At 46.8% G+C, this 72,089-nt stretch overlaps 1 protein-coding gene across 2 annotated transcripts; it reads right to left on the minus strand.

Moving 5' to 3' along the window:
• Nucleotides 1–14,184: 14,184 nt before the first annotated feature.
• LOC144103865 (uncharacterized) lies at nt 14,185–34,399 on the minus strand. 2 transcript variants are annotated; one of them, XM_077636569.1, is made up of 6 exons: nt 34,357–34,391; nt 34,096–34,216; nt 29,751–29,907; nt 28,194–28,327; nt 25,957–26,092; nt 14,185–14,681 (listed from the first exon to the last, which is right to left on the minus strand). In XM_077636569.1, exons 2-6 carry the CDS (start codon nt 34,175–34,177, stop codon nt 14,543–14,545), a joined length of 648 nt encoding a protein of 215 aa, XP_077492695.1. In that variant the 5' UTR covers nt 34,178–34,216; nt 34,357–34,391; the 3' UTR covers nt 14,185–14,542. The 2 variants fall into 2 exon arrangements, with proteins under 2 accessions (XP_077492695.1, XP_077492694.1); XM_077636568.1 differs by having other exon boundaries at nt 34,096–34,399.
• Nucleotides 34,400–72,089: the final 37,690 nt, after the last annotated feature.

Raw genomic sequence — 72,089 nt, forward strand, 5'->3', positions numbered from 1 at the left:
AGGTGACTTGAACGTTAGGAAGAAAACTTTCAGAAATAACACCTCTCGGGAATAAGATGCCAGTTCAAGTAAGGTAATTTGTATTTTGATGCTGCCAGTCACATCGATTCACTGCTTTTCAATAAAACAGCCTTACAAAAACTTCAAAACGTCGTGTTAAGCAATAAAGTTTTAACTGTGCCTGTGAACTTTATTGCCGCCACTTTTCACTTCCCTATACGTACGAATGCTAGCGACAAAGGTTCATAATAGATGAACACGAAAAATGTTTCTGATCTGCAATGGGCTGCACCTGCTGCAAAGGCCTTCGCGGAGTGATGTGCAACCGCTGCCAGGGCAATGCACCAACATCGAAACCAACTTCTGAATTCCTTGCAGTGCACTTCTCCTAAACCGGAAAGCCTGCTTATACTGACAGCATTATGGAACGCGAGCAGAAATGTGTTCTGTCATCGCAAAAAAATAAACAACTACAAGCGAGGAAGCACCAGAGCCGTAGCACTCGTATCAGCCGACTTCAAAAAAATCAAGTTTCTTGGCCGTAGATCATGGGGGGAAAATGCGAGGTCATTGAGGCTAATTTAATATTTATGGTGGAGACCAGCACGTAAGCGCGCCCTGAACTGTTATTAGCTGCTATGAAATCTCTTTCCTATAAGCAGCGCTGTAGTATATTTTAGTTTAATAAAATCCAAATTAGCTTTTAGTGCGCTGCTTTTACCGAAATCATATTATGCTGACTGGAAAAGCGATAACGACAGTGATTTTTACATTGCAGCTTTCTTTGCAGCCGATAAGGCCTCATTTTTAAGGCGAAGGCTTTTAATGGCTCATATATTTTCAGTCCGTCCCTCCGATCCCGAAATCTGTCACACTATGAGGTCATCAATTGCATAGATGCTAGAACCCGTACACTCTTAGCAGTTAATAAGTAATGAGTTATTTGTTATTAGTCGTCATTTGCAAACTTTAATTGGTAATTAGTTAAAAATAAACAATAAAAGTATTTAACTAAATAAAAATAAATAATAAATACAAACAAAACTAGAACATTTTTTATTTTAAGAAGAAAACGATCATTAAGCAGCCAAAGGGGGCGCAGAAAGGTTTTCGGCTCTCGCATTTTAGATCCCCGAAATGCCCCCTTGGATTTGTTTCCTTCCTTTTAATGCCTTTGTTGTCAATTGTAAATTTAACGCTTGTTAGGGAGCTCGTGTAGCAGAAAATTCGGCGTCGTTGAGCATGAGGGAAATATTCCCGAAAAATCTCCAGAGATACAACTGAGGAGATAGATGGGCCAGCCAGGTCATGTGACCGTGTGGAGTCATCAGAACCTGCCCAATGGATTGTGGCAGCTGGCACTAGTCCAACCTGTGGCAACACCTGCCACCCCAAGGCAGAGGCGCATCGCTTAACCCCCTGCGCGACTGCGTCAGGACGGGTATGAGGACTCCTGGGGATTTATGAACGATAAGTAAAGAATGCTGAATTCTGCAGATATGGAAATTAACCCATAAGCTCTCGCATCTCATCCTTAATGCGGAGCTTAAGTGTTCCCGCCATTTTTTTTTTCATATCTGCTAAGTGCCCTTACATTTGGCATAGCGTTTCCTGTCAGCAGTCTGACTGTTCTCCTGGCAACATTTGTTCTTCTTGCTCTTATTTCCTGTTGCTTCGCTGTTGCCACCTGTGTTGCTCTTAACCGATTCCGGCTTCCTTTGGCGTCCTTTTCTACTGAGGCAACAGTGGATTTACATCGGTGCAACCTGCCGACGCGTTGCAAAGTACTGCAATTTTTGCTTTGAAAATAGATCCTGCGCGTACATCAAATAGTTAAGACCGGTATAAAATGAACTTGATGCAATCGTAAGCAAAATTGCCAAAAAACTGTAGAATAATATAAAAAATTGTTGTGTACATTTTGAAGAGAATGCTTTCTGATGTGCCGCAAAATCTTGCTTTTCAAATTTGTTATATGCCCGCAACGAGAGTTTAAGACAACCCCCAAAAATAAACGGCCTAACTAAGGCCTACAAGCGCTGCGAGGACCGGTCTGCGTATATGTTGATTGTTACGATGCAAACTTACATAGTGCGAAAAAGTAGTTTCCATAAATAACTCCTGAATGTAAAATTTTGCCTGATCAGGATTTATCAGTATGTGTCAGTGCCTTCAAGCCCCGCCTACCTATTTGACTCGTTTCATGCGACAAATCTTTTACATATCTTCAGATACCATCTGTTTATGCTCTGTTGCTAAACAGCATCCTTTTTTTTTTTGCAATGTTGACCTGCCTGCCCTTCTTACTTTTTTTTTGTTTTCGCCACAACCCCCGCCGAGTTTCTGGGTTCATTTTCCTGCACGCCTGCGGGACTCCTCCAAAGAGGAACGAAAGTGCGTTTTGCTTCGTTGTGCTTCATTGTGCCTACATAACTATGGGCCATCGGCATAACTAAATTGTGGATAGCGTGCGTCCTTGTAGCAATAGGGGGGAAACTTTGGCTTTCTTGCAAATGAATGCTCGCAAGCATTCGCTAGAAATCACTCCGGCTAAGATCTATTGAAAAGGAAAAAAAACAGTACATGTACAGACATGACAGATGCTATTTGTCAACCGTCGCTTGTTTGACAGCCACAAGGTGTATATAGCCATCTTGATCACAGCGTCGTAATCATTCACACATGTTCTGTAAGAATACAGTGCGTAAGGTACGATGACTTTTTCTGATAAGGCTACATATGGTGCGCAGGTTTTGCACTACTGCAGTTAGTCTTTTACGCCTAAACATTTGAAACCGTTTAGCTTGTTCTTATGAGAAATATTTTGTGGTACAGTCTAACTAGCGCGCGCATTTTCAGTGATTCTAATCAGTTACGTTGCTGAGTGCTGGCTGGCGACTTATTTGATCGTAGCGAAGGCCTTCCTGGCTGTCAGTGACGAAAATTTCTTGCATCTCGCTGGAATCTACAGTGTGCAGGAACAGTCGCAATGAAAATGCGCAGCAATGAACAGTCGCAATAAGTCTGCAAAAGCCACCGGTTCATCCCATTGCGCCCTCCTCTTGGGTCAGGGGAGCAATGGGAAGGTGGAATTTCGAATCTTGTTACGCTAGGGGCGTACTGGGACGGTGTTGTTGTCACGAAAGCAGAGCAGGTATGCTGCTTGCACTCGCTTGTGTTCGTCGCCTGGGCGGGAAGGATTTAGGACGCGGCATCTCGTAAGGGTTAAACCTGCCAGACTGGTTTATTCTGCAAGGCTGAGCTGGCGCTTCTGCCTCCACCTCTCCATCCCTTCCAGCCTCGACGAGGCGCCCCACTCACCCCCCCCCCTCCCCCCAGGATCTCCCCGCTCGCAGAAACACAGTCTGCTAGCCAGTGCACGCGCTTAGAATGACGAGGGGCTGCCTGGAGGTGGCGGCGGATGAGGGTCGGAAGTGTGGGAAAAGAGAGAACGTTTTCAAGACCGTCCTTGAACAAATCACTGGTCGCACGGAGATTTCTTTCTTAAATACAATTCCGAAAACATTGCAGGGCTCGCATTTGCAACCGTGGCTACCTTTGCCACCGGCTTCTTCGCACACATATTTTATATGCCAGCCCTCCCGCCGTAGTTAACTGAACTATAAGCAAAAAAAATTAACGCGAACAAGAGAACTGAAACACGAACAGAAAAAAAATGATTTCAGCGGGATTAAGCTCAACAATAGCGCTAGTTAAAATCATTTCGATGGTGCCAAGACAATTCTTTACAAGTGTCAATCGTACTTGTATTTTGTTTTCAGGAGCTAATATAATTGTTTTCTTGTGTTGGCAATTCACCTCTGTTCGAGTTCAATTTCTGACTGATATAATACGCTTATTGGCACTTAAGTCGTGCCCTTCAGTTTTGTAGCCGCAGCCACACTGGGGTGGCAGTCGAGCTATTCGCGGTGGCTATGAGAAGCCTTTGTGCTTATGCGCCGTTACCATGGCACCGGAGAGCCGCAGCAGGTACGGCGTGCGCTCCACCATCGGAGCCCCGCATCGTCGCCGCCTCGCCGCACGCCATCTATCACCCGAACCGCACGTCGCATGCGCAACATTGTGTATAAAAGGCGGATATGCAATGGGCGTCTGTATTAACACGTTTGATACGGATGCAGAGAAGGAAAGCCCAGCCGCTGCCAAACGGTGGTATACAGAAGAGAAGATTAACTATTCCGGTCCTGGGGTTGCTGGCTCGCACTTGGCTACTCAACAAAAAGACAATTGAGCGTCCGAAGACGAATAGAGCAGCGGAGACGCCCGAGCAGAGAGAGGAATGGCTTGCCAAACGGAGATGCAAGACTGCCGAGCGTATTAGACGGCTCACAGCCGCCGAGATGGAGCCTATGGAAGACGGCGCATGGAAAATATATGCCTCTTACTGCTAAACTTACATTGGCCAAAAAAAGCCCAGCCAGGGAAACGTACCCCTCGCTAAGTATATTCTGGCATAGCCAAGCTAAGCCACTGCCAATTTTTTCATTAATCTACTAATGCTTTTCTTAGTACTCCAGTCTTCCGTCATAAGCATATACGTGATATGGAAGTTACAATTTGATACGGCTGAGTGGAGTGCAAATGCAATGAATGCGTTTCTTTTGTTCGCAACATCCATGCTTACCGTGATTTATTTTTCTGCGTTAGGTGAGTACCACGTGTTTAACTGTGCGTGGAAAACTTGGCAATGCTTGAACATTTCCAAAGTTGGATTCCATGATATAGCATTTTAACAATCATATTTATGTCGCGCGTTCATGGAAGCACATTTCCTTAGGACGGGTAATGACACCACATACAAACCACGCAAGTTATATTAAATAAATAATAAGAGATCCTAATGCTTGTGCGTGCATTTGAAAGCCAAAAAATTATTTTATATACTGGTTAGCTGAACAGTGGATTTAATTGTCTTGCTTTTATCTTTTCCTGTACTACGCGTTGGAAGTGCGCGATCATTGTTCATATGTTCTTCATTATTTCTTCCATTTAATGACCGCTAATTTAGGGTTGACTGGATTATTAAACGAATAAAAATAATAATGCGGAATTTAACGAAAAAGGCTCGGCCTGAGTACAACGCAGTTGCCTATGGAATGGAAAGTGATAATTGTAACATTAAGAGACAGGAAAAGAGAAGACTGTGTCAGAGAACAAACACGAATTATTGACATTCTAATCGAAATCAAGAAGATGAAGTGAGCATGGCCGGGTCATGTAATGCAAAGACAACAGGTGGTCTTTAAGGGTAACGCAGCGAATTCCAAGAGAAGGCAAACATAGCAGTGGCGACCGAAGTGGGCGGAAGAGGTTGGGGAGTTTGGGCGGAGAATGAGGCTGCAGTTGGCTCAGAAACGGGTTGATGGGAGAGATACTGGAGAGGCGTTTGCCCTACAACGGGCGTAATCAGGCTGCTGTTTCTGATGATGATGATGATGATGATGATGATGATGATGAAGATCGTTTGCTGGTTAGATTTATCCCGTGTTGATTGACACGCAGTTCTGATCAATAGAAACCATCATTAGGGCACCGCTTCGGTGGCCAAGTGGTTGAGCATCCGCTTCACATGCGGGAGGTGCGATGGATGGATGGATGGACGGAAGGACGGACGGACGGATGGACGGATGGACGGATGGATGGATGGATGGATGGATGGATGGATGGACGGACGGATGGACGGACGGACGGACTGACGGACGGACGGACGTATGTATGTATGTATGTATGTATGTATGTATGTATGTATGTATGTATGTATGTATGTATGTATGTATGTATGTATGTATGTATGTATGTATGTATGTATGTATGTATGTATGGATGGATGGATGGATGGATGGATGGATGGATGTATGTATGTATGTATGTATGTATGTATGTATGTATGTATGTATGTATGCATGTATGCATGTATGTATGTATGTATGTATGTATGTATGTATGTATGTATGTATGTATGTATGTATGTATGTATGTATGTATGTATGTATGTATGTATGTATGTATGTATGTATGTATGTATGTATGTATGTATGTATGTATGTATGTATGTATGTATGTATGGATGGATGGATGGATGGATGGATGGATGGATGGATGGATGGATGGATGGATGGATGGATGGATGGATGGATGCGGCTGAACCCTTTAAATCGGGCGGTGGCTCAAGCCACCTAGCCATGACTTAAGACATTTTACGCTTCTCTTGATTTTAGCCGCCAATCAGATAACCTTCGCTTGGTTACTTCTACCCGCTTAAAATCTACTTTCCCTTAACTGTCCTTAAACCCCAATGCCTTGGATAAATTAGCCCCGCGGCTTTCCACTGTAGGGTGAAGCCCTTTACAGAAAAGTATCAAGTGTTCAGCCGTTTCCTCCTCCTCTCCGCACGCAACGCACAACGTGTCTATCTCAAGGTACCTCTAGGTATCTCAAGGTGCGGGGTTCGATTCCCAGTGCCGCCTTGTACCCACCGGTGATACAATGGGTGCAAGCTTTCTCCTGCTCTAGTGCTCGGCTTATTTATGGTGAAATGCTTGGCAAATTGGTCATTGGTCCAACCTTTAGCCATAAAAATCCATAATCATCATCAACCATCATCAATGAAGTTTGCCCTCTTGAGAACAGCGTTAAATAGCAGCGCATGTTGCTTTGGTAAAGACGATGGCGTGAAGGTGAAACCGCAGCTATTCAAGGAGAAGGAGGAAAACTTTATTTGGCCCAGCACTGCGACCCAATGAAGTTGGACGCTTCCTCCGCCAAGGCCTGCTGGTGATCTGCCGAGGCCGAGTGAAGGCAAGCACTCCAGGAAAGGGGAAGGATAAACGAAACAATGACAGATAACGGCAGCTTCACACGAGTAGAGAATGTGTTCGGTGTCCACCTTATTCTCTGGACAGTTGGGACAGTGAGCTGTATCACGCCATTCGTAGTTGTGGACCAAAGAAGTTGTGGGGAAAATCGCACAGTTTTGTCCCTACGTTACACGTCACTGAACACCGAACAAGCACACGTACTTCGCAAAGTTCAAACTAACACTCTCCTTACTCCACTAATACTGTTCAAGTCGTGCCCTGACGCTGGGAAAACCAACCGGTTGAGCTGCTTTTCCGCCCACGCTTCCGCAGAAGTAGAATTAAATAAGGCAATCTGTCGGGTGCTGGTGAATTCCATCTACACCAAGGTTCGCCGTAGCGGCTCCGCTTGCGTGTTCATGCGTTTCATGGTAATCCATTCCAGCACACGACCGTACCTGCTGAGCTTATGCGACGTCCACCACAAGATTTAAAGTTGTTGCATTCTGCATATGGCTTATTTTCTTATGTAGCTTATTACGTTAACTCGATTAAAATATACCGCACCCTACAATCGATACAAGCTTGCCACAATTCATATTTACAGATATTTTTGCTGCTGCTTGTCCGGGCCTTTCAAATGATTGCTTGAATTACAGGAACTGTGAATGTCCTGACTGGGATTCTTGACGCCTTCTTATGTTTAGGTTGCCTATAAATTAATGTGCGAAAAGAGTATAACGTTTTGATTTGAAGCTTAAAGCAGACGTGAAAAAATACAGTCGCTCAGGGGAGGCGATGCAAAGGATGATAAGTGAGTTACACACGCAGGGGAGAACGGCGGTTCTAATAATTAACAGGCTGAAAACGGAAGTAATGTTCTACACTCGCGCAAGGAAACACCAGTTCACATTTGGTAGCGAGGTGCTGGAAATGGTGAGGAAATACGTGTACTTAGGGCAGCTAGTGACCGTTGATCCGCATCATCAGAGGAAATAACTAGAAGAATAAAAACGGGATGGGTGGGGGGAGGCACGTCCTCTATCTCCCTACGCTCCAGACCGCCAGATTCCTTTCAGCAGAGCTGCGCTTCTTCATTTATTTTATTGCAAATGACCCGGTTAGTCCTCTTTAGCAGTGTTGCAAATGGGTTGCAAGCCCCAAGGGTAGCGTTGGCCTGGCGGCCTGGGGCAAAGCTGGAAACATCCGAAGGTCCCGGCAAAGGATGAGTCGACTGGCAACAGAACAACTTGTTTATTCTGGCATCGCAAAAGAGCAGCCGGTCAGGGCGACCACGTTACTCGAAGGAAGAAATCGAAGTCCCTTTGGCGTCCGGGGCAGCGGCTTTTTTATACCCTCGGAGTCGAGGGCAAGAAGGAACGGCTTGGGATGAGGCGCCCGATAAGGCGACGCTCAGACATGTTCAGACGTGACGTGCGCGTCCGCCGGGCCGGCGCCGGTCAGACCTCCTCGCCTCCCAGTTGGGGAGCTCCTCTCCCCGGCTGCCGCGCTTTGACAAGCGTGGGCACCAACATGCACACACACACACGCACACACGACGACACGTGGCATTGAAACCTGCCTGGACGCGCTTGGCGGGAGGCGTTACGGCAGCACTGAACGGGTCCAAATGACCGCCGCTTTGAACGAAGCCCCGGCGTCCGTTGCATCCGCGCCGGCTATACCGCGCGTCGTAGGCGAGACGTAACAGACCACCCCGCCGGGAGAAGGAGATCCCGATGGTCAGGGGACTGCATCCGCTGTCCGGAGGGATGTCGCTCGATGATGCTCGTAATCGAAACCGGTCGTCCCTCGACGTTGCTTGAGCGCAGCGCACAGAGAAGGCCTCGTTCTCAGGTTCAGGTTCACACAGGGCACTGCAAAGTGACTTCGGGAGAGTTGCGATTTTTGTGCTCGTTCCCAGCAAGCGTTAGAACTACGCCGAAACGCAACCGCTCAGTCAGCAAGCACGAGACAACCCTCACTAAGCTCTGCCAGGCTCTTTCCCCTTTTATACTACTGCCTAGTTCCTAACAGTAGTCAAGCAGCACTCAGAACGCGTCCACAAATGAGAAAATTGCACTAGAAAGCACGTCATCACTTTGAAACACTAAACAAAAGCAATATGTTAAAAATCCTGCCTCAGAAAGAAAACATCAGTAACAAACAACTGTGAGGCGGATTCCCACGTTAGGGGCTTCGACTTAAGCCATCGGCGTTACCGTTGAGACTCCCCTTTTTGTAACGCACCTCAAAGGAATATTGTTGCAAAGCGAGGCTCCAGCGCAGGAGGCGGCCATTTTTGGGAGAGATGGTCTGCAGCCATTGGAGAGGGCAGTGATCCGTCTCAATGATAAACCTCGAGCCGGCTAGCTAGCATGACAATTTCTGTACGGCCCACACGAGACACGCACACTCTTTCTCGGTGGCGCTGTATGCCTGCTCACGACAGGTCAGCTTACGACTAGCATACAGGACGGGGTGTTCCACTTCTCCATTGACCCTTTGGCACAGTACAACGCCCATGCCTCGCTCACTAGCATCGCACTGAACAACGAACCCTTTCGTGTAGTCTGGCGATCGTAGCACAGGCTGGCTTGTTAGGGCGCTCTTTAGGGCGCTAAAAGTTCTTTCCTTTGTCTCGCTCCAGACAACTGTTTGGGGCTCTGTTTTTCTTAGAGCATCCGTCAGGGGAGCCGCGATATCGGAGTACCTGGGGATGTACCTCTGATAGTAGCCGGCGACACCTAAGAACGACCGAATATCGGTCTTCGTGCGCGGTTGCGGGAAGTCTCGCACAGCGGCCACCTTTATTTCAGAGGGGCGGCGACGACCCTGTCCAATCACGTGACCGAGGTAGACAACCTCGGCCTGTGCTAATTGGCACTTGGGAGCCTTGACTGTCAAGCCCGCTTCGCGCAGGCGGGTTAGCACTGCCCGCAAGTGTGCCATATGCTCAGACCAGGATGCGGAGAATATCGCTACGTCGTCTAAATACGGTAAAGCGAATGCTTCCTGTCCCCGCAACACTTTGTCCATGAGGCTTGAAAAGCAGTATGGCGCGTTCTTCAAACCAGAACTCAAAACTTTAGGACGGAATGTTCCCATTGGTGAAATGAACGCCGCATACCTACTAGCCTCTTCTGTAAGTGGAACCTGCCAATAACCCCTGACAAGATCTAGGGTGGAAATAAACTGAGCGCTACTAACTTTCTCAAGGCGCTCCTCGATGTTAGGGATCGGATAAATTTGATCCTTAGTGATGGAATTAAGCCTGCGGTAGTCGACGCAAGGACGAGGTTCCTTGCCCGGTACCTCAACTAAAATCAAAGGGGAGGTATAATCACTCTCACCCGCCTCAATACCACCGGGCTGTAGCATTTTCTTTACCTCAGCCTCCATAATATCGCGCTGGCGGGGTGACACCCGGTACGCCTTGGATTGTACTGGCTCTGGGGAGGTAAGTTCTATATCATGAGTAAGGAGAGAAGTCCTACCAGGCCTCTCAGAGAACTGACCTTGAAACTCTTGTAAGAGTTGGTGTAGTTCGGTTTTCTACTCAGGCGACAGCGGTTCTTTACTGAGTAAGTCACTAATGACCTGATCAGTGTCTTCCCTGTTCGTCACTGAGCTTAGTCCCGGAAGCTCGACCGGAAGCTCTTCTAACTTGCCCGTGTCGGGCATTTCCTCTCCAGTACCTGGTGCCTTCAACGCTACAGGCTCAATTTTATTCAGTTCGGACGTGCTCTGAATATCAGCTTGCTGCGCCTCCGACCCTTTCTCATTGTTCGACAACGTCGGCCCCGCAACTACCGCCTTTGCAGCGAGCTCCCGAACTCTCGATCTGGTTAAGGCCTGAACGCTAGCCTCATCAAACAAAAGCCCCTTCTCGCGCAGGAGGTGATCGGACCTGTTCGAAAATAGGTACGGGTACTGGGGGGGCAGCATAGATGACACTACGGCCTCCGTCTCAAGTGCTCCGAAAGGTCCTTCAATAAGCACTTTTGCTACGGGGAGACACACGCTATGAGCTTCCACGGCTTGCTTGATCCATGCGCACTCGCCCGTGAACATATCGGGTTCTACGTAAGAGGGGTGAACTACATCCATTGTAGCTGCAGAATCACGAAGCACTCGGCACTCTTTCCCGTTCACGAGGAAGTCTCGCATGTAAGGCTCGAGAAGCTTCATGTTCTCGTCAGTGCTACATATTGAAAAGCACACGACTTCTCTTTTTGTTTCTGGACACTGCGCCGAAAAGTGACCCGGCTTTTGGCACGTATAACACACGCGCGCTTGCCTCCTCTCGAACCGCTTTCTGCGGTCGGCTTCGGCTGCCGCCGTCTCCTTACGTTCGGTCGGACTGCTTTTACTCGCATCCGCACTACGTGTGTCCCCCCTTGCTCTCATGGGTGTGAACTTCGGCCTCTCAGACTTGGAGCCAAATTCACCCTTTTGACCGTCCTTAGCTCCGCGAGCCCGACGCGTCACAAACTCCTCGGCTAGCTCGGCGGCTTTAGCCACTGTACTAACGTCTGGCCTATCCAAGACCCAGTACCGCACGTTCTCAGGTAACCGACTATAAAACTGTTCTAGCCCGAAACACTGCAGAATTTTCTCGTGGTCACCAAACGCTTTCTCTTCTTTGAGCCACTCCTGCATGTTTGACATAAGCCTGTAGGCAAACTCTGTATATGACTCGCTTCTGCCTTTTTCATTTTCCCGAAACTTCCGACGGAACGCCTCCGCTGACAGCCTGTACTTTTTTAGCAGACTCGATTTCACTTGGTCGAAATCCTCTGCCTCCTCTCTCTTCAAGCGAGCGACTACGTCGGCCGCCTCGCCGGGTAACAAAGTGAGCAAGCGCTGTGGCCACGTTTCCCGAGAGAACCCCTGCTTCTCGCACGTTCGCTCAAAGTTAACCAGGAACAAACCAATGTCCTCTCCAAGCTTAAACGGCCGCATCAGGTCAGTCATTTTGAACGATACCCGTTCTCCTGCACCGTGTGCCTGACTTCCATTACGAGCGCGTTCCATCTCTACCTCGAGACGCTTCATTTCCAAAGCGTGTTGACGGTCGCGCTCTTCTTTCTCTTTTTGCTCTTTACGTTCGCGCTCCTCTTTCTCTTTTTGTTCTTTACGTTCGCGCTCGTCTTTCTCTTTTTCTTTTTGTTCTTTACGTTCGCGCTCGTCTTTCTCTTTTTGTTCTTTACGTTCGCGCTCGTCTTTCTCTTTTTGTTCTTTACGTTCGCGCTCCTCTTTTTGCTCCCTCTCCTCAATTGTCTCAAGGCATTCCGACAGCTCGTCATCCTCAGCCTCCAACTCAAGAATAGCCCTTAGCAGTTCTGGTTTTCTGAGTTTGTCTGAGACATCCAGACCCAAATCTCTTGCAAGCTGCAGCAATTTCGGTTTGCGCAACGACTTCAAATCCATGGCTGCTCCGAATGCTGCTTTCTCTACAGCCTACTATTGTCTTGCCGCAAACTAACCCGGCAGCAACGACAACACAATTACCAGCCCTGTTTCTGACACTAACAAAAGCCTGGCAAAACTCAGAAGAAGAAAGTCCCGCACTCACCAAACCTCGCAGCCAAGAATTCAGCGCAGTCGTTCCGCTGCAGGCAACCAGTCATCACACAGAGCTCGTTGCACTGCTCCCGGATGGTCGTTGTGCTGCTCAGCATACATTTGACCGCATATCTTCGCTGCTGGCCTCCGTTGTCGGGATCTCACCGCTGGCAACCAGTTGTTGCAAATAGGTTGCAAGCCCCAAGGGTAGCGTTGGCCTGGCGGCCTGGGGCAAAGCTGGAAACATCCGAAGGTCCCGGCAAAGGATGAGTCGACTGGCAACAGAACAACTTGTTTATTCTGACATCGCAAAAGAGCAGCCGGTCAGGGCGACCACGTTACTCGAAGGAAGAAATCGAAGTCCCTTTGGCGTCCGGGGCAGCGGCTTTTTTATACCCTCGGAGTCGAGGGCAAGAAGGAACGGCTTGGGATGAGGCGCCCGATACGGCGACGCTCAGACATGTTCAGACGTGACGTGCGTGTCCGCCGGGCCGGCGCCGGTCAGACCTCCTTGCCTCCCAGTTGGGGAGCTCCTCTCCCCGGCTGCCGCGCTTTGACAAGCGTGGGCACCAACATGCACACACACACACGCACACACGACGACACGTGGCATTGAAACCTGCCTGGACGCGCTTGGCGGGAGGCGTTACGGCAGCACTGAACGGGTCCAAATGACCGCCGCTTTGAACGAAGCCCCGGCGTCCGTTGCATCCGCGCCGGCTATACCGCGCGTCGTAGGCGAGACGTAACAGCAGCCATCGTGCCAGGAAAAGATCCACGCTCCCCAACCTAATACCCTTTCCACTTAGCCCTTCTGCCCCTCACAGGGCCTTCCTCTTCGGAGTGAAGGGCGTATTTAAACTCTTGCAGTGAGGAACGCTGTGCCCAAGCGATGACAAGACGTCTTGCCAAAACGTTGGCAAGCACTCTGATGGCTTTACCTTCTTTGTTCTCGTTTTCAGTGTCAAGAAACAATCAGCCGTCTCTCTCTCTAGCATAACGTGGGAAAAGCTAAAAACCGTCATTGTTTGCAATCGATACCTTGCGAAATTTTCTAAGTGGGCTTAACAGCAGAGGATTTTTTACAACCAAAGCAACTCTCGAAAAACGAAAAGTAAACGAGCAGTGATGGTCACAATTGCGGGCAGACACCTTAATCGCGACGTGAGAGAAGGGCTGTTAAACTGCGCAACGGTTGCTGTCAATCAGCACAGCCGTGATCAATATCAAGTAAGCATTAGTAATTTTCTTTCTCTCTATACGGTGCCTTTCTTCGCATTTCTCGCATTTGACCGAGCAGACGCCCTCATCATGGCACCAATGCTGCCCCAACTTCTAGGAACTGGGTTCTAACACTTAGCTCTCAAAAACGACCCAAAGCGATAGTGGCTGCTTTGGATCCGCTGGCTTCTCAATCCTGCGCACAGTGGGCCATCTTCCGAAAGATGTCATCAATCGGACGAGTAAAACTCAGACGTAGCTTTAACATCGAATTTCAATTTTTTAGAACTCAGCTTTTTCTTCCAGGTTTTGCACCTGTGTTCGGATCCGTAGGGAAGCCTTTTCGGTCACTGGTGAGCAAGCTTTCGTGGTTTCTGTTATTTGCAATCATTTTGTATTAAGCATGTTCACTTTGCCCAAAAAGATTAGTTAATACCGAACCTGTTATGGTGGCGAAGTCAATAGCAATGTGCTATAGGCATATAACATTAAACTCAGCGGAACAACCTTGATGCTTATCGTGACAACTGCTTTCATTTCGTCCCCTATTACGGCGGATCAAGGAGTATATTTATGGCCTGCTTCCAACTGTTCAGTGTTTATAGAAACTTGAATGTTTGGAGACAAGATTTCCGTCACGCAAGCAAGGAATTTAGAAAAGCATTACAGAATACGTAAAAAGGGTTGTTACCGGGAAGTCGCTTTGATATATTGGTAAAATCTTTGAGGTGTACTTTTAAAATAGACCTAAAATAACGGCATTAAAACAGTTTACTTCACTCATATTAGCAGTCTATACAAGAACAACCAGGTGTTCCTTATAATAAGACATTCACGAACGTCGATTTATTTTAGCAGTTGTAAGAAGGAAGCCCCATCCAGCATAGCAGACCTGCTGCTACTACTGGAAGCAATGACGCACGAGGAGCTTGGTTTCAGCTATCCGGGCTGCAGCCAGCAAGTTCCGCTAAAGCATGAGTAGCATCGCCAATATTCACTTTGAAAAGTTTGAAAGGTATGAAACAGAGTTTCTTCAGCGAACTGTGCACACAATCCCCGGAGGTCCGTAGGGCCCTGAAAAATAAAAAAAGAATTAATTTAATGATGGCAATGGCAGAGCACCACGAAACCTTTCGCCAAATGGGAATTAAAAGGCGCAATGATGAAATAGAAAAGGGTGGGCAAAGGATGGCCGGTCATACCACCGCCAATTTCCCCTACGAGAGACTGAAAATCAAAGGGGCGTCACATTTTTGGCGAGATATGCTCGTACTAGACGAGCTGAACTGGGACGCTTCGAAAAAGCTTCATAGAAAACAAGAGTCGGTAGGCGAGCCTGTGCTAAAACGGAACGCTAAAGAGACCCCTCTTCTCGCTTATATAGTATGGAGGGCTGAGAGGGAATTCTTGTTTTCGAACTCAAAGAGTAGGAAATCGATACAAACGTGTGGACGACATGCAGGCATGACAGCGGAATTTGTTCATCAATGAAATACCCGCGCCTGTAATGGTAGCAAGCAACAGACACCTCAAACGAAATATAGGGCAATAAATCTACTTACAAAACACTAGTGCTTCTCACAACAGGCTTAAAAACCATGATGAAAACAAAACGCGAAAAGCCAATAACCATGTATAGCCAGAAACGCTACCCACTAGTATTTTTTTCGCACATACCTTCACAAAAATTTAATTCTGCAAGCTCGCGATCCTATAATTAATTTACTGTGATGGCACAAGTATTACCAAAACGTGTTATTTAGTTTTTTGCCGACGTCTATTTTATAGACGCAACTCGGTAATCGTTTAAAACACATAATATGAGCTATAAATGAAGAAAGCCAATAGTCGCCGAAACCAAGGAGAATGGATAGGACTGCTTCTGTTTTTTTATTTCGTGGCGTTGATCATTGGGAAATTAATAGAGTCACTATTTTATCGATCTAATTGATTAGAAAGCAGAAGATAAATAACCAGGCGCTGCTGGCGGGATTCGAACCCACTGCCTCCTAATATCGGATCCTATGCTCTACGAACTTAGCTACAGAGGCGGCTATCCTGTCTTCTGCTTTTGGGGCATTTATGTTTCGTCTAACCAAGCCTTCGGAGCGTCGAGCATCACCAACCTCGTCCGTACTGTTGGGTGTTGTACGTTCTGCATTAATGCGAGTGTTACGTGGGACATTGTCCAAGGGAAGGGTGGAAGGGTTTCGGGAACCATCTTGTGCTACCTATGGCATCAAAACTGCCGGAACGTAGGCCCTCATTAAGCTATTGAGCAGACTTGGGAAGGGAAATGAGGGGATTGTTATGAAAAATATACGAAGAAAGCCAACAGTTGCCTACACGAAGGACTGTAGTCGTAGGTTTCTATTCTTTTGGATTTGTCATGCTTATCTGTAGAAAATTAATTGAGTTACTATGTTACCGCTTGAGAATAATGATTAAAATAGAGAATAAAAAGCCGCCGCATGTCAAATATTTAATTCGAACTCACAAGTTTCGAATTTCGTTCTCATTGATCTACAAACTGATGCGCCGGCTGTGTAATCTCCTGGAGAGTGTTCTTGAGAGTGTTGAGAGTGTTCACCAGCGCTTTCCTCATGCATAGCGGAGGTCATTAAGATAGCCACTGGCTACTATGCACCCACGCACTCATCGCACCGTCACTTTAGCAGTCCTTCAGCCTTATGCCTTCATGCCTTTTTGACGTAAACGTTAAGATTATCTACTGCCATTTTAGAAGCTTAGGCGAGTTGTTGGTAGATCACTGTTGAGTTTCAAGGCAGCGTTCGTGTCTGCGTTTCTTCTCAGCGTCTGTATATTTTTCACGCTGTTTCAGGAAATATTAACTTTCATTGTGTGATATTCACAGCCGTATTTTCTTGCCACTACCACTGAATCGTTTTACTGACCTTGCATTCAAAATGATTTATCCTGTTTTTTCATAAGTAAGCTTACAACATGTGCACAATGCATATAATATTGTTATTTAAACTACAGAAGAATTATGCGCTGGTTTTCCATTCAAAAACCCTACGAAACACAATCAATGGCCCCCTTTCTCGTTTACAACAAGAACTATAGTACCACTGGGTCTTAAACATATCGGCCTGACCAAACACCACCGGAAACAAATAATTAAGCACACTAGTGTTCATACCACCTAAAAAATAATATTTTTGCAAAAATGACATTCTATTCGCATAGCACTGAACTATCTCAATCACCTAGTCACCACTTCACGACAATTATATTGCCCATTCAGTTGCAAAACATTATTGTCCTTATTAAAGCACAGTTGTTAAACTCATACTAGTTACCACAAACAATACCGGGTTGCTACTGGTGAATATTCACGCATAGTTAAACGTCAAGTAAATGAACTATGTTCAGGTTAATACTTGCAGAGCTTCAGACAAGCAGCAGCGACTGATTAGAAGGAAAAGTGCTAAATATCTAAACTTACACAAGAAATCTCGCGGGAAACAAAGTTATGCGCTTTATTAAACGGTCTTAAAGTCTTCTTGAGAGCTGGTGTCATTCTCAAGTTATGCAAAGAAAACTCAACTTAAGCCCAGTAAGAAAATTGTGCGGTGGACACGAGGTTCTCTATGCTGTTTACATGAAGGATTTAGATTCATTCTGATGGCGTCCAGCTGGACGCCATGCAGATTTAACTCGTACCTGGAGTGGGCCCGTACTGTACATCTTGAGTCCAATGCACGCTATTCTGAGCTGTAGGGAGCTGAGTTCAACGATGTCATAGTTTGCGAACCGCTTTGTGAACAGCCAGTGAAAACTAGTCGTCATCAATACCTTGCTTTCTTGGGGAATTCATTGTTTACTTTTATGTAGTACATTTCTATTATATATACTACGAATACCTTGAATGCAGTGCCATTATTGAGCACACTGACACAGCAAAAATAATAATTACAAAACGACCTCTTTTAAGTAAAGTGAAAGCAAGGTATCTCATCTGCCTTCTGTTCAAGTGCTGCAGAATTTTAAAGAAACTTCGCAGTTCATTGGCCACTCTATCTCTATAGGACCTCTCGTCCCCATAGCATTTGCAAAAGAAACGAGCAGATTCATCAGAAACGCACCCAATGGAGGAAAATTGGTGCGATATGATGCCTGCCTTATACATCTGAACCCTTTGCTGTATATCTTGCCATTTTTTGTATGAAACAGAGAACCATTTTCTTCTTTTCTAGTTTAAGCAACGCTGGCTAGGACGCAGGCAGGTTTTATGGCGTCCAAGATTTTATTGAGGAATGAAGAAATGTTTATTATGAATTTTGAATGAAAATGATTTCTGCAGACAACAGATGTATGTGAAATAGTTGCAGTGAGGGAGCCTTTTGATATCTGAGTGGCTCTAGAGAACGATGCCTATCACAGACCAACTTTGTGTCCTGCCAATCTGTGTACCATGTATTTCACACACATGCATCAGGATGTCTTCTTCCAGCTTTCTGCACGAGCCGCTCAACTTAGTGCCTAGAAAGTTCTAGCCAAGTAGGTGGGTATGAGTGGCATGATTTTTTAGCTGAATTGTTGATAGCACACAATCAGAACAATGAAAATTAATACCTGTGAAAGAAAAGCGCTAAGGCTCGCAGAAGGTAAGAAAAAAATAAAATTGTGGTTGAAATATGACACAGCAAAGATTCAGCGTATGCAACCTATCTCTTTTCAATGGAAGTAAAGCAAAGGTCCGTAGAAAACAAATAACTGCACAAAGAGGTTGGAAAAGAAATCGGCAAAAAAAATATTTCTGCTCTTTCAACAAAAATATACGTCTCAGAAATGAGCCGCCGCTGTGGCTCGGCGGTTATGGCGCTCGACTGCTGACTCCAAACACGCAGGTTTGATCCCGGCCGCGGCGGTCAAGTATCAATGGAGGCGAAATTTACATGGAAGCTATGGAGGCGAAAGTCGTTGAAGTCGACCGGCGTTAGGTTCGGGTGTCGGCGTGAAGCAAAGGGGTGCTTGTGGGAGTCAGGTGGAGGGCAGCCAGATAGAGGTTCCCGCAGCGCACACTTCTTTTTGACCCCTCGGGCATTACTTATCTAGGAGCAATACTTTGCACACAAGCCCAGGCTTGCAACCCTTACAAAAGTTGGCTGCACGCAGTCGCGACGTCCGGTCAGTGTTGCGATTGGATTGGAAAACGTTTGTTTCGTGAAAATGCAGATGCACGCGATCCGCGCTAGATGGCCTCAAGCCTATGGCTGGTGGCGACTTAAGCGACCCACTCGATGTTCAATGCTTGATTGCCCGGGTCCGAGCTGACCAGTACGGCCTCCCATTGCTCAAGAGAAGGAAATTGTACTACACCTTCAGTTGGAGGTTCTTCATTATATTTCCGTGGTATGCGATCATATGCGGCTATTTCGGCACAGAACCTGCACTCGCGGTTAAGGTCATCCGGGTACATTTTTCCCAGTGGAGAGGGGCCAAGGAAGAGCCTCGTGTTGGGAAATGAGCAGAGTAGCAGGAGTGCCTTCTCTCCACATTCCCGGCGGCTCGCGCGCATGGGAGTCACGTTCGCCGCTGGCGGGGGGGACGGGGAGGGATATCAGTGTATCACACAAAAATCAGCGGCAACAAACGCGGCAAACAAGAAAGTACGACGACGGGAGGCACCTCCGGCTGGTATGGCACCTTCGCTTTCACGCTCACTGATTGCAAAATTACCGTGGTCCTTTCCATTAGTAATGTGTGAACGCGGTGGTAACGAGCTTCCATCCCTCGGAGCCATCTAAGGCACAGAAGTACGTCGCCTCCAGTTCTGTAGACTCCGTGAAAACGTTCTTCAATCAGACCGCGATCTCGTGAGGATCTGTCACGCAGAAAGTTGCCCTACTTCGGTCTGATTGCCTGCGGTGATTCTATAGCATGTTGAGGCCTAGCGCTCAGCGTCAAAAATGTGGCTGCTCTTCACAAAACGGCCCTAAATTCTCCACATGCCAAGATTTGCAATAGCTTCTCAGGGAGCAAACTACGGATACACCTGCATAAACTAGCCCTCTTGCCCAATCTAGCTATACTTAGCTGCTACTCTGGAAGTTGAGTGAAATGCGAATAGACGAACTTTATGAAACACCAGAAAGGGTTGGACGAAACCGCACCCGTTTCTCAGCTTAATATAACACGTATGTCTGCTATCTTTGCAGAAAAAATACTGACATGCTTTTTCTAGCGACTTATACAGTCACGAAATAGGCCGCGCCTTTTAAACCGAAGCGATGGTCTTACGGTAGAGCATCAGCCTCGCATAGGGGGGTGCTGGCCTGAAACCACCGGTCCTCTGGGTACCCACCGGTTTTTTAATGGCTGCAAGATTTCCCCCAGCCTGGTGGTCGGTTTTGATGGGATGAACTCCTTGGGAAAAAGGTCTTGAACCAAACCGTACCGTGTGAAATCTAAGCAGGTTGGTTCGGTAGCAGGGGGACAGTATTTAACTTTCTGAAGCGGCACGATGGCTTTTGCGGACGTCAGTAGTTGCGACTTCTGCAGTCTCTTGAGTTATGTCGGCAATGATAACCTTACCACAGCTCCTGTTTGAATAAAATTAGTGGCCTTATCGCGTGTTTATTTTATGTATAAGTTTGGTCATGCGCCAGGTTTCGATGAAGACGAGAGGATTCTGGTTTCTCCGTCTTGTTTCATGCTCTTTTCGTGAACCGCAGTTTCCGCTCACAGCAGCTCCTGTCTTTTAATTCCTTTTTGCACTCTCACTGTACAGTGTTTTTCATGAGTCTAAGGTTTCCCACCTTTCTGCTGTCATGCATCACATTTTCCTGATAGTAATGACTTAATACGGCCTTAAAGCCGTCGCGGTGGCTAAGTGGTTATGGCGCTCGGCTGCTGGCCTGAAAGACGCGCGTTCGATCCCGGCCGCGACGTTCGCATTTCGATGGAGGCGAAATTCTTGAGGCCCGTCTACTGTGCGATGTCGGTGCACGTTAAAAGAACCCCATGTGTTCGAAATTTCCGGAGCCCTTTACCACGACGTCTCATAGCCCGAGTCGGTTTGGGACGTTAAACAACAATAAATCAAATCATATCTTATAGCCTTAGTAATTTCTCTACCCCTTTGTGAGAAAAAAAATACGGGGGTCTATTTCGGCGCCGTTATAAAATAGAGGTCGATGCAAACGCCCTGCTTCTATTCGTTGTCGACCGGCAGCGGCTAATAGGAGTAGGGCTTTTAAAGCGATCTTAATAGTAGGGCAGTATCCCAAAAGAGCACGTGGACTTCGTTTTTGACTTTTGCTAACGTATGGGTAACGTTGGCTCATGAGAACCTAATTTCTCGGCAATCTCCCATTGTTTCTTTTAAAGCACGCTTTTTTTCTACTAAATCATCCAGTGTCTTTAGTAATTTTTACGTGAACAACACCGTTTTATTGATTTGTCAGCACTGGAAGGTCCTGGGCAAGCGGAAATTGTGACCACTGTCACGCGTGGTGCGGAGCGAACCTTGTGACGTCAACACAACCTGCCCACTGTGGCATGTAGTATCCGTCCTCATTGGATTGTGAGAAGTTACCCAGCATTGCAGGTGGCAGTTAAATAAATGGTTGGTCGCGACAGATTGCTCGGGAAGAGCATTCTGGTCTCACTGCCCCCCCCCCCCCCCCCCCAACAGTGGTGGTCAGCTTGAAACAGGGACCTGCCGGGGCAGTGGCGCATCGCTTAACCGTTACAGTAATGTGTCAGGTGTCGTATGAGTACTGTCGACAGCCTTTCAAAGCAGCGAATGAGCAGTTTCGCAAATATGGGCATAGGTTCATTAGCACTATTGCGTCATACCCTTACGGCCGAGCTTTAACACAATCAAGGACAAGACAGTATACTAAAACATGCAAAAGATCCGCCGAAGGTGGCCTAAATGTTTTTTCCAAGTCCTCTAAGTCTCTAGTGGTACAATGAAAATGACATTTATTTCTGGAATTCACTCCAGGTTGTTTTAGAATAATATATGTAGCCATGGAATGGCAAGTCTTTATGCAAGGAAGTTAACTTGAACAGAAAACCCACAGTGTACTTGTCTCCGGCAGTCTTTTACTGCAATAGAGGCACTACTGCCTCCGAACCCCCCCCCCCCCCCCCCCCCCAAATCTTGTGTGTGGAGAATGAGGTTCCCCGACCAACCGGAAGCACCGCCTGTCGACACAAATCCACAGCAACCGCAGTCTTCGGATGGGACTGGACTGCCCATCTACGCACAGCCATTCTCGAGCCGCCCTCCCACCCCACCTCCACCATCCTTCCTCTTCTTCCAGAAGCACCATTCACAGCAATCCGCCCAAATATACCATCTGTAGTCAAATTCAACTCAAGAACAAAGCGGCAGATGTCCCTCAAAGAAGGCATCCCCAAACCAGTGACGCCAACGAACTTTAAAGGAGCCGCCGTTATTCCGATTTATCCATGGTTATTCCCCATTAATCCACCTCCTCTGCGACTTAAAGCTAGCCACGCCAAGGGGATTGGTCAAAGAGAGAACGGGAGAACCTTTTTATGTCATTTATGAGGGGCTCCTTAAAGGGACATCTGCCAATTCGTTCTTGAGTTGTATCCGAATGTTGAAGCGCCACTGACGCGGACCCACCTGCTCTCACTGTCACAAAATTCGGCGCATATTAGAAAGAAAGGGCGCAGCGCGTAAGCAACCGCGCCTGCGCGCTGAAAATAAAACAAAAAAAAAACAGCGGGGAAGGACCCCCCGGAGGGTGCGTAGCTTTGCGCGTACTGCTGCAACTCAGCTCGCCGATGCGGTGCCGAGGGAGGCATGGCCGCACGCGGCGTCGATTTCTCTGGAATGTCGAAGTTCCTGCTCGTTGTCAACGGAAAGGGGGTAACCTTGTCCACGCTAAAGTGGAACCCTCTCCCCTTCGCTCTCGCGCCGGCGTCTTCACATGCGAGATGGAACCAGAAATTTCTGGAAGGCGGTTTCCGCGATCGACCAATGGGGTCGCGCGCCCGGCGCGAGAAGGAGGAGCTTGTGCACTTGAAACTGAGTGTATGTGCGCGCTTACCTTGGCGCGAAGAACAGACGCGGACTGCTCTTATAAAGGAGGGGCTTCAACCGCTGTCGGTTAGCCCGAGCCGCCTTTCAGGCTTCCGAGTAGCACGCCCGCTCGACTGCCGAGAGAACACCACACCGCCAGCCAAGGACCAGCGAGGCGACATGCGACAACCTGCGGATCGGCCCCGTCGTGCTCCTCAGGTCGTCGGATTGTCGCAGTGCCCGGTGAAAAAATTGTGTTTTATTTGTTTGTCTCTCTCTGTGTTAGTGCACTTTAGGTGCAAGATTTTGTTGTATTTTTAATCTCTCTCTATGGTTACTTAGCATGAGTTGCACTGTATTTGTAAATCACTTTGTATGTGCTCGAACGAGTGATTGTGAAATCCTTTGTATCGTCTCTTAGCTGTATAAACTTTGTTTTGTTTGTGAACCTTTGGTTCCGACCCATTCTCTGGCTTGCGACCGGCGAAGGCTGGGCACCAAACGACCAACCCCCTTGTCACTTGGTACCTGGTCTCCGAGTGAGCTTGCCACGTTGAGTCGAGGGCATCTCCTTTGTGACCGAGACCGCTGCCGTTTTTCCTTTCGAGCCCCAGGCCCAACACAAGCTGAAGAGGTTGCCATCGCCCTAGCTGCTTCTGATTCAAAATCCAAACACATAATAACGGACTCGCGTTCGGCATGTCGCAATTATGAGGCTGGCTAGAGAACTCCACTACGGAACGAATACTAAGGAACTGCAGCCGGGATACCGATCCTACACCCCGCTGCATGGTTTGGACTCCGGGCCATCAAGGCCTAGCAGGAAGCGAAGCTGCAGACGCGGCGGCCCGAGCACTCATTCACCGGGCGTTCCCATTGGCTCCTGAGCACCTGGAACTTGAAGGTAGCTACTTACTCTCCTTCAAAGCTATCACATCCTATTATAAGGATAGGCATCGACTCTATCCGGCGCCTGCAAAGGGACTGAGGAAAGCAAACGAACGCGTTCTACACCGATTATTTCCGAACACAATGCTGTGCCCGGCAGTACTAAAACACTTCGATCCCACGTTCACTTGCAGGTGCAAACACTGTGGGGAGGTGGCTGACACCTACCACATGGTTTGGGCTTGCCAGCGCAACTCAGCTCTTTCCCCCCACCCCAACCCTACCAGAGAGGAATGGGAGGCGGCCCTGCTTGGCTGTTCGGACCTTCAGTCCCAAAAGGCTTTGGTCAAGAGGGCTAAGCTGGCGGCTTCGACCAATGGGGTCCCGGAATAAGGACTCCACCCACTGCGGGGCTCTTTAAAGAGCCTCACCTCTTTCATATAATAAAGGCTTTTCACCACCACCACCACCACGCGCTCTAAGGGTGTCTGGCAGCGCACGCAATAGTGGACGAAGTGGTGACACTCACCCTCTACAAAGCATCCGCCCGCTAGACGCCCACGCAGGGGTGGGACGAAAAAGCTACGGCAATATCGAATCGAAATATTTGCAGTGGGAAAGGCAGCTTCTCTTCAGAAGCAACACATACGAATAATCCCCCAAAAATTTGTCCTGTGTGCGAAGCCTTGGCGTAGAGTAAACGATTGAAAATATTCATCGAGGATTAATCAAACTCCCTGTGCATATTTCTCGCATCAGATGTATGGTGGTCTCGAAATTTTTATTGATGTCGAGATGCAGATGCGATGCTCTGAAATAAATCGTCTCGCGCCAGAGTAACACTGACTTGGCCTAAAGCATTTCTGGCATTACAAATCGGGCTGAATGTGTTCTACTTAGCAAATTATAGCAATACGCAATGGAATACAAATGCAGGGATCCCGCGAGAAGCCAATATGTGTGAAGATGTTGTTTGAGCAAATTTCCCTCATTCAACACGTGTGATTCAGGTATGCCAAAGCGAGTTTACACGTATATTTGAGCATTCGGTATCATTCCTGTGCAGAAAGTTAGGTCAGGTTCACTATCGGAAGCATATTATTCACCTCTTACGGAAAGAAATTCGGTGATCTCTCAATAATTGAACCTTCGCACCTTCGGCGCTCTTCGGTTTGATTAGTTGGAATGAATGGTGCCTCGTTCCCTCTTTCTTAGGTCTGGAAGCTTGATCCATTCATATTGATATTTCTTTTGGTGGTGGAGAGTGAGCAATCCTTGAGTATATGGCGACGAGTATGTTATTTCGAGATGGTTAAGGAGTGGTTGAAGCAAAGGCTGCTTCTTACAGGGAAATAATAGGAGTATCACGATTGATGGAAACCATTGGGTTAAATTTAAAGCATCGAATCTGTACAGAGTGTTATATAATATAGCTCGTAGAAATAAAACAGGTCACTTTGAAAACCAAACGTTCCTTTTTTGCTTTCATTTTACTTTCAGCAGCTGTTTGTGCTCTCACGCAGCTAAAAGCATGTTTTGCTCTTCTCAGGTCCCGCTACAACATCGGCGTTTCATGTGCATACGATAATATGCTTTCACACTGCGTGAACATCTTGATGGAGAAATAAAACCTGTCGATAAAGTATGCGTGATTGAACGGTTTTCCTCTTGTTGTAGTTCAAGTTGTTTCTTCCGCCTATTTTTTGCGCGCGCTATTCTCAAGCATACAATGCGTATTCAGTGACAATCACGCGGACCTGCTCTCATTGTCGTATTTTACAAAGCTCAGTGCTGCACCGGCACCTACCAGTGACGACAGAACAAGACCTTATCTCCAATTATAGCTGCCGATAATTTACTTTAGCCCTACATTGAAGCATTCCGCGCATATTTGGGGGACGCTGTGAAAGGTGGATTTGGACTGAACGATAAACATGACCATTCGAGAACGTTTTACGATATAAATGCGGATTTTGTTGCACGGCTCGTACACGTGACGTTGACAAGAATTGCCCTCGAGTTGCCGTTCTATACAGTAAACAGACAGCATTAGGTTGCACCCCTGGATTTCCATGTGAGTAAAGTAAGTGGTGTGTCCGAGGTATCACCGATGCAATGTCGCAAATTTAGTAGGCCGCTTTAAAAAAGCGGAAAAATAAGTAAGATGAACAGAACTTGTTCCATAATGTTTCAAAAAAATGATTTGATACGTAAAAATTGCCTTTTTTCTGCTGATAAACGAAAATTACACGCTCTCTAAGCATTTCAGACTTGTGTTGCACCACGAGAAAACATTAGCTGAGAGTGTTTATCAAAACAAAAGTGGAATGGACTGAAAAATTATTAAATATATATACTATTTTATATTTCCAGCTTTCAAAACGTCTACACATCACGGCACGAAGTTAAGTAAATTAACAAATTCACACTTACTTGCAAAGAAACGACGTGGAGAAGAAAGATTGCCCTCGCAGTTTCCACTGCTTGAGCCCTCTCAACTTGCATTTCAAGAATCTTTTGATTTCCACGCAGCGGGTCACTAGTGCGCTAATATAACGCCGCGTCCGATCTAGAACCAGAAATCATGGAGCAATTTAGAGAGTTGCGCGAGAGCTAATGAATATATATGAGGTCTTTAACACCTAAGCTCTCCTTTTTGCTGATGGGAACTTGAATTAAGAGGTATTTATGCGCACTGATGCAAAAGTTTGTGCATTGAAATTACACTGCTTTTAAAAATGGTTCATTTCAATTAAAAAATATTGTAAGCTTGAATTAACCTTTGATCTATGTCGCTAACATCAGCCTTGCTAAAGCACTGTTCCACGACCACTTTGCATAACAGACGACCATGATAATATTGTCAACGTTGGTGACTGTCATATATCAAGAAACAATACTGCAAACATATGTCTCACCCGCCGCTGTGGCTCAGTGGTTAGGGCGCTCGGCAACTGCTCCTTAGTTCCCGGGTTCGAACCCGACCGCGGCGGCAGCGCTTTTGTGGACAAAAAACGCCAAGGCGCCCGTGTGCTGTGTGATGCCAGTGCACGTTAAAGATCCCCAGGTGGCCGAAATTGCTCCGGAGCCCTCCACTACGGCACCTGTTTCTTCTTTTCTTCTTTCACTCCCTCCTTTATCCCTTCTCTTACGGCGCGGTTCAGGTGTCCAACGATATGTAAGACAGATACTGCGCCATTTCCTTTCCCCTAAAATTGATTTTTTTATTAATAATCATGTCTCAAAGAAACATTTTATTATCGTTCGCTTTATTTCATCCCGCTTCTTCACACCGCATTAAAACGCAACCTGTTCTTTTTCGTTTCCCCAAGTCCTATATTTGTGTTTTGTGTTCTCGCATGGACCACTTTAATGTTTTCCATGCAAAGGCAGCGGCGGATATGCGTTTATTTTACAGTGAATAGAATTGTTTTCTTTTCTCTCCTTTGCCTGTTTGGTTCCTGAACTCGGGTAAATATTAAGCGTTACATTTTAACCAGGAATTAGTTTTAGCTATATCCCTGATGTCATGTATTTCATCCTTTCCCAGTGTAGGAAACGAGAGGTGTGATTTTATTCAATAAAGCGAGACTCTTGCTGTGCGAACAGAATTTCAATTTCGAGTGAGGAGGTCGCGATTTGCTCTAACCTCTTTGAGGTATGAAACACTGTCCGTGCAAAACGAGCCCCACAAAATGGCCCATGAGGACACTGCTTGCCGCTAAAATTTTCACAACTATTGGGTTCTTGCAAGGTCCTTTGTCTACCAGAAATAATGTGTATCGAATCATTCGCTGCTACTTCCGTTCGGAAAAGGCTTAGTTTATGGCCCTGATTACATCTCTCGAGAGCGCCATACCATTTTTTAGTTAATTGTTGTTAGCAAAAAGTTATTGAGTGACATAGCTGTAGTGAAATGCAATTACGGGAGAGATAAAGCTTTAGGTTGTCTGGCTTCTCCTGGGATTGAATTTAGGAGACAAGAACGTCTCCTTGTCTGTCGTTTCTTCATATGGAATTGTTGCGGTACCGCAACATTCCCAGAAGCTTCAGAAACCTAGTAAAGCTGAGGTAAAGAATATTTGCAGCGTTTTGCTCAGAGTTCTGCGGAATGGAATGCCTTTTTTGTAATTCTGGTTACTTTCTGGGCAGTGAGCTCAGAAACTTTTGTTTGTCATTTTGTTTTACAAAGGATGCTTATGGTATAATTGTGCCACCCCAGTTTCCAATTTTTCTCCACAAACACGCGAGATATACACAGATATATCGCAGCATTCTTTGGCCCTTTTTGACAACAATCACCAAGATCGTTCTAGTCATACACTGGTTTCTAGGCTTCTCAAGCTAATTCAATGGTCGAAAAATGCAACCCAAACGTTCTGAATGAAGTCATCGCTTTTACGTTACGCTTCTGTACCACTTTCTTGTCTTGTATATTTCTTGTAAATGGATCTCATAAGCAACATTATTTAAGGGCATGGTTAGCCTTTTTAGAACCTCTTAAAAACCTCAACGAATTCTGGCGTTAGAAAAGTCCAACCTCCTCTACCGACCTTTCGTGGGCTACCTTTAATGTAATGTTTTGTGCAAAGGGAAATATTTATTGAATGGCAATACTATTAATACTTTAAAGAGAGCGTGCCTAGATGAAGGACGAAGGACTTTGTTACCATTCCTGACGCTTCTGCCACAAAACACATCTTCGATAAATTTGTAGCTTTCCTGTTGTCGGGAAAATTGCTCCATAATGTTTTTTGGGCAACGCTCGATCCTCTTGTGGCACGGTAACTTCTCCTTCAGGCGGCTGCAAAAGAAATCGTTCGCCTTCTGCCGTTATACAATTAAACATACAGGCCTATTTCCCGCTTGCACACACAGCATATATGAAGTAGGTGAGTCCGAAAGAAGTTAGGACTCCCCGGTCCACTAATGCACACATAGCAGCGAGATATAATAGCTGCGAAGAAAGCAAGAGAAATATTACAGAATTATATTACAGAAAAAGTATTTACCTGTTAGGCCGAGCACTGATCTTTACCGCCATTTTTTCACCTTTTCGTGACTGCCTGATGCAAGAAATCAAACCGGATAGTAATCCTTACTGTCCACTTCTAATTGTGGTCTCAACTTTCTTGGTGACCAGGTGCAGCTCGGTCATTGAGCCCAGCCGGCACACACAGCCGAAAACTACCGTACTGGGAACGCTAACCACGTCTCACCCCGTCCCAAACTGTAAAGTTCAATTCTTGACCACCAGCATTTTCGTTTATGCAATTAAAAAAAAACTACCACATTGGCTAGCTTGCGCGCGGTTGAATAGAAATGCTGACGGCACACACAGGTGGTACTGATTTCGTATGCCCGCGGATGTAATTGGGGAGAAGGCATTAGAAGTGCGCATCAATTAGTTTATCGACACTTCCGTGCGCCCTAGTCGCGATGTGCTGCCGCAATTACCGGAGCAAACTTCACTCAGGTTTAATATCTAGTTGTAGTTCATTTCCACGTCTCTCGTGGCCAACTCTGAATGGTCCCCAATTTCAAGGCTTCAAAATGTGGGCGCTTTAATGTTCATTTCTTTGTTCTCAGTTGAATTTTTCTCATGCGCAAAGTGTTCATGCAATCCTGCTCTCCAATCTCATATTGAGCCACAAAGACTACAGAAGGCCATAGCACTCATTTTAGATAACTCTGCCTCATTGAAGATTTCGATGTTGTCCTAAATGACCATAATAGCATGAATGAATTCACGTCTGGGTAAGCTCGACGAGTTTCATGGCAAAGAAAATTTTTATATCTACTGGCTGCACTTGGAAGGACCCCGACCCTTTAGCAGCAGCGTGACGCGTATAAATTCGCATAACAACGGCACTAAGTGCTTTGAAAAATGGGTTATGCTTGTAAGCAAACTGATATGACGATTGGTTTCGTTTTTTCTTCAATTTCATTCAATCTTTTCTCGTAACTTTTATTGACGGGTTTAATGCAATCTCTTCGCCTGAATTGTGTTTCTTGCTTTGTGTTTTCATGAATTGACTGCTCCTTAGTATTCTCTCAGGAGTTAACTCAGATATCGCCCTCTGTTATAAGCGACTACCTCCAAAAATTGCGTTTTGTCTTTTTTCCTTAAATGATGCAGCACATCCCAATAAAAAAAATAGATGTCACCTCTGGCATATTAAAAAGTGGCTGTTTTTTTTCTTTTGCCAAGTATCGAATATACACACCTGCATGCTCTCACGTCATCCGCACCCCCCATGGCCTTCAAGACTTTTTCGTCCGCCGGCAAAGACATCGTAGACGTCAGTGCGTCAAGATAGCTTGCGTAGCATCTAGAAATTTTTTCCACAGCGCACGGGTCTTTCTTTTCACTCTCTTCCATAGCTACATAGAAAGAAAAAGTGAAGCTTATGATAAAAGAATCAAAGTGCGAATCCTTGAGTAACAACAAAGGTCCCAATGCGGCTTCGCAGTTCTGTACGTGAAACGAGCGACGAAGAAATCAGAGCAGTATATTGCTCGGGTTCATCGACTGATACAAACATGTAAATTTTCGACAACATCCCTTGCATAGACCTTAATGTGGACACCTGAAAACGTTTCGTAGTTGTTTGTCACACAAGGTAAATGTGTTTATTAGGAAGCCTGACAGAGGGGAAAGCAAGATAGAGATATTCAACAAGTTCTCCAAATTCACAAGTGAGTTCTATATATGCTCATTAGAACGGCCTTGGTTCATAGAGTAAAACACAAGCCTTTCTGAGCCTGTGGGCTGCAAATGTTCCCAACATTTTTGTTTATTATTTTCCCCTTGGACTTCTCGTGTCTACTTTCTATTTGTCTCTCGGTATCTGCTCCTGCAGTTTCATTGACAATTTCATTTCAAACGTCGGGTTTCCGTTACGTTTGACTATATTGAATTTAGTTGCACTAGTCTAGTGCCTGGCGTCTTCTAAACAGGAGTGACAGCCGATGCGCGGTTCTTCACCAAATGCCGATTATAAGCGACAGTAAAACTCTGATCCAAAATATCAGTAGAGGGAGCGCCTCTCCACTAACATCCAAAATTTCAAGACAAAAAAATTTGACGGGCCAATGGACATAACATGGACCCTCGCGCACGAATCTATCCCTAACAACGAGGCTGCGCATGAGCTGGCTCGAGATCTCTACCAGCGAGCAGCTCAAGAAGGGCCCCACCTCGAGAACCACGGAAGAGATGGGCGACTGATATCATATCAAGAATTTACTCAGCACTACAGGCAATACGGCAGGCAACTTCCCCCGCCCAGTGTGAAGCTTAATAATCAGCAAGCGGTGGTGTGGAGGCCTCTTCAGACAGGCGTCTACCCGCAACCAATATTAATTGAGCATATTAAACCGGATATCGAGGATGCCAAATGTTAGAAATGTGGAGCGAGAGGGACCATCGATCATATTATTTTGGAGTCTGCGCATTCCCCAGGCAGGGCAAATAAAATAGATGGTAGAGACACCTGAGAGACCTTGCTGCGTAGCCCGAAACCTGAGCACCAGCTCCTCGCCGTCCAACTGGCGTAAGAGGCCGCCGGGATTCAAGAAACACAGGCCAGCATATGACGCGGCGACCTTGTCCACCCCAATTCCTCCTGGCCCTCACCTCGCGACTGAGAGGGAGAGCCCGAGGGTAGGGTGAGGTCGTCTTCTGTTGGACAATAGTCTTTCGCTCACTCACTCGTAGAACTAGGTGCTCTGTAAACCACGCCAGCTCTGGGGAAGTGTTTCTCTTTGTCTTCTGTGCCTGCCCTGAGCGCTTTTCATATTCTATTGTGAGATTTTTTCAACACTCGAATATAAGCGTTAATTGAGGTCATATGAGTCTGTGTTCAAAACGTTTGTCCTTATTTGCAGCAATTCTCAATGCACTTTCGTGGGATAGACTGACAACAGTATTTAACAACGTTGTTCACATACAGGGCGTAATGATTTTCTCATAGGTGTAACGCACAGAGGTAATGGAACCCTCAAGGAATCAGTTAAGGCAAAATTAGAGCATTCTCGGTATCTAAAATGTTGCATATATAATTGGCTCAATTTTGGCTCAAAATTGGCTCAAAAATTGGATCCATTTTAAGTAAACGGTAGTCGGGATTTTCTTCTAGTGATAAAGATATAGGAAGGAGATATCCGCTATTACTTTAGGTCTAAAGTGCCGGAGGCATTGCATTAGGCACGGAAACATGTTCGACAAGCCGCCTGTGCAAGAACTTTTGGACGCATTAGATATTTGGTACTATTACTAGTGTGTCTTATGCTGTCCTTCCCTTTACATTCATGGAAAAATTAGTGAAACAAAATTTGAGTGCTTTAATTAATTTTCTCTTAGAAAAGGAGACCACTTTATTTGTAAATGAAAACAGTTTTTTGGGGGGTGGAATGGATATGGCGCAGCATCTGTCTCATATCTAGGCGGACACCTGAACAGCGCCGGAAGGGAACGAATAAAGGAGAGTGTGAAAAGAAAGGAAGAAAGAGGTGCCGTAGTTGAGGGCTCCGAAAATATTTCGATCATGCGCAGATCTGTAACGTACACTGACATCGCACCGCAAACGGACGCCTTTGCGCTTCGCCTTCGTCGAAAGGCTGCCGCCGCTGTCCGCTTCGATCCCTGGAACTCCTGGTCAGTAGCCAAACGTTCTAGCCACTGAGCTAGCGTTTTATTTCGTATTTAATTTCTAGAGCTAGTCGTCGACATGTTTTTTTTTTGTAGCGATAACTACATTACGGTAGCATTTCGAGCCTCGAGCGTGGCGGAGCGCCACCCTGTGGCTGCGCCGCCACGCTGTCACGTGGTTGGTCACGTGGTGTGGAGCAGCTGCCGGCGGCGCGATGCCGTGGCTGATCACGTGGTTGGTCATGTGACCAAGTTTCACTCAGCAAGCTGTAGCTATCGCGTCACTCCAGGTTTAACCGGAGCTGAACCACCGCCAATTTTTTTTTAAAGCGAAAAGCTTCACTACGCTAGGTAAAGCAGCCTTCGCCTAGGCCGGAGAACGACCTTCCTTACGGAGCGGTTCGGGTCTCCAGCGCTATATGTGAGAGAGTTACTGTGCCATTTCCGCTCTTCAAAACCAACTTTAGAAACAAATCTTCAATCTTCTTCGAAAACAAAGAAAAAGTGCACACCTGCCCCACTGGACAGTGGACCCCAGAGCGGCGCTCTAACCTTCGTGGTGGTTGCGAAAGGTTTGGGCTGCACGCGTTGCCATTCACAACGCTCTTGCAGAAACGCGGCACTGCAGCTACAGACCGTCGGCGTTCACTGTGTTCATTGCCGTTGGCTTTGACAACATTGTAGGCTGCGATGACATTGAGAAAAGGAAGGCGCATAACTGGCTCCCTGGGACAGTGGACGCTCAATCGCGCTTTGAGGTACGTGGCAGGGGTGAGGAAGAGATGTGGGCTTCATACATTAGGGCTGACAACGTTGTGGCAGACACGCGGCACTGCAGCAGTAAGCTGCAGCGTTCATTGGGTGACCAACCTCTCGCGATCAACCAATTAATTAGGGTGGCAGGGTGGGCGCCCTGCCTTTCCAGTGGGCGAAACGCACTCAACGTTACAGACGCCAAGATGCGTCTAACAAGTGAGCGATACGAGCACAAAGTTGCGTGCCATCGAAACCTGCGTCTTAATGCGAGAGCATTATATGGGTCATCAGCCAGAAAAATCCAGCGTCGCCGAAAGTCCACGAGAAACAGACAAAACCCTCCCCGTGACGTCATGACATTGTCAGCCGTGCCTCAATAGCGGGAAATAAACATAAAATTTCTTCCGAAGTGGATTTCGAAGCCAGGCCGGCGCGAAAAGAATCGCTTCCCTGGCAGGTTTAGCAGTAGTTGGACCGGAGATAAATTTTTTATACCATCTATTCAGACGTGTTATAACAAGGGGTGCAATTTTTAGCCACGTCGCTGTACCTAAATGTTTTTCTAGTGTACATTGTCAGATGTATACGGGTCGCTGACAATAAAGCTATTCAGCCTAGGCGATAACTAGTAGCGGACACGTACACCTGATTATTGTACGCCTGTTGCGCATCTGCAGTTGTCTAAGCCAACCGCGCACCTGCCACTGCGCATGCGCAGCAGGCCTACAGTAATCAGGTTTACGCTGCTGACGGCAAATAACGGCAAGTAACGGGAAATAAGATATCCACCTTCTTGCGATGTGAAGGCTTCTATGCTTCCATAGCCATTCAGAGGCATGTCATTCACGCCGACAGTCTAGGAAACCATATGGTACCTTAATTCAAATATGCTGGGAAGCAGCTCCGTGAATGCAACAGATTTTAAAAATTATATCACAACAAGTCCACCAAGCATATCGAGGAATATTTTCCATCTTTCGCCGCTAGTATTTACCACGCGGTTCTGTGCACGCTCACATCAAAATCATGGTATCGAAACAAGAGCAAGTCCACTTTCACACGCAGGTGTATGCTACCGAAGTGCACTAATCTCCAAAAAAGAATTCCAAATTAACACTCATACAGCTCAACACTGCAGGCTTACAAATATTGAATCTACTTACCTTGCGCGGACGAAAGCAAGTTTGAGCTAATGCTCAGCAAAATCACCAGTGACAGCGTTGCCAACTCAAATGGAGGCGTCATTCTTGAAAAGGGTTCCGCTCTCTCCTGTATTCTTTTATACTGCCATGGAATTCAAATCATTCAAAAATTAATCAAATGAGCCCTCTTTGCAGAAAATTTGCTCTACGCAGTTTTGCATTCAGTGCAAAAGCGAAAAAGGCAATAGATCAAGGAGAAAGACTGTTGCAATAATTGCTTACGAATTGTGTTTTCTTTTTACTCAAGAGCAATAAGCGATCAGGTCACCCGGGCTGCCAGTCTTTGAGACAGCACCTTTATACCCGAACGATTACACACATTCACTGACTCAGGCTGCCTCATCCGGGATGTGGCTTCGGAGTGCCCAAGAGTCTGCGTAGTTTCCTTGTACATATCAAAGGATGCAGTCCCTGCCCCAAAGGATGCAGTCGACAGAAATAACAATCAGTGCTTCCTCTGCCCCGCCCCTAGCCGGAACTCGTGCTACAGATCTGTTTCATTCAGACCTGTCTCGTTCAAGGCCGCACAGCGTCGGCTCCGCAAGCCCTTCCTTCCACACCTTTGTGACAATCAGTTAATAATTGTTACGACTAGAAAACCTGCAAAACTCTATGTAACTATCTCTGAGAATAATAAGGCTGCCATAAGTAGCGCATGTATCTGTGCACTGCGTCCACCTGTACACAAAATGTGCCAGGAATAATCATTCTTATCAAGAAAGACTCAACATTCTTAACCTTCTTATTCCAGTATGTGGACGTTCGAAGGTATCGTCTAATGAATTTGTTATCGCAAAACATAAAGCTAGGTTTGCAGCCTTATTCACGCAAGGACTGAACAGGCCGTCATACAGTGAAACGGTGTTACCCTGTGCTTATATGCATTCCGGCGTGAAAAATGCAAAATCGACCAATAAAAATTAAAATTTTTTGGTTCGACGCCTCAACATTCGATTCCCGTAGAAGGTTTTCGAAGTATTTGACCGCTGCAGCCAATGCATACAATGTATACATGTTCAGAATAGTGAACATTATAATGAATTGAATCGCCGAAGAAACAGCAGGTGCAATGACTTCCTGCAAACATGCCTTAATATGGACATCTATAAATACATTTTCTTTTAATTTACCTGTTGTCTTGTTTTCAAGAGAAGTTAAAGCATTATATTAGTCAACGTTCAAACACAGGATGCTGGGAACACATGTCATTACAAATAAATGTCGCTGAAAACTCATTTGTCAAGGCTGTCGACGGCGATAGTGAGGATGAGCGATCGCAAGTAAAGATACTTTCTTGAAGAAGCAGTTTCAATGTATTGTGCGTAGGCATTGTAGACCTGAGCATTATTTCAGGAAGCGGAACTGAGAAGGTCAATATTTCGGGAGGAGAATAAACTCGTTACTCAAAGCTGAACATTGTGTGGTGATTTTATAATTATTCAATTATGATCAGACAACCTTAAATAGCATCCTTGACACTAAGTTGCAGATTAAGCACCATTAAATGTCATTCTCAAAATCGTGTTAAACCTTTTTGTGCTGTCAGAGGTGCTGCAAATTTCATTCCTGAATTGTTTTCAACTTTTTTGACACTGTTCAGCTTGCCCAGAGTGACCCCAGACGCTTTGACCGGTAAGAACTGCCTTCTGGGACCTGCTGACATCACAATTTGTCTGTAAACTCTTCCTAGGAGTCGGCACAGTGGCGGGTAGAAAATATTAGCACAGGTGACCGACGGTCGTCCGTATGAACGCCGATATAGGGACAGCGCCCTGCTGTTCCCATGTACGCAGAAGTAGGAAGGCAGGCAGGGATCAGGCTTTCGATTGTTATTGACATAGACATAAAACGAGAAGTTGGTCAATGACAACGGAATCAGCTGGTGACACAAAAACTGGTTGCATAAAAGCTGTACAAAATCAGCTCAAAGTTATAACACACCATTCACAATGCATATCATACAATGCGCTTGCCAGATATCCTCAGACAAAAAGGGCATTATTCTTTAAGCAGTGATGAGTCATAATCAGCGTGAACAAAACATAACTAAAACATAAAGCAAATGAAGGACGATCTACAGGGAACAAAGATAACAATGAGACTTAGTAAATCCAAAGATGCCGCTATGATTGGTCATTCTGTAAAGCGTGCGTCTGCCCTGGACGTTATACCTGTCGCAGAATAAAAGGATTCCATCAGAGGCGGTCAAACTCCTGGTCAGTAACGCCTAAAATTATTATTCTCGGGGAATCAAATATCAGATGAGTTACATCCCCGCCCATTTTACTGCATACCCATCGTGGATGTTTGCGAGCCGTATTCTACGTAGAAAGTGTGTCGCGTAAGGTGTGTCGCGACCGCGAGCTGTGAATGTGTATTCCCAGACTTCTGTTCAAGCTTCGGGGGATTGTAAACCCACACAGGGGCTGGTTAGATGAAGTGTACAGGCTGTATAACTTGTCTCCAGCCAGCATCAGAGGGGCTCAGCGCTGACTGCGCGCATACCTGTTTTTGGTCAATCGTCATAAGGAGCGAAACCGTCATCCTTGGGAGTTAGTTATTGAGAGCCCCGCTATCACACAGCAGAGACATGGGGAATAAAATCTACAGTTTTATTTGCTTCGTCAATGGCTCTAGGCGCTGCTACAAGGAACTGCTGTTTTAGTCGAGTATCTACCTCCCGTCATAGGCATTTAATTTATTTAAGCTAATATTAACCGCTCCCTAGTAGTACTTCCCACAGCTTAGAACCACTGCCTAAGGTCACTGACCCCGCGATTGACTAAACGAGGGCCTAAAAAGTCAACTCGGCCGCAGTCATATCTGATGAAGGAATCGAGTAGGTTGTGAAACGTCCTTTTGAATTTTCAGATTGGCGTTTTTTTTCCTATTTAAGTTCCTTTCCAAACCAGAGACTTCCGTCGAATGATTTTTTTTAATCATTAGCTTTGTTCAGTCACTGGGCTGAAAGCAACCATTTAAGGAAATAAAATTAGAGCAAGAAAACGAAGTACTTTAACCTTCATCGAACGCCCTTGAAAACCCCGGCAGGTGGGGTTGGGGAGAGGGGAGGTTTTCCGGCTGACCGCCTTATTCTGTAGACGAACTGTGAGCATCTCGAAAAACTTGCTTTTCTCGCGCGCAGCGGAGTCAGATCAGGGTGTTTGCGCAGCTGACAAATGGACACGCTACATCTGCTGACGCTCCATGAGAGTGGTTTTCGTTGAGCAGGCTGAGCCAGCTCATGCGCTGTACATTGTCCTGGAACGAAGGCGAAATGTGCTGGCGCTGCGATTAGGAGCTGGCATGAGATGTTACGGAACGAAAAGGGCAGTTCAATTTCAAGATAACGGCATCCAGCACAATGAAAGCGAGAAGCTTCGATGCGAGTTCAATCATCCACTGTATAATGTAAAGCGCTGCAATTAAGTGCTCTAATTTAGACTTTACGCATTATTTGATGCGGTATGGAATCAATACATCCTTCGTAACAATCAGAACTAAGAATGACTACTATAAGATTGCATTTTTAATTTCAGAAGTACGTACAAGGGCTACATTTTTCACGTCTACTTGTCCGCAAATATTTTTCCGGCCGTCCGTGGACAAAACACTGAAAGGTGAAGGCTTATGTGGCATTTGGACAGCAGCCTCAAAGGTGTCAATCGGTGGCCCTAACCAGTTTGCTACGTCCGTAAAGCTGCATGTGATGTTCCTCGCTGGAATTTCTGCTTACTAAAATTATTTACGCACTAGCTGGCATTGTGGATTTCATTTAAAACCGTTTGCTATATTTTATCATGATTTAGTGTCCTCAAAATCATTTTCCGCTGCAAAAAATAAAAGTCCGTCCAAAGTTGTTTTGGAAACCGCGATTGTATATAACGCTGAAGTGTTCTGCTTTCGCCGCTTGAGTAATTACCACTATCTAATTCCCGCGCTGTTTAGACAACGTTCAATATTTGTGTGCTGCTCTAGCACTAGGGGTTCTAATGTCCTGAAAACCCGTTGTCTATTTGTCTGAAGCCAGCTAGACATGAAGAAACAAAATACATGTGTTCGCAACGGGGCCAGGGCTAGGTTTAGAATCCGCGGTGGCGCGAACCGATCAGCTTCGCTGGACACTGCGCTCTAGCGCTAAGCTATTGGCGCTTTTTGGTTTTTTCAACTTAGTCTTTATTGCAGTGATGCAATATTTTATGTCTATGAACTGTGCGCAAACATTAGGAAAACAGTTTCAAATCAACACGATGCACAACACGACACACCTAAGCAACCAAGTGTGAGATAATAGTCATTGCCAAAAGAATAAATTAATACACCATAATACGATACACCTAAGCAGCATAACAATAGAAGAAAGCCAAAGATGAGTTCAACTATAAGAGTGAGTACAACTGCGGTTCCACCTCGTTCTGGGTATACAATTTTTTTAGGTGTACATTCACTCTACTGGAGTGACTTTATGCAGAAACGAGTTCAAACGGTCCGTGCGTCATCCGTGTTTTCCAGAGGCTGTGTAATCTAATGAGAGATAACTTTGCTAATGATGCATCAACAAATGGCAGTGCAGCGAGAAATTGTAACGAATGTAGAGACAAGTCTTTTCCTCAATGTCCGCTGCATGATATCCCCGAAGAGTACTGCATCTTTGTAATTGATGAAAAAATGTTAAACCGTTTCGAGAACATCACAAAGGCCACAATTTATGGTAGACACTAAAATACCTTTTTATCGAACCATCAACTATTTTATACGGATAATGTCTTAGTGTGTAGCTTATAGAAAAGTATTTTTGTCCAAGGCGAGACGGCTATTTTACATACTCTCTTGAGTACGCCATGTCCTGGCAAGTCAGCATACATAGGAACGGTACATAGGGGGAGGAAAAAGCATGCAAATCAAACATAATAAATGGAATACAACGGCGCAAGAAGAGGAGGGCCAGAACACGCACACTACAGGAATTGGGTCATTTACATCTTTTGCGTGTTCATTTCCTCGATTTCTTGCGCCGTTGTATTCCGCTTCCGATGTATATCGACCAACTAGCTCAAACTAAAGTCTTGCTGCCACAAATTAAACCACCCCACAAACATTTACTCTACACTTAAAAGAACTCGGGAGAAGAGAATAAGTAGGAAACGAACAGACGAATACGCCTCATGCCAGGCACGTAGCAAGGGGGGGGGGGGGGGGCTGTATTGGCGGGCCGCCATACATCCCCTCCACCACACACTCTCACTTATTAACCGACACCACATTAATTCTGAGACTTCAGAGATGTTTCCTGGTGAACATTGGGCTTTTGTTAAAGTACTGTTATAGCCGATGTTTCGAAACGATCGCCAATCGCCTCAGCGATGTTCAGAGGTCAGAGCCCCCGTCTCATGTGGACAGAGAGAGAAACGTGGTTTTTTAAAGGAAAAGACATCGGACTGAGGACGTGATACAGACTGGTAGTTGCTGAGCTAAATAATGGTGGAATATGCTTGCATTTCTCATTGCTTGCATGTCTCTTTTTTGAAGTTCGTTTCGAAACCTCAAGGCGCTGCTGTTAAAACTCTTCAGGGAGATATTTTCAATGATCAACGCTTCATCTGCCAATCACACAAAACTTGAAAGTTATCGACATCGCTATATTCGCATGCATTCCTAAGGGCCGCTGTACCCTTTACGTATCTAGTCACGAAAGATCAACGACTCATGAAAATTTCTGCCCTTTATATGTTGTCATGACCAAAGCGTTGTGTGCTAACTGCTGACGATGCTTGCGAATGTGATGCTCTCACTTGCGGCGTTGAATGAATTTAAGCATTTAGAACTGGATATAGTGACAACGACTGAACTGAAATTTGATGAAGTCCATTTAAATCATCATGAAAGTAGCGTGTTGCCGCAGGGGTGGCGTAAGCGCTATCCTTCGTGAACTAAGGTAGAGCAGGCTTCACAAATCTCACGTGGGTGGGGCCATTTGTTCCAGAACGCTTCTATCATCAGGGGCTAGAGGGTCCGCGTGGCGAGGATAATTCTTGAGGCATTCTTGATGCATTTCTTTATGAAAGCAGTAGGACTACACCTACGCGCACCTTCGGAGAAACTCCAAGCCCATGTGATGCACAATACTTTGGCAGAACTGGGAGAGGCGGTAAAGATATCACGACTAGGGAGCCTAAGCATAACACATGCAGGTACACCCACTCTAGCCAAAATGACAGGGGCATAGAAGAAAGGAAACTAACAAAGAGGACAGGATCGGCATTAGGATCTCCTTTTTCCGAAACAAATTGCGCCCATAATTAGAAAAAGAAAGGAGGCAAAAGCGAGCCGAAGCGCTGGAACACATATACGGCGAAAAACCAAAAGAAACGGTCGCCTACGTAGATGCGGCAGGAGACAGAAATACAAAATATACGAGAACCATGGTGATGGGCAGCTCTGGCAACTCAATCACAGCCACTACCACCATAGGGGGGGGGGGGGGGGGGGGGGGGCAAGTAAAGAAACAGCAGAGGAAGTTGCGATCGCGAAGTTGCGTCGGATTAAATCTCGAATATATTAAAAGCGACAGTAAAACTGCAACCGTACCTGATGTTTGACAGAGCGGTAGCTATGAGAACGCATTCTTCAGCACAGGATGAAAAAGAGGAAGTGGAAAACAAAAAACCTCGCCTCCAGGAAATTGCCAACTACAGCGAAAGCACATTAAAGGATGTGCAGAGCGAGGCGCAGAACATAGAGTGAGATGCAGCCCTGTTTGCGCTGGTCTCTTGCAAGAAAAAGCGACCGGAAGAGATTCCGTGTAGTGCTCCGTCCTACTGAATAGGGCCGAAGATTTCGGCAAGTGAAACCACACAGAGTTTCGTCAGAAATTGGTTCTGCCGCATAGAGGAAGGCTACGTCATACAGGGTATATAGAGATGGCAGCCTCTCTGTATGTGTTAATTCTTTCTCATCAGCTGAGCGTCAGTTGTTGCTATTCGAAGTGGATGGATTAGGCGTCAATCCTTCCATTTCGGGGTCCTACATAAGAAACGTTGGTAAAATCCGCCACGTTCCTCTCCAGTACAACGCTGAGCAACTGCTAGAATTTCTGGGTGATGCCGGAGTGATCACAGCACGCCGACAGACTATGTACCGGCGTCAAGAGGATGGAGAGGTGGAGTCCCATCCACTATACTCAGTGATTCTCACATTGAGGGAAGACCGCCCAATGCCAGAGAGGGTGTTTTTGGAATTCACTATTCCTCCTGTGAAAGAGTACTATGAACGAGCACTCCGCTGCTTGAGCTGTCAGTGATTCGGCCACGTGGCAAAGAACTGCCGCGCTTTGCGCCGATGGAAGATTTGTTCGGAGAGCCATGAACACACCCAGTGCAAATCGCTTCTAAAACCGAAGCGTGCGAACTGTGGTTGTAATCATGCCGCTTCTTTCTTGAGTTGTCCCCAAAAATAGCTGCATCAAGCGTCTGGCGTCACCAAATACTTCATGGCAGGTCGCCTCGCAGAAACGCACCTCCTCCAAATCCGTACTCGGTGAATTCAGTGCGCAAGGATCCAGTGCAGCATGATAAATATTGAAGGCGTTTATTATTATTATTATATTATTATTATTATTATTATTATTATTATTATTATTATTATTATTATTATTATTATTATTATTATTATTATTATTATTATTATTATTATTATTATTATTATTATTATTATTATTATTATTATTATTATTATTATTATTATTATTATTAAACGCCTTAAGCTTCTAAACCTGCATCGTACGCGTCCGTGCTGAAAAAGTCTGCTCGACAAAATTCAAACCATCAAGTACAGAATGCTATATATTCATAGCGCTTGTGAGGCCGTATCTATTTCTATAGCACAATAGGGAGCGAGATTTTAGACATTGAAATGAAGGAAAGGCGGAGGGCAATAATAGGAAAGCAAATGGGCTTAACAGGTGAGTTATGGGACCGTTCTTCTCGGCGAGCAGCGACAAACAATGCGCAACTTTTTCTTACGCAGGTGAAGGTGCTGCGAAGAATAAAATAGCGTTCAGTGAGTAGTCTTGTCACGAAGTATTAACATAAGGGCTGAAACAGCAAAAAAAATGGATTTGACACACATTATGCTACCGTGGAACATCCTCCGTTGGCAGTCTTCTTGGCGCTAGAGGGCGTTTTTAATGTAACCTTCTTGCCTTTCTTATTCCTATGCACTACATGAAAGCTCTATCATTTGAGGTATCCTTTGTCAGCCCTCAGCGGGCTCGAGTGTGCGCATTCCAGTCTACCTCGATTTATGTGTATGGCAAAATAGAGCGGAATGTAAGTTTCCAAAATTGAAGTTAAGATCGGTCTTTTTTCTTTCACCGGAGGACACCAGTCACCGGTTTGCAGCGCCGATTTTTTCGTATTTTCCGATAAATATTGGGCTTTTTTCTTCTCCGCCGCTCTTTCTAGCTTTATATTGTTCCCGCTGTACATACTTGACTGGAAAATGAAGCATCAGCAGCCCAACCAGGCCCCGTTCAGCACGCGAACGACCCCGGCTTGGGCCCGCGATATCAAGAACGAGGCAAGCTAGTGTGCCTTGTTTTAGAACCCAAGGCTGGCCGAGACCCAGTGGAGTAACGTATTTTCCGGCTCAATTCGGCCTCAAGGGAGAAGCAGTCCAGGCCTTTGGTTGGGACTAAGGTTTCTCAAAAAATATTTTGCGAAGGCGCCAGCATCGCAGGTGCTCTGAAGAGTGCTCCGAAAATTTTTGCATTCTTGTTTTGATTTACCAAAACGCCAGAATTGGAAATGTATCTGTTTGATATTTCTTGGAGGTTCTGCAACTACTGACGGTCGGTGACTTTATATCAGGACACTTTTAGGATCGCCATCTCAATGTAGCAATGGAACAGTGCTTTTCTATGTTCAGCACAGATGTAAGTAGCATCCTATGGGCGTAAAGAGCACTTAGAGAACATTTAGAGAAAAAAAAGAGGGAGAATCGAAGTCACTGAAAGAAGAGTCATGTGGTTGCGCCGCATTTTCCTACTTCAGACTGCTTTAGGCTCAAAATTCAGTGGCTTAGTCCCTACGCCTGCAAAACAGAATTTTCTTCATCAAGGCCTGTCATAGGCACCACTGCCCGTCCACTGAGGCTGACCGCCTTTCATGCTTCCCGTATCCCTCTCACCCACGACAATGCCGCACGCATCAGCCGGGCGCAGAAATACACCCCGGAGGTGCACATACACCCCTTGGTCGGGCGTCGATGGCATGGTCACATTTCGTGTACAGTGATCTTGTTTGTTTTTCGCCAAGCGAGCAAAGTAGACGCACCACCGGGCGTCGGTAGTATAGTGGTTAGCATAGCTGCTTCACAAGCCGTTGACCCGGGCTCGATTCCCGGCCAACGCATTGCATTTATTTTTTTTCCTTATTGGTGCGGCACAATATTCTGCTGTACGTGATCGAAGCGCCGAATTAATTAGCTCCTTGGTGGTTGACTATAACTTGGAGGGTGCAGGTCACACAATAACAAGCGGCGGGCGGCCACAGCTCACTCACACCCAGCAAGGTAGCCAAGCAAGACTTGACAGAGTTTACGTGCCCCTAGCTCCAATTCCTCACTCCAATAGTTATAATGTTATACCTGTTTCATTCTCTGATCACAACCTCATGAGTTTCATTCTTGGCAATAAACAAAAGCAGCCACGATTTATATCGCAGTTGTCGAAGCTGAACGCTAAATTGCTCAATGGTGAAAGTTTTGTTAAAGAGTTTAGAAAAAACTAAGGCGATAGTGAATGATGAGCCAGAAAATTATTCGGCTGCCTGGGGACAATTTAGAAAAGGAGTTAAAATGGCATCGATTGAAAGTGCAAACATCAAGCGTCGAAATTAGATGAGGAATCAAAAATATCTCTATCGCCAACTAGAATACTTGTTAAACGCAGTGAGTTTGGAGCCTGGAAAAGGGACAGATGAAATAAGAACAACCAAAAATGAACTTGAGGTGACTGACAATGAAAGATATAAGGCAGCTTTGATTCGTGCACGAGGCGAACGATTATGGCTTGGGAATGCGCCGAATAAATGTTCTTTTACTGACAAAAAAAGGTATGCATCAATAAATGAAATCAAACAGATCCGCTACAAGAAGGAGGTGACGGGTGAGCCCAAAAAGATAGAGCAGGTATTCGTGGAATATTATCGCGAGTTGTTTAGCAACGTTACTCGCGCCAGTTACACATTCATCACAGAATTCCTGACTGATATGCCAGAGATAGCAGATGACGTCAGAGACCGCCTTGAGGAAGAGATAAGTGTTCGCGAAATCGGGGCCCTTATCGGCGAACTGCCGGCAGGAAAGTCCCCGGGACCAGGTGGCTTAGGAGGAATATTTTACAAGGTTTTCGCCCACCAAGTAGCATATGTGTTACATTGCGTTATCAATGAGGCGTATAAAACAAGGCAGGTGCCACCGTCCTTCAGAGCTGCTCATATCGTTTTGATTCCTGAGACGGATGATCGTGACAAGCTGCTGTCACTAGGTTCATACAGGCCTATCAGCCTTGCGAACACCGATTACAAAGTGTTTATGAAAGTGCTGGTGAAGGGGGGGGGGGGGCAAAGTGCGATTAAGGAATTAGTTGCGCCGCATCAAACATGCGGAATCAAAGGCCAAACGATCTTCACGAACACTCACGTAGCAAGAAATGAGAATGCTGCGATGACATAGACAGCCATGTTGCAACATGATTTGGCGAAAGGTTTTCTCAGGGTGTCACACGAGGTCCTCTTCTGCATATTGAAGCATGACAATGTAGGCAGCACAGTTTTGGACGGTGTAATGATGGCCTATCGAGATTGCTGTACGCAGCTCATAATAAATAAGCCTCTAACAGAAAAGGTCCCAGTGCAATCTTCAGTAAGACAAGGATGTCCACTGTCAGCACTCTTGTTTGCTATGTATGTCGAACCATTTTTTTAGCCGTAATTCATCAAACAGCAATACAAGGTTTCAAAATCCATTCTACTGAGGTAAAACTATTGGCGTATGCTGAAGACATAGCCTTATTCCGTCACGATCGCGAGAGTGTGGTAGAAACTCGCAAAGGCTTGTTGTAAGCTATCGGGCTCAGAGATAAACTGGGAAAAGCGTGTTGGTATATGGCACGGTAACAGGGACATCAAGCCAGAAATGTTTGCTTGTACGACATGGACAGGCACACCTACGACGCATCTTGGCCTGCTATTCGAGCACTACCAGGAACCCTGTGTTTATATGGGGCTCAACATGAGAGAGGGTGATTCTTTTCCGCTCAGTCCGCGATGGAGGCCTACGTCTTTCTCATTTGTTTATTAGGTAGATTGTGTCGCGTTCATTTTCCTGTGCGAGCAATGCGACAGTTTTTTGCGCACAGTCACAAGTTCGACTTCCGAAAGCGCTTCCTGAATTTATTCTGACTACAAGTGATATAAGATGTCGCCGTGTGACTGGATACTTCATGAAATTGTTTATTTCCGCATATTGCATGCAAGGTTTTCACTCAATAACCTATGCTCTGTTACAAAGAATAATCTTAATGCAGCTTAATTGAAAATCTACTGCCGACACCATTGTACAGGTCTGCTTACTCTGGGGGCCCATGAAAGGAAGTTTTAAAACGGATTAAAGAAATACCGGTAAGACGTTCTCTCAAAGCATTTTTCTTTAAGCTGCACACGAACACACTGCCCGTAAAAGCGTGGTTATATCAGAAAGGGATATTTGTACTCTGGACAATTATCTGATTACTCTTAAAAAAATTAGAAACTATTGAACACGTATTTATAGACTGTTGGGACCCTATATTCCACAGGACATTCTGCAGCGAACTCTTAGAAAACAACTACCAATAACACCATACGGGATCCAGTTTCAGTCAAGTGTGATGAAGGCGTTCCCTTTGATATGTTGATGCTACTGGGCCTCCACAGTCTGTGGCAAACCTGAATGGCAGTCCGCCATGCCGATGTTACTCTTCACTCGCTACGCCAAAATTTTATTCAGCATATGGTCTGCATGAGAGAAATCTATCAGGCGTTACCTGACCTCCCCTGAGTGGATTAAAGGGATACTGGGGACAAATTGAAGTTGGCTTGTATCGATAGAATACCAGCTCCTGATCACAAAAAACGCCTCTCTTACTGAGAAAAAAGATCTTGTAAGGAAGAAAATAGCAAGAAGCAAAATACAGGTATCGCCGCCACAGGACAATCTCGCAAGTACAAACGTGATGACGTCATAGGATAAGAAACGCCACCTTGAAGGAGTTTTCCTTCCTGCCACGAATCATCTCTGAGGCTGACAAAGCAAGGTTCCGCGGTTCAGTATTGAAGTAGGTTTTGTTTTGAAACCGATAGTGTACTTTTATCACACAAGGAAGACAGACAAAAGACATCCTGAATGTTGGAAGCAAAGAAAACCGATGCTTTCCGGCGCCATAGGCGGCCAGGGGAGTTCGATTTGTTATGGCGCTTCGCGTCTATGAGCTTTGCGTGCCCCGTGGTTTTGTTTTTGACGCGCCTCGATTTACAAGCGCCAAACTGCAGAGGAACTCCAAGTGCCGCTTCAAGTGCTAGTTAACCTTTGGAGGAGCCTGTTAAGTCTGGTCAGGTGATCGCCACGGTCGATGAAAAACTGTGTTGGCACGACTGTCGGTGATCGTACAAGGCAGTTAGCAATATAAAGAGCACTTGTGTATTCGTACGCTCACCCGGCGAAACGTTCCCGGCTGTGCCAGTCAACTTCAAACTACTTAACGGAAATCGTTTATTAGGGACGGGAGACAACATAGAAGGAAGTTAAGAAAAAGAGATTTGGTACCTGCAGAGACTGCGACTCCGCTCTCCTCCAACTCCTTCGTTTGCGGCTTCATTCAGCATCTTCGGCAATTGGGCGGAGCTGTCCTTTTCTAGCTCTCGGTTAATTTAATCGATTCACAGTACACATCTGAAGTGGCATGCATGCAAATGGGTGTGAGAGCCCGATCCAGAGGACCCCGTAACTCCGGAAATGCGGGCAACCCATTGAAGCGTCTTGCGTCAGCTTTACTTTTCTAGCCGCCCAACTTTAAACGCGAGCGCCCTTGAGTACCCATCCGTTTTTTTTTTGTGGAAAACGAAAAAAAATAACCTGACCCTTAAACCGTAGGAAACCTCCTAGACGCCGCTATGCTGCAGCGTGCAACAGCGCCGTTCAAGGAACCACAATCCATTGGTCCCAAAGCCTCGGCCAGCCTTCGATGGGCGCAACGTGCCGACGTTGTCCTCGCCCCTCGCGACTACTCCCTGAGGAAGGGGTAAACGACCCGCCGGTGCCTAACCTAGCCGTGCTCCCTCAAAAGCATCGCACGCTCTGTGGGGCTGAGGTCGCTGAGACGCAGGCCTGAGTTTTTGCGAGAACTTCGTCGTGGGGTACGGGAATGGGATTCATCTTAACGCTAGCAAGACGCCGGTGCAAACTTAAACGAAGCGACGGTAGCAACCCTCGATAGATGACTTCAACGCGAGGCGGCGGTAGCTTTCATTTCGGCTGCTGTTAGACCACACCGCTAGAACCAGAATTTACGTCACGTTCACGTCACCCGTCCTATGACGTCATTAGAGTGCCCGAGTTGAATGGGAGCGGCAGAGAAAACTTTTAAACTTCGAATTCAAATTTAATTGAAATAAATTCATCTTTCGCTCCCGGACAAGCGGCAACAAAGCCATGAAATGCCTAATTGTCAGATTTTGCTAACAAAAAAAAATTGAGTTTTCCTCACTGTCTCTTTAATGTATTTTGATGATTGAGTGTGCTTGAAGAAATTCGAACTTTACTCCTCCAACCGTAGACAGGCGGGTGTGTTTTGTTTGTATATTGAATGTCATGATACCGGTAACAAGGAAAAAAAATTCGGTGGTATAATGGTGAGCATAGCTGCCTTCCAAGCAGTTAACCCTGGTTCAATTCCCGGCCGACCCATTTGGTTTACTTTTTTTCTATGCGTATGTTGAGTGCGACACAACATTGCTTGCAGAGAGAAGTGTAGCGTGTCTTTTATGTGCAGATGGAATATGGTCGGCGTAGTAGCCCTGTGCTGGTTTTTGTGCGCAATTGCTCGCTGAGGCAGCCAATGGCTCGCTGGTTTGAAAATGCGCCAATGGAGAGCTGCCATGCAAAGTGCACACTCCGCTGGGCGTCGGTGGTATAGTGGTGATTCCACTTCCGGCTGCCGCAGCGTACGGACGTGTGATGACGGGCTCCTCAGGAGCCGCTACAGCGGAAATGTCTGGCCGCGAAAACAGGATTTTTTTTAATCTGACAACGAGTACGGAGTCACCCTACCTAGTTTGCCTACAGGTCGTATAATTTTTAATACAGCCTTCCTTCACGCTGACGTCCGTGCACGGCCGTACCGCGTCGAAGATTTCCGCGGTGCGTTGGCTCACCTCAAGTTGCTCCTGGACGTAACCACCTTTGGAGGGGGGGGGGGGGGGGGAGGCGTATCGGATGAGTCATGTCTGGGCAGTTACTTTCGACAATGCTCACGCTGTCAAAAAGATGCTCGACGCGCTGGTGAAATTCCAGATAAGGAACGTCGGTGTTTGATAACTGACCCAGGAAACCAAGTTGTTCGAATGAAGATTCACTGTTTGCTTACCGCAGCGCCAGATGAAGACGTGCGAGCGGACCTTGTGCCGTACGGAAAGTAACTGAGGTCAAGGCTGAGCGTTGGCGCTGTTGGAGATGAGGGGTCCTTGAGTGAGCTGATTCTTTCAGCGCCGCAGGCCCCTTCTCCGAATGACGTTGTCGGACTTGGTTATGAAGGAAACTGTATAGGGGGTTTATTTTACATTATTTACAAGAATTAGGAACCAATTGGAGGGTGATGGGGCAAGGTCGGAGGATCTGAGGATGATCGAGGATTCCTTCTCATGGCACTCGTCGTCCGGTTTAAAAAGGGTCCGGTCCCTAGGATTCCCCAGGTTCCAAGAGGTGTTCGCCAGGTTGGGCGTGGCCTAACTTGCGCTGTCGTACACACACACATACACACCACTTCACATAGGGACACGCTCCCGTCACATGTCTCGCCGGAGAGAGAGGGTGCCGCTGGACAATCGCCCCCACCAGAGAGAGCGTTGTCTTCGCGTCCGAACGACAGTTCTCACGCTTTCAAATCGGACACGTCTTCCGGGAAGTCCGAATTGGCGAGCAAAGTCAGAGCCGTGCATGAAATGGATCGAAGTAGATAACTAAACTTGAAAAAAAACATACATAGGTCCGCTAGTAATACACACACACACACACTCATAAAAGCTGGAGGGCCCCTTTCACCTTAAGCACTTCAGAATAGCCTGCTTAAACCATTGGCTTTGCCATTCATTTTCCCTTTCTTATACCTCACAGAGAAGTTGTACTCCTGAAGGATGAGGCTCCACCGCAGCAAGCGTCCGTTCTTTTGAGACTTCCGCCTCAGCCACGTGAGTGGGCAGTGATCCGTCTCAAAAACGAATTTTGATCCGTATAGGTAGCATAACAGTTTTTGTGCTGCCCAGACTAAGCATGCGCATTCTTTTTCTGAGGCGCTGTAAGCTTCCTCTCTTAGCGTCAGTTTCCGGCTTGCGTACAGGATGGGATGCTCTTCGTTGTCTTTTCCGACCTGACTCAATACAACGCCCATCCCCCTATCACTCGCATCGCACTGAACTACAAACTCTTTGGTGTAGTCAGGCGTCCGCAATACGGGCCGTAAAATGAGTACTTTCTTGAGCTCTTGAAATGCGCTCTCCTTTGCTTCATCCCAAAAAACACTTTCGGGCTCTCCCTTTCATAGCGCATCTGTCAATGGACTCGCTCGTTGAGAATAGCGAGGAATGTACCTCTGATAATACCCAACAAGCCCCAGAAAAGAACGGATGTCTTTCTTTGTTCGAGGCGTTGGAAAGTCCGCTATGGGCTTAATTTTAAGTTCCAAAGGCTGCCTAGTTCCACGACCTAGAATGTGTCCCAGGTAGGTAACTTGTGAACAACAAAAGTTACACTTTTCAGACTTCAATGTGAGCCCAGCATCCCGCAACCTTGCCAAAACGCTTCTCAGATGCGCGATATGCTCCTCCCAGCTGTTCGAAAAAATGGCTATGTCGTCCAAGTAGGGGACTGCATAGCTCTGCATGTCTTTAAGTACAATATCCATTAATTTGGAGAAACTATACGGTGCGTTCCTGAGGCCGAAGCTTAAAACCAGAGGTCTGAATGTCCCAATGGGTGAAATGAAGGCGGCATAGCGGCTCGATGTGTCTGAGAGAGGAACCTGCCAATATCCGCTCACCAGATCTAACGTAGAGATGAACTGTGCCCCACTTACCCGCTCCACTCTCTCTTCAATATTGGGAATCGGATAGAGCTGGTCTCTGGTGATTGCATTGAGTTTTCGATAGTCCACGCATGGACGAGGCTCTTTACCTGGCACTTCGACGAGAATAATAGGGGAAGTGTAATCACTTTCAGTTGGTTCGATTACTCCGATTTAGAGCATTCGCTTAATATCCGTCTCCAAGATCTGCCGTTGACGTTGTAACACTCGATAAGCTTTTGACCTGATTGGTTCGGAGGAGGTCAGCTCGATCTCGTGAGTGATCAGGTCAGTTTTCCCTGGCCGACTGCTAAACATCGCTTTGAATTCCCGCAAAAGACCCTTAAGTTCATCGACCTGTTCCTCTTTCAGAACATCAGCCCTCGCAGAGCGCGCAAGAATGTCCTGGACGCTGCAATCCGCATCGCGGTCCGTTGCTAACTCGGTAGATCAGCCTGTACTTCCTCGGGTGCGTTTAACATCACATTTACCACCTCCTCCCTGCCTACATAAGGTTTCATCAAATTGCAGTAGTGGGTAGTAACCTCATCTCTCTTGCCGGGTTTTTTCAGGACGTAGTTTGTTTCTGACAGCCTGTGCTGAACTTCCACCGAACCCTCCCACTGCACTTCCATTTTGTTTTTCCTGGATGGTCGCAAAATCATAACCTTATCGCCCGTCTGAAATGTTCGTTGCCTTGCGTTTCGATCTCTGTAGTGCCTGTACAGCAGTCCGCCTTTTTCGAGTATCGTGATGTTACGCCTCGCTATGCCCTTTTCCGCGGTAGCATGCAGGCGCCTCAAACTAGGGTCATTGTTTTGCTCTGCTTTCAGCATATCCCTGTCTATTTCCAATAGCCGCTCAAAATTGCGCGAAGTCGGGGCCAATATTGACGCTCCGACGGGTTCTGTTTTCTGCGGTTCGCTGGGCGCCGCAGCTGCGTGGATGTCGCCTGATCTAGCGACAACCTCGACCCCTTGTTCAGCCACTAGTTTTGGTTCCATGATTTCAAGTTCTGCTCCGATTTCTGCTTCTTCCTGTCCCAGGTCCTGTGTTAACTGAGCGGCGAGCTGGCGGGTTTTAGAGCGCGTTAGTGCCTGCACTTTTCCTGCTCCAAAGATCTGCCCTCGCTCACGCAACAGCCGTTCAAATCGGTTTGAGAACAGATAAGGATATTCCAGCGGAACTGTTTTCGAGACGGCTGCCTCCGTCACCAGTTTTCCAAACGGACCTGAAATTTCAACCCTTGCCATAGGTAAGCAAACACTGTGCTCCTCCAACACCTGCTTAATCCACGTTACTCCTCCCTTGAAATCCTCAGACGTAACATAGGATGGGTGCACTACATCCATCGTAGCCGCACTGTCCCTGAGCACCTTACAAGGCTTGCCATTTACCTCTAACTCATGAAGGTAGGGGCGAAGCAGTTCTAGGTTTTCATCACTACCGTTTACGTACGAGAACACCAATCGCTGGTTTCTACATCTTGCAGCGACGTGCCCTGTTTCTTGGCAGTTATAACACCGCAACGGTTGCCTGGCCTCGAACTCCTTTTTCCCCGCCTTTTCTACCCTTTCGTCCTTCGTTTGACTGCCGCTCTTCTCTGGAGCCTTTTCGGTGACTTTTTTGTGTTACACCCTGCCCCACGTTTCCATTTAGAGCCGGCCGTCTAGAAGAAAAATACTTTCTTGAGATAGTTCCTCTTTCTGACTGGCCTTCCTCCGCAGTCGCCTTTCTCCGCGTCGAGAATTCGTCTGCGAGTTGAGCTGCTCGCTCTACTGCCTCTACCTTTTCTTTGTCCTGCGCCCATAGTTTTACGGATGGTGGAATGCTGCGGAAAAACTGCTACAGACAGACGCACTCAACTACCTTGTCCCTGCTTTCGTACACGCCTGCCCCCTTAAGCCACTCTACAAGGCTGCTTTTCAATGTGTACGCAAACTCCGCATAATCCTCATTGCTTTTTTTCTTGCCTCCCTAAAACGCTGCCGAAATGCCTCATCTGAAAGGCGGTATTTCTTCAGTAGAGCAGATTTCACCTTTTCATAATTATCCGCATCCTGTTCGCTCAGCCTGGCGATCACAATAGCAGCCTCGCACGGTAAAAGACCTAGCCGGCACAAATTTTCTGCGATTTTGCTCTTTTCACACGCCCTTTCATAGTTGATTAGATACAGACCTATGTCTTCGCCCATCTTGTAGCGATACATCCAATTGTCTGTACGGTGAGACTCTACCCTGTTTAATCTGTCACTAATGCTTGCTCCCCCGTTTTGGGCTGCCAGACGCTGGCTTTCGAGTTGGAGTTGCATCATTTTCAGTTGTATCTGATCTGTGGCTTGTTTTTCTTTTCTTTCATCCTCTGCTTTCTTTTTTTTCATCCTCTGCTTTCTTTTTTTCATCCTCTGCTTTTTCATAATAGACCTTGGCGGCCTCGTGGGCAGCTTTCATATTTCGGTTTACTAAATCCCTCGTGTTGTTAACGCGGTCCAGTAGCTGAAGCACGTACTCTACCACTGTCTGGTTCTCTCCTGTTCCTTCCCACATTTCTCTTAGCATTCGGAGGGGAGAGCGGAGGGCTCTTCCGTACACGAGTTCTGCTGGCGTAAACCCCGTAGCTTCGTGGGGGACTGTTTGTAAAGCGAAAATTGTGGCTGGGAGACAATCCTTCCAGTCTGCTTTATGCTCATAACAAAGAGCGCGTAGCACCCGCTTCAGCACCGAATGTCATTTCTCTACACTGTCGGACTACGGATGATACACCGAGCTGTGTAACAGTTTTATTCCACATCTTTCTAAGAATTTGGTCATCAAGGCGCTTGTAAAGACCGTCGCCTGATCGGCTTAGATTTCGGCCGGAAATCCTATTCTCGCGAAAACTGACAAAAGGGCGTCAACTATTTCTGTGGAGCTCTAGTCCTTCAACGGAATTCCTTCAGGAAATTTTGTGGCGGGACATAGCATAGTAAGCAAGTACTTATAGCCTGATTTCGTTTTAGGCAAAGGGCCTACTGTGTCTATTACAAGCCGGCGGAAAGGTTCCGAGATCAATGGAACAATTTTCAGTGGAGCCTTCCATGTCTCTCCCCGGCTTGCCCACGCGCTGGCACGCATCACATGATTTTACGTAGCGTTCTGCATCTTTGAAACAACCCGACCAATAAAATTCCAGTAACAGCCGCTCCTTTGTTTTATTGATTCCCAGATGTCCCTCCCAGCCATTTCCGTGGCAGAGGCTCAGAATATCCGCTCTGTATTTTTCGGGCACGACCAGCTGATCAAATGTTTTGCCTTTTCTGTCCTGGTAGTGTCGGTATAGTAAGCCTCCCTTCTCATGCATCGTTATGTTGCGTCTCGCGATGCCCTCTTTAGCTGTAAGGTGCAGTCTTTCCAAAGTGGGATCCTGCTTCTGTTCTTTTATTAGGGACTCCCTGTTCACCTGCAGAAGGCGATCAAGACTAAGCGATGTTGGAGATAAAACAGATCCTTCGCGTTTTCTGCCTCCTCTATCGACTTAGTGGTTGAAGTCCCTGGTCGCTCATCTGCTCGGTCAGCTGTCTGGCTTTCATTCCTCGTTGGTTCCCTTTCCTCCTCATTTGTTTGCAACGATATGCTGGCTGGTGCGTCTCTGGCTACCTGAGGTTCGGGAACCTGATTCAGTTGAGATGCGAGCTGAGGAGTTTTCGACCTTGTCAAAGCATGTATCACCCTGCTTCCGAGCTTCTGGCCTCTCTCGCGTAGCAATTGGTCTGATCGATTAGAGAAGAGGTAAGGATATTGAAGTGGCACGGCCTTCGAAACTGCGGCCTCAGTGATTAGCTCTCCAAGCGGTCCACAAATTCTCACTCTAGCTATAGGAAGGCATACACTGTGTTCTTCTACTGCCTGTTTTATCCACGAGACTTCTCCCGTAGAATCGGCCACTGAAACTTAAGACGGATGGGCAACGTCCATCGTCGCGGCGCTATCACGAAGTACCCTGCAAAGTTTCCCGTTAACGTGCAGCTTGTGCAGGTGTGGCTTAAGGAGCTCTAGATTCTCGGCGTTATCCTCGACGCACGAGAATACCAAACGTTGCTTTGTACACTTGGCTGCAAAGTCCCCGACACCATTGCAGTTGTAGCAACAAAATGGCCTACTAGCCTCAAACTCTTTTTTCGCGGCTTTGTCTGCTCCCTGTCTCTTTGCCTGTTCTTCACGCTTTTCTGGCGCTACCTTCGTTGCCTCCGATTGTTCCGAACTTCTAGCACTTCGCGTCTTTCTGCTAGGCCATTTATCTCGCATCGCGTTTCGAGCGTGTGACGCACACTCTTCAGTGCTCAACCTTCTGCGCGAAACGTACTCCTCTGCTAGCTCAGCGGCGCTTTCAACTGTGTCGACTTTTTCCCTGTCTTGAACCCACAGTTTCACCACTTGGGGAATGCTTCGGTAAAGTTGCTCAAGGCAAAAACACTCGATGATTTTGTCTCTGCTTTCATAAACCTCGGCTCTTTTTAGCCACTCTAGCAGATTCGTCTTTGGGCCAGACGCGAAATCCGGATAGCCCTCGCTATCGTTTTTCATTGTGTTCCTGAAGCGCTGTCGAAAAGCTTCGGCTGACAGCCGGTACCTTTTTAGCAGGCTGGCTTTGACTTTTTCGTAGTCAGCTGCGTCTTGTGTGCTAAGTCTCGCTATGACTTCAGCTACTTCACATGGCAAGAGTGTCAGAAGCCGTTGCGGCCATGTACTGCGAGCAAAAGTTCTCCCTTTCGCAAGTTCTCTCAAATTTTCCCAGGTACAATTCTATGTCCCTTCCACTTTCATAGGGCTGCATGAATCTGTTCATTCTATATGATTGTACATCGCTTTCTCTTTCAGGAGACCCGGCTCGCGAACTGTCGCCTTTTTTTCGATTTTCGCTTTCAAGCTGCAATCGCTTTAGATTTCTTTCTTCGTTTTCAGCTTCCCACTTTTGCCGTTATTTCTCGTTTTCCCATTCTACTTCCCTTTTTCTTTTTTCCTCCTGTACCAAATTCCACGTATATACCAACTGATCGTCCTCTACGTGTTTTTGAATTGTCTTGCATATTTTAGGTTTTTTTATTTTGCCCTGTAGTTCTATTGACAGTTCCTCGCATAACAACAGCAAGTTCGACTTTGACAATTTCACAAGGTCCATGAAAACGCTTTCTCCGCTTTGGCAATGCTATCTGCAAAATGTCGTGAGATTACGCTTTCTCAATTGACATACACTTCCCAGTGATTCTAGATTATTCTCTCAAAATCTGAAGCCTGGCGAATCCTATAGCAAAAATGCCGAAACGCTTACCGGTTGAGAAAGCACGATGTCGCACGGTCCGTCTCAGCTGCTGCCAACCAGTTGTTGGGAATGAGGGGCCCTTGAGTCAGCTGACTCTTTCAGCGCCGCAGGTCCCTTCTCCGAATGACGTTGTCGGACTTGGTTATGAAGGGAACAGTACAGGGGGTTTATTTTACATTATTTACAAGAATTAGGAACCCATTGGAGGGTGATGGGGGAAGGTCGGAGGATCTGAGAAGATCTGAGGATGATCGAGGATTCCTTCTCATGGCACTCGTCGTCCGGTTTAAAAAGGGTCCGGTCCCTAGGATACCCCAGGTTCGAGGAGGTCTTCGTAGGTTGGCGTGGCTTAACTTGCGCTGTCGTACACACACACATACACACCACTTCACATAGGGACACGCCCCCGTCACATGCCTCGCCGGAGAGAGAGAGTGCCGCTGGACAATCGCCCCCACCAGAGAGAGCGTTGTCTTCGCGTCCGAACGACAGTTCTCACGCTGTCAAGCCGGACACGTCTTCCGGGAAGTCCGAATGGGCGAGGCTCCGGCGAGCAGGCACAGTTGAAGGGGTGAGCCACCCCTGCTCGGTTCTGGTGGTCGCTAACTGCCTCCGTACCGCACGGTCGATCTTCCTGGAACAATGTTGTTTACAAACGGGAGCAGAGCCCTCCGTCTCGAATTCAATAAACCAAGCGGGGACCAGCCGTGAGAACCAAGATGCCTATCGCCGTGCAGTGACCCCGGTTGCAGGTGTCCCGGGCCGAATACGCAGCTGAACCAGACCGGCTGTCGCCAGAAACCTTACAGCGCGTAAAAGGCGTCACCGATAAAGGGTCGGCAAAGCTTGAGTCAACCTGAACGATTTGCCGCGTCAGGCGAGCATTGCTGATGAATTGGCCCTGGTTGTAGTACCGGGCCGAAGATAAGTTATAAAGCGGTAAATTTTCACTATATCATTTTGTTTGGCCTTCATTGTATGGGCGCGAGTAGACTCTCTCCCTTATCCGCGCATGTGCCAGCAAAGCCACAGTCGGGGACCGCCAAATAATTCCCAGTCATAGCGTTTTTCACGCTCTTCCGCCGAGATTTGCCGCTTCCTGCTGGTATAGCAGAGGCAGCGTCGCGAAGAACATCGCTTCACGCAGTTGCCGCTAAACTATCTTCACTATTTTGCGACTATTCGCGTAGCGCATTTCATTGTTGTGCTCAGCGGCTGTCGTTCACGACGCGTACGCGCCGGAGATGCTCGGCTTCAGGCACGCTTTATGGCATCGGCGATTTTTGAGGTTGGGCGAAGTAGCAAACGACAGTATCTATTGTCATACTTTTTCTTTTTTTTCCTATTTCATTATCCGATTCTGTGTTTACGTACCTTGGCAGCACCCCATGTACGCGTCACATATACGCCCCGCTCGGGGCGGGTCGGCGATTATATCGAGAATAGGCCCCCTGGAAGACTGCCGAGTTTGAAAACGCTGACTCGACTACTCGAGTTGTGCGGCTGCTTCTAAGAGAAAGTGCAAGCTTCGAGCGCCTACCCCACCATATGCGTATCTGGAATGGGGCAGTGTTAGTCGTCGTACCTGGGCGTGCGCCGATATGTCTACGCTGTCGCAACAGAGGCCGCATTAGGTGTGACTGCAAGGTGCCCAAGTGTAGCCAGTGCCACGCGTGCGGGCACGATGAAGCTGAATGCATAAGTCGTACGCCCGCGTGGCTGGGCGAAGAACACTCGGCGAAAACAGCGAGCTGCATATGGACGAGGAAGAAGCTGAGCAGGCCGCCTCTAACCCAGCGGTTGAGACCCTAACGGCTGCAGTGAAGCGCGACGACATAGAAAACGACACGCCACCGACTGCTGAACCAACGCTCAGCCCGCTCGAGTCGGCAGTCACGAACAAGGTTACCGAGCAGCCGGAGGATATCCCATGCCCGGCTGAAAAAGGCAACGGGGAATCCATGGAGGTCGACCCTGCTGCCGCTAAACGGCGCCGCGACGACGTCGATGCAATGAGCCCGGAGCAAAGGCAACGTCTGCTACAAAGCGAGCAGGACGCCGGGGAGGCGAAAAAGCAGCGTGTCACCAGCGGGCAACGATCGTCGTCGCTCCCTCGCGACGACAAACCAAAGTCCTAATAATGCCGCTACGGCACTAAAACGGCGCGATGCCGTGCGTACAACACTAAGCGCCGTGCTGGTGGCTTGGTCTTGCTAAGCGATGGCGGCTTTTGAAAAACGCCTTGTGTAGCCGCGCTCAATGTCGGAAGTATTTCGTCCAGGAGGAGGCAAAATCAGTTGTTACGTCTCGTGACTGAGCAGGAATTAAATATTGTAGCGGTACAAGAAACCAAAATCGAGAGTCAAGACCAGACCGATAGTATGGAGCTTCCGTTAAGCAGCCGATACTATGTTTGCGTGTCTCATGCGGTGGGTACTTTGGCAGGGTGCATGCTTTTGATCCTCCAGTCTCTCGGAGTGATTGTGGAAAGAGTTCAGACTTGCATATATCGGTCGTTGGATTCTCTGTGACATGACATTTACTGGTTGGAATGACGCATCATCTGTATTTACGCGCACACTAACGTGGAAGAGAGGCGAAAACTTTGAGACAGTGGGAAATTACTATGATACAGACCGTCTGGTCGGCTGTCTTGAAGATTTCAACTGCGTAAGCATGGCACGCGACAGGACCATTTTGACTCCCCATAGAGATGAGAGTACTGCCTGTTTGAGTGACGTACCTGATCGCTGTCATCTTTAAGATGTTGGCGATTGTCTCGGGTGTGGTTGTGCCGTTCGTTTTACCCATTTCCAGGGAACGAGTCACGAACGTTTGGATCGGTCGTACCGACCTGCCGAACTGACACCGTTCTCCGCCGAATACCTCGTACAACCAGTGTCGTTTAGTTACCGTTGTCTTCCATGTAGGAAAAAGAAAAGGAACGAAAAGCAAATTAGTGTGAGGAAACTGGAAGCTTAATGAAAAGCTGTTGAAAGATGATATCTTCATGGAACGTTCAGCGTCGGCAATACGCGGATCGAGGACAATGAACTTCTAGGAGTGAAGTGGGAAATATTTAAGCAGGCAATGAAAATGACAGCTATTGAACGATCGTGCGATATAAAACAAAAACAGAGTGAAGAAAAATATGTTTCGAGATGAGTTTCTTGAGAGCGCAAGAGGGCAAGCAGCCTGCAGCATGCACCGAAGAAATCCGATCCGTTCAGCGGAAACTACAGGCCATAGATGCGGAGCGGTATCAAGCAGCGATCGTGAGGGCGTGGGCACAACGCCTGATAGCGGACGAAATGCCCACGAAACGTGCGCTCGGCTTGGAAAAGAGACTTGACCACAAGAATGACATACTGAAAATAGAGTGCAACGGTGCAATTTACTCCGATAAAGCAAATATATAGAGGGTCTTTTATGAATACTACAGCGGGATTTTTGGTTACGCGAAAGTAAGAACCAAAGATTTTAAAACCCATTTCCTGTCCTTAATGACGCACCTTAGTGATAAAACGAAAGTATTGTCAGAAGTGGCTATTTCAACCGAAGAAGTGTCGAAAGCCATACACGACTTCAACCCCGTAGCGGTTAGCCTAGCTGGCTAGCATAGGTATATTGGTTAGCATAGCTGCCTTCCAAGCAGTTGACCCGGGTTCGATTCCCGGCCGACGCATTGGTTTTACTTTTTTTCTTCTATGGGTATGTTGAGTGCAACACAACAGTATGCTTACAGAGAGGAGTGTAGCGTGTCTTTTATGGGAAGATGAAATATGATCGGCGTAGTAGCGCTGTGCTGCTTTCTGTGCGCAAATGCTGGGTGAAGCTGCCAATGGACGGCTGGTTTGAAAGAGCGCGACTGGAGAGATGCCAGGCAAATTGCACACTCCGCTGGGCGTCAGTCGTATAGCGGGTAATGGGGTTGAAGGGGTAAGGCAGTTCAGTAGTGTGGCGGGCAGCAGGGTTTGGTTTATGGTTGGTCTATGGGGGTTTAACGTCCCAAAGCGCCTCAGGATATGAGAGACGCCGTAGTGAAGGGCTCCGGGAATTTCCACCACTTGGAGTTCTTTAACGTGCACGGACATCGCACTGTACACGGGCCTCTAGAATTTCGCCTACATCGAAATTCGACCGCTGCGGCCGGGATCGAACCCGCGTCTTTCGGACCAGCAGCTGAGCGCCATAACCACTCAGCCACGGCAGCGGCGACGCGGAGTAGGGCTAACTGGGGGAAGTGTGTGGGGTTCTAGCATGCAGAGTGGCGAGGGACCCCTCATACATTGGCTAACGTGACATGGTACACGACACTTCTGAAATACTGTTCTATCTTGGAGTGCCGCTGGAATATTACAGAGAAAGCGAACGTTTTTCTAAAGGGCAGGTACAAGAAACACGAGACAAAGCAGAAAAGAGGAAAGGGTCTTATCTATCTACATTTACTACAGCCACTGTGTGTAATCTGTTTTTCATGAGTAAGCTTTAGTACATGATGCAAGTGATGCATTGCTCACGACTTAATGTAGAAACGTCGCGCCGCATTTTCGCCATGTTTGTGAGGGCCTCTGCTTGGGATAGGTGCCTGCGTACCAACTTGTTCAGACGAGTCAACAATGGGGGGCTTGGGTTGGAACATTTATTTGTGAGACAACTTGTCAGTAAATTCTTGTTTTTCCGTGACGTCCAAGATCTCTTTCTGCGCGCAGTGTGCAGAGTAGGGGTTGGGCGGGCCTTGCGAGATTTTGTGATTGCCACTGAGTGCATATCCGTTGGCATGTTCGGGTTTTGGAAGGAGATAGTCTCCAGCGTCAGCTTTATAAATGCTATGTTTTCAAAAGAATATGAGTGCTGTGACTAGAAGTATTTTATAAAAGAACATCTGTGACATGACTTTTCCTGTGCCTATGTACTGGGCTTTGTACTGTGGAGGCCCGGGTCGCAAAGATTTAAAAACGGCAAAGAAAATGATGGTGCCGCCGGGAGCCAAGACTTTCTTTTTTAAACGACGCACAGGGACTTCATATGTGAAAATGTTTCTTGGGGAAAAGCAGATGTTTCTTCCTCGTGGCTCAGATTGTCTCACTCCCAAGCAACCGGAGACCATAGACCACGTCTTGTTGCATTGTTGGGAAGGAGTCTACCTTTGGGACGTGCTCCAGAGGACAATAAAAAGAAATTCCCGTAGACTCGTACGGAATTCGGCTTTTTCCAACAGAAAAAGTGGATGGGGTGCCATTTGACCTAATCAGTGTGGTGGGCCTCCACAGTATTTGGCGGTCTCGTATGGCTGGATTTTGTGAACCCGACGCACGAACAGCACGCATATATTTTCCAGAATATGTACACAAGTTTGTGGAAGTGCAAAAGCTAAAGGTGGATGTTCCTGAGTGGCTACCATGGCTGGAACCTTTGTTAAAGCTCAGAGAATTTTAATCTTACGAAGCTAGGCCTTGATATCGCGTTCTTGGCAACCTGTGTGTGCTTCATGTACGTATTTTTGTTTTTGGTTTTGTAACGTCGAAGCCCGGCAATGAAGAAAAACAAAGTCGGTGGTACAGTGGTTAGCATAGCTGCATTCCAAGCAGCAGACCCGGGCTCGATTCCCGGCTAAAGCATTTTTTTCCTTTCGCTTACGGCAAGTTCTCGCTGCCCAAAACTTTTCGTTCTCGTTTTCTATCGTATATTTCATACCTTTCCGTTTCATTTTTCATCGTATATTTTACCCAATCGCATGTTGCCAAGGGTCCAGTCAATGACAGGGTGACAAGAGGAAATAATAGCGCGGCACGGTGAACACGTCCGTCCGAAGACAATTTTGCACTCCTGAAATCTATTTGACTGCTTAATGCAGTTATGTGTGGTTCAACCTTATTGAATATTTTTTCATACCACTGCGCATGTCGGCAAGCCTAATATAGCTGTTAGCTTCTTTATTGTCCTATTTGATGAAAACATAACAGCTTGCCACCATCCAGGAAGAGCAATGTGCATCGCCTTCGCGGACATTATCCCAGAGCATTTTTGATGTTATCTGATTTGCTGCACTTCCTGCGCCATTGGTAGTCTGAAGTTGGCGCGATGTGGCGCTTATTACCTTCTGTTACTCGTCGCTGCCGATCGACAGGCTTATTGTTTCGAAGCGAAAGCTTCACTACGCCAGCTTTTCGGGCCGTCAGCGGGACCGCAAGGTTGACCTTGAATGTAGCTGGAGGTAAGCGGGGCTGAAAGTTTCGCCTTGAATGTAGCTAGAGGTAAAACTATGAGTATAACTGGTGGTAGTCAGGATCGAAACATGATCGACGTCAGCTGCAGAAGTGACACCAGTGGCTGTCACACCAACTATCCCGAGTTTTTGCTTCGACCTTGCCCCTTTGACGACCTTCGGTCAAGTGCGAAAGTGTCTGCTTGTGGCGCTTGGCTACTGATCCGGAGATCCCGGGCTCGAACCCGACCACGGCGGCTGCGTTTAGATGGAGGCGAAACACTAAGGCGCCCGTGTGCTGTGCGATGTCATAAAGGTCCCCAGGGTGTCGAAATTATTCCGCAGCCCTCGACTACGGCACCTGTTTCTTCCTTTCTTCTTTCGCTCCTACCGTTATTCCTTGTCTTACGTAGAGGTTCAGGTGTCTGCCGATATATGCGAGACAGATACTGCGCTACTTCATTTCCCCAAAAACTAATTTTCATTTCATTTTCTTCAAAACGCCGGAGCACTTTGATGCTTTCTGCGGAACGCTAGGTGTGATCAATTCGGCGCCTGCAGGCTGTGAGGAGCGACGTCTCGGACGTTTTTCATATGATCTGGGCCTGCCCCTCCAATTCCCACCCTTTTCAATCGTTCATCTCCCAACCTTCTAGGGAGGCCTGGCAGGCGGCGCTGCTCAGCTGCCATGACGTACAGTCCCAACGAACCTTGGTCGACAGGGCGCGAGCGGCGCTAGACGCCATTGGGGCTTTGGAATAGGAGCTCCACTTAGATTCGTGAGGACCTGGACCATAGGACCTGTGCCCAAACACCTCCTTGTACATAATAAGTGTTTACCACCACCACCTGCTGTGGAGACCGGCAGATATGCACTCCATCACAGCGTTGCGGAGAGCAGGAAAGGAGGCATCCCATTTGCGCGGCCTACTCCCTCAGTTACGTCACACACCTTGACTGAGCGGAGAGCGAAAGCGTCTACTGAAATCGCATGCGCAGGGCATCAAATTAAGTTCTGCAGAGAACGCCGGTGCACTTTTATGCGTACAGCGTAAGGCTATGTCTGTTCGATGCGACGACTGCCGTGGAGAGCGCCAGTCGCTAGACCACAAACGTAGGCAGGGAGGTGCAGCTGTTCGCATTCGACCAGGGTTAACGAGAGCTAAACCACCAGCAATATTTTTTTTTGTTTTCGCGTGTTGTGCTGGTAGTCTTGTCCGAGTTGGAGGGCCGCCATTAGAACTCATTTTGCTTTTTCGCAGTGCCCTTAAGGAAACCAAAGTGACACGGAGTACTCCAACAGTCTTGCGAAGCTCGAGCTCGAGAGCAAGCACACACATGTGAAACACGTCGGCGGTATCTCGTAGCTTGCGTGCCACTTCTATCGAATAGTGTGAGGCAGTATAAAAAAAATGGCTGGTAAGCACATAGAATTTAGCAATGATGATAATACGTCGCGAATGTGCGTAGAGAAAAAAATTGAAAGCCTAACGAATTTGGATTTCGATTTCGAGCAATGCTCAGAAAAAGAAATCAACTATGGAGTCCTTTCACCAAAAATATAGGCAATAATTGGCGTCACAGCTAATTCTAGGCATGCGCACTTGGCCCTGGTACGCCTCCTAGACTTATACAAATGTCTTGTACCCGCTCGCAATAGGAGGATGGTCACAGATCACACATCGATATCACCATTACCCGTTGACAAGGCAATGATAATAATTTTTGTTTTGGGTGTTCAGTTTCACGATTAGATTGCACTAAATTTTTTTCAGAAAATGCAAATGCAGACGATCCGGGCTAGGTGGCAATCAGCCTACGGCTGACGGACCCGAGTAGCCCGTTCAATGGCCGGGGTTTGAACGCCCAGCTATGAGCTGGCCAACACGGCCTCCCAATTTGCTCGAAAGTAGGAAATTGTTTTAGAGATTCCGGTGGCGGCTCCTGTTTACAGTTCTACGGTAAGTGATCTTGTATAAGTGGCTATTTCACCACATAATGTACGTTCCGGGTCGTAAGCACCGGGATAGAATTTTGTTATCAAGTAAGGAGTGATGAAAGATTGCATCTGCAGTCGCCTCCGGGTGGTCTCCTGCTCCTTATCTAAGGTTTTGTTTGAAGGATAGAAGATCGTCCTGTCTAATTTAAAATGATTAGTAACGTTGTGAAATGACGCTAGACATGCCTTCCAGAAACTCCCCGTAAATACCGCGGCTCCTGCTCGGCTGACGTATACTCGAACTCCGTTGTGCGCCGCATCGTTACCAGCTTTCTCCGAGTGAGCCAGTGACCATATCAACTCAATAGTTCCAAGTTTGTTTTACCCAATATGTTCTTTTCCGCTTGAGAATTACTGCCCCTCACATATTTGCGTATGGTGAATTTAGAATCACTTAGTATATTATCATCCTTGCTGTATGATGGCAAGGACCTCTTGTACCTTTCTCAGGATCTCGTTTTAGTAGTGCCGGATAGTATCAGTCTGCCTTGCGTGTCAACCGGCACTAGTGCGAACGCTTATTTTTGTTGGTATTCTACGGGATCTACATATACCGCTTGTTAGTGTTCCCTGTACATTCTGTCTATTTCTTTTAGCCTAGCTTTCCTTCTCCCATCGCGGTCAGCAGGATGAAAATTCTTAGGTAGTGGCGTGACTATTATTGCCTGAGTGATGCGTTTAGGTATATTTGCTTTAGTATGTAGTGGTGGCAGCTCGATGTCTATTCCTAGGCAATCAAGAATGGCCCTTCCTGCTTTGGTGCGGGAAAGCCGCCTCGTGGCATTGTTAAGTGTGCTGCCTTAGTTCATATCTCCCACTGTTCCGTGTGACTTGATGCATAATCATCATGAAGAGCAAAGCCGCAAAACAGGACGGGACTGAGGCAGGCGACAACACAGGGCGACAACACAGGGTTAACCGCCCTGTGTTGTCGCCTGCCTGAGTCCCGTCCTGTTTTGCGGTTTTGCTCTTCATGATGTCATACCAACTGGCCTACACCAAAGTCCTTCTAAGTTCCATAATCATCAGACTGCGCTTCGATGTGCCTTCTTTCATGCAAAATATTGTGAAGAATTTTACCGCAGCCATGGCCTAGTCGTTTCAGCATCCGCCTCGCTTTCGGGAGGTGCGCGGTTCGATCCCCAGTGGAGCCAGGTACCCACCGGTGATACAACGGCTACAAGCATTCCCTTGCCTGGTGCTCGGCTTCTTTAGGATGAAATGCTTCGGAGATGGCTATTTGACCCCACCTTGAGTATAAAAAAAACCTTGTGCTATGGCGATCTTTGGCCACAGATTCCCTTGCGCCATAAAAATCCGTCATCACCATAATCATCATCATTGTTGTGCATAAACGCAGCTGTCATGAAGAATCGCCTGCTCGGGGGCTATAACAGGAAGTTCTTCAGGGAATCTGAAAGGTCGCAGTGGTACCGCGCTCGGCCTTTGCAAACGCTGTGGTGTGCTTGAGATCTTCCACAAATTAGGCACTTGAAGTAGAGCGAAAAATAGCCGGTAGGATAGCCTTGGGGACATATGGAAAGACTATAATGAAGCATATCAAGGTGATACGGGGTGGTCAACAACCGAAGCGCGTGAGGTAAAAAGTAAGCCCCAGCATAAGGAAAGGTTGACGACAATGAATCAGGAAAATTAGGTAGCAAACTTTCTCATATACTTAGCCGATGCAGTGCCAATAATAATTGGAGGCGAATAATAATCACTAGCTAACAAACACAAATGTAAAAAGGAAAAAAACGAAAGATAACCTTGAAACTGAAAGTACGATCCTAAAAAAATACTGACTGCAAAAGAAAATGCTTGATAAGCTGACGTTGGACTCCTATAGGACGGGTAAATGTGAGATTAAAAGGGAACGCTCTTTTGACTATTCCAAAAGCATGGGAGCTAGAGGAGGAAGTGTTACGCGAAAAATTATGACACCCTGATTCACGTTTGCTGTTGCTGTTTGCAAGGCAGGTCATAATCATCATCATCATCATCAGTTTGACTACACCCACTGCAGCTCAAAGTCCTCTCCCATGTCTCTCCAATTATCCCGGTCCTTCGCCAGCTGCGCCCACCCTACGCCTGCAAACTTCCTAATCTCATCTGACCACCTAATTCTCTGCCGCCCCCTGCTACGCTTGCCTTCTCTCGGACTCCGTTACCCTTAAGGACCAGCGGCTATCTTACCTTTGCATTACCTTCCCTGCCCAAGCACATTTCTTCCTCTTGATGTAGACTAGCATATCTCTAACCCGCGTTTGTTTTCCAACCCACTCTTCCCGCTTCGGGTGTCTTAACGTTACACCTATTTTTTTCCCATCGCCCGGTGCGTGGTCCTTAAGCTGAACCCTTTTCGTTAGCCTCCACGTTTCTGCCCCGTAGAATAGTATTTATTTATTCCATTTATTTCCATCAAAGATGGGGGAGGCGAGGCAAAAAGCTGCGATAGCAGCTTGACAAGTCCTCGTCCCCTACAAAGCAGCAGCAGTACACGCCGACAACCCGACATATCTTTCATCGAAGAAAAACATAATAATACATAATAAAGTACAGAATGCACTACCGGTAAGATACAGCTGTTGTACACAAGACAGGTTAACAGTAGAAAACATTCTTATCGAGTGTAAGACCCTCCAACCCTCAATCCACGATGCAGCCGCAGGAATCCGCGAAGTACAATGGTTTCGGAATAGCCAGGACATGCCAAAGCTAAGCGAGAGAGAGGGAAGCTAATAACTGCTTCTGATTTCACTCAACCGGCCAACCGTTCAAGCTTGGGCTGCCACGAGCAAGTGCTCTCGTTCTGTTGTTTTTAGACTGACTTGCGCTCGGATGACGGGTGATGAAGACTGCAACAGCAGCACAGCGCAGGAGGCACATGCGCAGTGTTTAGGAGTAGAAGGAAGAAAAACTTTTTTAGGCCAGCACTAAGGCCCAGTGAAGAGCGCTTGCTCCGCCAAGGCCCTCTGATGACCTGCCAAGCCCGTGTGAAGCCAAGCACTAAAGGACGAAAGTGTAGGGTCAGGGAAACTAGAGCGGGAGCGTTGTCAAACTGCCTCTCGCGATCTGACTGTGCACGTCTGAGTACATCTTCAATGGTCCTTTTACGGCCCAAATTTGGTCAGCAATAAAACTGCAGTAGCATTTCCAGTCTTCTTTCTCTCGTTTAAATCTTGAGTACAGCGCAATACTTGTAACAGGCTGCAGGCGAGAAAGCCACATGCATGAATGCACCGGCGATGCCAGCACAAGCAGAAAGGAAGCTTCGCTAGTATGCAATTAAAAAAAAGTGCTGGAGAGGAACCGTGTGTGCACTGGAATCAAAACGCCGGCAGTGACATTTCTAAATCGACCGCTAAGAATTCTTTCAACTGTTTTTATTCCGTCGATGCTTCTCTTCCGTCCTCCGGAAAAGTCGAAATGAAGAATTTTGCCGCTTTTGGCTTTTGCAGCACCACATTCCGGCTTTTGTGCATTTACAAAAGAATCAGTTGCGGGTTTCTGTTCCCGATGTGAAGCTGCAGCTTTCCAGTATTCACGGTTTTGGAGCCCAGCTGCTGATTATGGCTGACGCTTTCCGTGTATAGGCCTTCATGTAAACGAATTCAAAATGAAGTAATAAGTTTTGCACAGCTGAGGCTGAGAACTATAGATAGTTAAGGCTATGAGTGAATAGCAGCAAAGTCTCCAGTTCAGGCAATCAGGTAGGGCATCGGAGCACTGCATGCTGTAAAAAAAAAACGTCTTTGTTGGTTTCAAAGCAGCTGAAGAAGAAAGGGATTACAAGCACAAGGTAACACTGTTAACTCTTAACGACTACCGAAGTGACTTTCAGGATTTTCAGTCGCTTGTTATCAAAGCGCCCACAGATTAAATAACGAATGTATTTTAAATATGAGAGGGTAACACACTAACACTCTAACATCACCAGCAGAAAGGACAATGGCTGTTGAGCAGTAACGATAGCGAATGTTGCTAAAAAAAAACTGTACATACAACAATTCTACACTGACCGTCGTTTTTCAAAGCAAAAAACACGGGAAAGCGCATGACCTGCATTTCGAGGACTACTTTGCTCAAAACAGAATTGAACGACGGTGTTTCAAAATTTGTGACGGTGCTCAGGGAAAAACAGGTAAATCAAAGGTACTCTACTGCATTGCCAGAATCCATCGTATAATTAAATAAAAATTCGCAAAATGCAGAAAATGGCTTGTACAGTGGAAATCCGAAAAGCCAGCATAGTAACACAGTTTGTAGTTTACAGCGTCTACACAACAGAAGGCATGCGATGAAAAAAAATTGGCACGCTGGTCTCAGTGTAATCGGCCACTTAATAGAGCCATTACATATGCTGGCAACTGAAAATCACCCGCGCCTTATCACCCTACAAGCACCCTTAGTGAAACTGGTGGGTAGAAAATGAAGTGTGAAACACTAAATGCAGGGTTGCGCTGTCACAAATGTGTGGCATATTTAGCAATGCCCAGAAAACAAAATCAATTAAGGAGTCCTTTCACCAAAAATATCGGCAATAATTCACGTCACAGCTACTTTTAGGCATGCGCAATTGGCCGTATTGCGCCCACTAGACTTACACAAATGCCTTGTAACCGCTCGCAATAGGCGGATAGTCACAGATGAAACAACGCAAAGGTCAAAAACACAATGGCACCAATCACGAAGTGGTCATCATAAACACGACACTAAAAATATGAAGTGAAGTTTGGAAGTGCCATCTTGAGGTAGGTCTGTGGACGTGATCCGTGAGGTTGGCCACGTGACGAGAACATTGAAAAATAGCTAAGGTGCTGCGGTGGAATTTTTCCCGATATCAGGCCAGGTGAACTCGGTGGAAAGGCGATGTTGTGGGCCGCACTTGAACGCTCGCCAAAAACGCAGCACCGCTGGAAGAGCGACGTTGCAGATGGCAATCTGGGAGAAGGGCAGGCGAGAGAAAATCACAAGCATTCGTCACACATCTCCTGTAACCAAGTATATCTTTCTCAACAGCAATAACACCTCGGGAGTCGACAAATACAGTGACTAAGGCTTGCGGCTGCCAATTTTTTCAGCGCCATAAGGCGGCCGTCCGCACTAATTAACTACGGCCTTTCAACGCTTCACATACCGCGGGACAGCGCAATGACTGAATTTTTCTAGCCTGCTTTGTGAATGATCACATTCAGAAGGTATTACAAAAATGTAGCCACGATTTCGACATTTGACATCAAATTACAGACGTCGTCCTCTACCTTTGCAATTGAGTGCAGTGCAATATGAATTTTCGTCTTTTATGCCTAGAATCTGTGTTAAAAGCAGAATCGCAATGTACTTACAAAGTCTTTACAGGTTAGCAAAGAGGAATCTAAGGACAATGAATAGCCACAACGGTAGAGCAGCATTTTGCCATTACACGAAACTGTTTCTTGGCAATTTCCTGACAACACAAGCCGCCGCGGTCAGATGAGAAAGTTCTCGCTCGGCTGCAGGCTTACAAAATGGCAGCCTGACGACGATAATAATGTTCTTTATTTTGCTGATTTTATTCGTACGCTTAATAAAGAAGAAATACGCAGCAGCCTAAATTAAGCCGAAGGGCGGAAAAGCGGAGAAAAAGTGCACAACAAATGAAACCAAATAAAAAATACCGGCTTCATGTTTTACCTTGCAGATAGCCACGACAGCCTATGCAGGCACGCTCTGCAGCGTATGCACTGGAGCCGCAGTGACCGAACTCACTCTCCAAGTCTATGCAAAGTTCATTAATGCTTCTAGTCGGTTCACTTGTGAACTGAACGCTCCAACGCATCTACATACGTAGACAATCTCCCCCTCCCCCCCCCCCCTTCACAAAGATCGCCTTTTTTAAATTGTACGTGGATCGCTTCCAGAATATCTAATCGGACACAGTTATGAATGTGCATACTAAGCTCGGTATCGCTACGTCAGCTGCAAAAATAAAGTGCGCAATTCTGATTTCTGTCTGGTGCGGCGTTTGTATACTGGCGATAAACACACCTGATGAATTCGTAGCCACGAAGGACGCGTTTTTTGAGGCGAAATGAAAAAGACGCCCGTCTGCTTTGTAATATCAGTGCAATTTAAAAGACCTGAAGTGGTCAAGATTATTAGCACCCTTTTACTACAGTGTGCGTTTTTATTTTCACTCCCTGTTTCAGTTATTGCTTGGTTGCTCAGCCAAAGGACATCGAAAAAATTCTGGTCGCCTTTCGTCTGAGTCAATGCGCGGAAGGCATTCCCGAGCAGTGCACAGTGCGTGTTATAGAATGCAAGATGGTCGAAATTATTCTGCTGCTCTCCCCTGCGGTGCCGTTTCCGTTCCTTTTCCTCCCTCCTCTTTTTTTAACGCGATAACAGTTAGGCTGTCATCATTTACTATCTGGTTTCTCCGTAACGAAAACGCTTTAATGGTCCTTCTCGGTCGCGTGATCCAAATGACGTCATCAATGTTACGCGACATAAATCGGCCAGTCATACAAAGGTGCCTAAAATGAAAATCCCTGATCGCTCAATTGAGAGATGCTTCATCATGCATGGTCACATGAACTCAGAGGAAAAAGAAAGCACCGCCAAATTTCAATTTCTGAATAATTGATTCAGCTCGCGGCGCCATCTCAACCTGGCCACTGTGGCACCTTGGAACCTGCCTACCGGGTTCTGCCCTACCTGCCCCTGTGAGTTGTGCATGTGAAATTAATTAAAATACGTTAAGTGCAGTTGCCACCTGCCGACCCTGGCGATGTCATGAGCCTCAGCGGAGCTCACAAAGAAAAAAAAAGATTATTGACACAACCCCTTCGGTGTCTGTGTTTCAAACAGTCAGCCGCCATGGAAGTGGAGCAGCTCTCAACCGCTGCACCACGGCGCCAGCAGTGGTATGATGACTGCTCGTATCTGTAAATGCGGTTGAAATTGTCGTGGCGTCGTCAACACCACGTTACCGCCAGTGGGAAAATAATAGGGCGTCGCCAGGTTTAAAATCTGAGGACTCCCAGAATTTGGAAGCTAGCCCACCCCCGGGAATTCCAAAGAACTGTCAGCATTTTAGAAAAAGACCAACCGGCAAAATAGATTAAGCTAAATTAGTTGGGATTAGTTATTCGATTAAGGTGCACTTGAGCGTCCGATTGGTGCAATGTCGGACGGTAATACATGAAAAGTATTCTTCAACGTTCGTAGAAAGTAAAGACTCAAGCATGGCATATAAGCACTCTGATACCGGTTCGAACCGGAGTTTAGGCGGGGAAGTCACATGAATATTAGACACTCATTACACACACTATAGCAGCAACCTAAATGCTATGGCATTTTCTTTAAAAGAATGTGGTTAGGAGGCCTCACTTCCCTCGCGGCGCTGATCACGTCTCCATCGAGAAATGAAAGTTTTTTCGCCTTTCCTCTCCTCCCAACCCTGTGTTTATTTTTCTGCCATCACGACGCAGTCGGAGTGTTATCCAAAAGTGATATATTTGTTGCGTTTTTCCTTATAGCGAGTTTTCGTAGCTCTCACTCTTCAGGCCTCTGTTCTTATATCCCGGATGTTGTCACGCGAACACCCATGCGCCCGTTTGGTTTTCACTCTGATAAAAACGCTCTTGAAAGTCAGCAAGAAAAAGCATGGAAGGGCACACTGAACAAACGGACGATGAAGCCGGTAGGTTCTTACAGCCACGCTTCCCTCAGGTGTTCGCTGCCCTCTCCATTCAATATGGCAATGACGAGCCCAGTCTCACTTTCGAAAAGCTTTGCACCGTCTGCGCCCCAAGAGCTCTCACTCCCAGAGCCATGGCAGGATGGACTTCTGCACAGGTTACATGCAGAACTCAGACCGCATGCCCTTCGGACTTCCAAACAAAGACTGAAAGCTCGCGCTTTAGAACACTTTTGTGTTAGCGTCACGTCCCTACAGAGTGTTCACTGACGAACAAGGCGTCGCCCGGTGAAAGCTTTTCCGGCGTGTTTATCAAAGGGCGATAACAAAGGCCCTATAAACTCGGGGGCCAGTGGTGTAACTTTTGTTGTGTTCTGCTTAGCACATAAG

Source organism: Amblyomma americanum, chromosome 9 (assembly GCF_052857255.1).
Source record: "Amblyomma americanum isolate KBUSLIRL-KWMA chromosome 9, ASM5285725v1, whole genome shotgun sequence".
In the NCBI taxonomy this organism is placed as follows: Eukaryota; Metazoa; Arthropoda; class Arachnida; order Ixodida; family Ixodidae; genus Amblyomma; species Amblyomma americanum.

Coding starts and splice junctions, on each gene's coding strand:
- LOC144103865 (XM_077636568.1), bottom strand. CDS start 34,177: ATGACGCCTCCATTTGAGTTGGCAACGCTGTCACTGGTGATTTTGCTG. Junction 29,908..34,095: donor CTTGCTTTCGTCCGCGCAAG/GTAAGTAGATTC, acceptor CTTTCTATGTAG/CTATGGAAGAGAGTGAAAAG. Junction 28,328..29,750: donor GATGACGTGAGAGCATGCAG/GTGTGTATATTC, acceptor TTTCTTTTGCAG/CCGCCTGAAGGAGAAGTTAC.